Source organism: Lolium perenne, chromosome 3, assembly GCF_019359855.2.
Source record: "Lolium perenne isolate Kyuss_39 chromosome 3, Kyuss_2.0, whole genome shotgun sequence".
In the NCBI taxonomy this organism is placed as follows: Eukaryota; Viridiplantae; Streptophyta; class Magnoliopsida; order Poales; family Poaceae; genus Lolium; species Lolium perenne.
The window spans coordinates 7,922,021-7,993,915 of NC_067246.2; the positions used below are offsets into that span (position 1 = coordinate 7,922,021).

The window sequence follows — 71,895 nt, forward strand, 5'->3', positions numbered from 1 at the left end:
CAGACGTCATTTTCAGGATGGAGGGTGTAGCATAGATTATTTGCATAATACAAGTGCAAGCAAATACATCTCTATTTTTATGTAGGTCTAAAATACATAGGTATGTGTATTCATTTGCTAAAAAAGTAGGAAAGACGTTTAAATCTTTTTGTCTAGATAAATCGGAAAGGAGTCAATTAAATCGGAAAGGAGGAAGTAGGAGAGACGTTTAATTCCCCAAATATCTGCACCCCTAATTAATCTCCGTATTACTTTCCTACAAACATGCTAGTTGATTGGGTAGGAGAATAACCGTCAACCTGGATCCCCTATAATTTCGCTCCAAAGTTAATTCCTGATTGTTTTTTGCTCACTTGGTAAATTCTCCTATACATTTTAGGCACGAATTAAATTCGACCGATTCGTACCAAATTTTCTAGTGACAATTAGTTTTTTTCCTGGTTCACGGGATGTGACCTTCCAAATTTTCTAGTATTTCAAATGGCATCCTTAATTAATTAACAAAATTTCCTTTGCATCTCCCGCGACCGCGACAGAGGCGGCGCCGGTCGCCAACTAACCACGGCGGCGCGGCCGGCCCCTTCGCCGGCGCAAGCGTGCCTGCGTGCACGCCGCGCGCGGATCCGTCGATCTCGCAAGCCTGCGTCACGCGCGTGGCCGAGGGCGGCTGCCGCTGCACGCCGGCGACGACGCAGGCCATGGAGGGCTTTGGCTGCCGTCATCCTCCACGCGCAGCTCGCGCCACGGGGATTCCTCCTTCCCGGCGTCCTCCACTAGGCTGTTCCGACGCGGCAGTACTCCGGCGTCCTCCACTAGGTCTCTTCCCACGACCTCGCCGGGAACAAAAGTCCGCCCTCGTGTGGCCGGTGAGGCGCCTCTCCTCTCCTCTCCTCTTCTCTCTCCCTCCCTCCCTCTCTCTCCATGTGTCTCTTTCTGTATTCCCTAGAATGAACCAGTAAATAATTTTGCCGATCTCGATTTGACTGGAGCTGGCCTCTGATTTGGGAATTGCAATCCGTGTGTGGTAGAAACTCAATATCTGTGCGTAGGTAATTTTTAACCTTTTGGTTGTCCATGTATGTGATACGTAAATTACCTAGATTGATGCCTGTTGGTTCAATTCAAAGAAAATACATTTAGATGGTATGAAATCAGCACACGTATGTGCTGTCAGTGCGTTACCCAGGAGGACTAGTTTCTCCATAGATTAGACCTGCACAAGCTCTTGCGGTTAATTAACTGGAGGAGCCATCCTTGCTGCAAAAAGATGCTACTAGTATCTTCTTTTTTGGAGTACCTGGTTAAAACCATGATGCAACCTGGGGCTGTGCTATGCAAGCACTATACTTGTTCTGTCCAATTGACCTCTTAATATCACATTTTCTTCCCATCATATTTTTTGTCACTCCGAACTTGAATTTGAGGTTGACAGTGAAGTTGTGTTGCATTTTCTTTCAGACCTGAGCCCACAAGAATCGACACTGCTATGTGGCTTGGTGGATGTACGGCAGCTCGCGCCACGGGGAGACCTCCTTCCCGGTGTCCTCCACGAGGCTGTTCCGCCGCGGCAGTACTCCGACGTGATGCGTCCCGGCGGTCTCTCCCCACGACCTCGCCGGGAACAAGTCCGCCCCAGTGTGGCCGGTGAGGCGCCTCTCCTCTTCTCCCTCCCTCTCTCTCTCTCTCCCTGTGTCTCTCTCTGTCTCTCTGTAGTCCCTAGAACGAACCAGTAAATAATTTTGCTGATCTCGATTTGACTGGAGCTGGGCTCTGATTTGGGAATTGCAGTCCGTGTGTGCTAGAAACTCAATATCAGTGCGTAGATAATTTTAGATCAGAATTAGGGAGCCTTTGGTTGTCCATGTATATGATACGTAAATTACCTAGATTGATGCCTGTTGGTCCATTTCAAAGAAAATACATTTACAGAGTTCGATAACAGCACACTTATTTTCTGTCAGTGTGTTACCCAGGAGGACTAGTTTCTCCATAGAGTAGACCAGCACAAGCTCTAGCGGTTAGTTAACTCAAGGAGCCAACCTTGCTGCAAAAATACCAGTATCTTCTTTTTTGGAGTACCTTGTTAAAACCATGGTGCAACCTGGGTGTTGTGCTATGCAAGCACTATACTTGTTTCTGTCCAATTCACCTCTTACTATCACATTTTCTTCCCATCATATTTGTCGTCACTCCGAACTTCAATTTGAGGTTGACAGTGAAGCTGCGGTGAATTTTCTTTCAGACCTGAGCCCACAAGAATCGACACTGCTATGTGGCTTGGTGGATGTACGGCGGCTCCCGACCTTTGTGCTGGAGGATGGGAAGACGAGGCACACGTTCTACATACTGGCCCAGTAGGCCCTCAAGTTCGAGTGCTCGTGTGGCTGTGAGATATGGGTAAGCATGGCGGTGTGGTTTTCCTGAACGTGAAATGATGATACATATGGAAGCATTTTTGTTCGTTGTCGGTACACTTGTTCGTTGTCAGTACTAGTTTACTCATAGATTAGATCAGTTCAAGCTTTGAGGTTAATTAATTGGAAGAAGCAAAGCAACTAAGCATCAATAGTTCAAATGGTTTGATTTCCGAATTTAATGGTCCCTGTGTGCTTTGACTCAAATTGCAGCAGTACACTGTTGCTAAGTGTGAGTACTTTGTCAAACTGGAACATTAATCTTGCCTGTTTAATTAACTCAAAGGAGAAATCAATAATATCTTTTCAGTATGTCCAGTAGGACTAGTTAATCCACATATTAGATCAGAACAAGCTTTGAGGTTCATTAACTTGAGGAGCCAACCTTGCTGCAAAAATGCTAGTGTGTAATGTACATAAAGTGAGCAGTCAATATTGTTTTCTGAACATCACCCTCTTGTCTATGCATTGCAACAAACTATTTCTTCAAGGTGATTCTTATTAAATGCTTGATCAGAACAGATTAATGGCGATGTTTATTTTTACTAATTATATATTCTGTTTAATATGTCTTGTTCCGATAAACTTCCCCTTTTGGTCAACAAGGTTAAAATTATTGCGTGGAATTTACTCTAATTGTGTCTTTCTTTTTTTTGTCAGGGAAACTTGAAGAAGATGTTGGCCAAGGCTGAATCCGAACTCAGCAACCGTGTATACTTTTGGTGTTATGGATGTTGTATACAACGGTGTCCTCCTCAAGTGCTCACTGTTGCGGTGACGACAGTGGCCTTCTTCGGGTACAACCATACTGGCTTCGTCAAACACACCATGCAGATCATCTGTCAGTGAGACCTCTCATCCTCGTCTTTTCATTTTCAGCGAGTGGAGTTCTTTTCATGTTCAAAACTTTGCGTGTATATCAAAGGTGATGAATATTTTCACTAGTTGTACTGATGTGAACTATTAACGGAGCTAATCGATGAATGCTAGCAAGAATATGAACAACTAGTGATATGAACAATAGATGTGATGCTAATGGGCAAGCTTGGATTGATACTTTAATGGAAACCCACAAAAAATGTTTGATTCCGGGGTCTCTGTCTCTGTTAACACTCTTGTTAAAGGAGTTTAAGTGTTACTCGTGGAATTTATGTTGCTACTGCCTACTAATATCATTGCATTTTCTTTAAATGTAGAGCACCAGGATAACGACTTGGAGGATTTCAGAACATGTGCAGTAGTATTGGCCGCAGAAAACAATAAAGTTTCAGGTGTTCTTAAGCAGGTTTTCATTAGCCTATGTAGTTGCTCCCTGTGATTAACCAGTCCTTGTATCTAAAGATCAACCCTGACTCTGCAGAAGGCTACAAAACCCGTGGAATGGCTAATGCTTTGCTCCGCGTGTGGGAGGAAGCTGCTCGTGATCTGGATGCTGCATCAAGCATTGAGTGTGATGGTGAGATCAATGTTGTGCTTAAGGTGGATTATCGCTTTACTAGGTATGTCAGTTCTTTATGTGATTGTGATTTTGGTGATCTTGCAGGTGGAGCCTCATGCACACAAGATGGTGGAGCACCGCTGGAGGTATGGCAACTGAGTGAAGAAAGAAAGCTGAGCATCATCGGCTTCATCGTCGTGCCGACGCACACTGGTGATTTTCGTATTAAAGTTGCTCCTCCCAGAGTCCCGGGTAGAAGCTTTACAAGCGTAATTATGTTCATGGTTAGACCTGAATCCATTCTTTGTGCCTTTGAAGCATGATGTGTGAAACTAGTGTTGATGTGGTCGGTCCGTCTCTGTTTACTTACCTGAATGTTTTGGCTTTTTGAAATCAATGCAGGTGGTGGACAGAGGAAGTGCTGGTGGCTGAGCCTTGTGCATTGTCCGGTGGTGGTAGGTAGCTTCTGGGACGCTGAGCCAGGGTGGATTGTTGGTAATTTTAGGCCGTATGAAATCTTTATGTTTTATTGTTAAGTATAGGAGAGAATACTGTGACGTTTAGAGTCACATGCTCATTGCTTGGCCTGGAGACTCCAGTTTTGTGTCTACATCATTGCTGGTCGATCTTCGGAAGCTTTGTTTTGGTTTTGAAAAAAAAAGGGCCTGTGTCTTTTACAATATGTTGTATGTGCATGAAGCTCTTTTGAAATATGATGTTAAGTAGATTGCTTGTTGGTAATGTCAGGCTGTTTGTAATTCCAAGCTTTTATTGTTGGTAGGAGAAAAGCAATCCCGTGATGTTTACAGTAATAATTCCACATGTGTAGTTGAATTGGTGAGAAAGCTTGCTAGGAGACCGTATATATGTTAGTGCTGCAATGCTGAAACTCTGCATTGGTCGTCTGGTGCAGGGGATGGTGAGTCGCCGGTGAGGACGACATGGCCTGGCTATGTGATGTGGCTCATCTTTTGCTAATTCAGTCGGGCGTCCTTGTCGGGTTGTGCTGCTGGTTCTTCGTCTATGTTTCGAATTGTTGTAATATACTACTCCCTCTGTCTATAAATGGGGATGTCTTAACTTTGCTAAAATTTGGATGCATCTAAACCCATTGAGGACGACGAGGCCAGGCCATGTGGTTTGGTTCGTTCCGCCCAGGACGGGGAATCCACTACTCGGTTCGTTCGGTCCTGCCAAATACTCCAGGTAGTTCCGTGATCTCCCTCGCGCGCGCCACCCAGTCTTCTTCCCTCGCGCCTCCTCTGCCTCCCTCCGCCCGCGACCCCGATCGCTCTCCGGCCAAAAACCGCCAGATGATTAACTTGGTAGTGTTACGATTGCTTTTCCTCTTATCATGTGGGCACATTGTTACAATCCTGCGTCCCCCCGCTCGCAATATTATGCAAAAACAAAATGTGATTCCGAATCCAAGGCCAAATCTGGAACGAACACACATTTGTACAGTTTCCTGTATGTATGTACGTATTCTCCTTTTCTACGCCCCGTATTCCTACCGGAAAGGTAGTTCGACTCGGACCCAGGTCGTGTCGGATCCCATATAGGCTAGACTAGAGACACAGCCCTCGAATCGAACTCGCCTAAACCTCGGTCGCCCGCCGCCGCGCCATGGCCCTGCACGCCGCCCGCCGCGCCGCCGCTCTCCTCCGCCCCGCCGCCGCGCCGCTCCTCCGGCCCGCTCCCGCCCCAGCAGCGCGCTTCTCCTCCAAGGCGGAGTACAAGGCCTTCGTCGCCTGCCTCCGCGACATATCGGCCTCCGCCCAGGCCGACAAGAACTACTCCGGCGGCTCCGTGCGCGACAAGGCCGACTCCGCGCGCGCCGCCACCCACGACGGCGAGATCCTCCGCGTCATCGACAACGTCATACGCTCCCAGCACCGCGGCCTGGTACGTGCACCCCACAATCTGCCCCCTGCTACTCGAGGGACGGACGATTTCTAGGCGAAATTGCGCTAGTATCGGATTGGTCCTTGCCTATAGATTAACCACATGCGAATAATGCGATTCTTCCATCTTGCTAGTATAGATTTCCATTCCTCCTGCACCTGTGACACCAAACAGTGTAGAGTTTTAGCTCCATGTTGTCATCACCATCTTGTCAACACTAATATAAAGAGAAGCAATCTTGACCCAACCTATAAACTAGAACACTGGGCTCAAATTTCATCTTGGTCAAATAATACAAGTGAGACCTGAGAAGCATGCATAGCTGCATTTTTTCTTAAACATTAGTCTTGACTGCATTCACTCCATGCACGCCTTGTTTTTGCTTAGACAAAAGCAAACCTATTAATGTATTGGCATTGTACAGGGTAAACCTTTAGGCACCAGTCCGACATTTAAGATCCTTCATTAACATACAACTTTGCATCATCAAGAGATTCTTTTTTAGCTATTACTGGCAACCACAGAGTGTAACTGGAAAAAGAAATGAATACTATCGAAATATGACTACCTAAAGAACCGCATAGAACAGGGGAGCAACCATGTCTGGAAATAGTAGCTTGCACGTGACCAAAAAAGCTGCATTCAATACATGAACTTCACTATATGCATATCTTCTGCAGTTTTTGAGGGTTAAAGGCAGGCGCTATGCCATTCGATTGATTGGAAAGCAAATATTACGTGGGGATCTCAAAGGAGATTAGATAAAAGAAAAGAGGCCCAAACCGGCAAAACCCCCCGCAAGGGGTAAAAAAGCTCTAGCCTGAACAGGCATAGGCCCACTGCTCAATCTCATCGCGCACAAGGCGCGCCACATCCTCAACTCCCCATTTGTGCGCGCTACATGTATGTAAAGAAAAGAACCGCGAGCGGGATCATCATATACATCACATGGGGAGTTTGGGGTCCCCATGTGATGTATATGATGATCCCGCTCGCGGTTCTTTTCTTTATCTTCGTGACAGCGGCGATGTACTCAAGCCACCATCCATCGAAATCTCTGCCTGCTGTCATGGCCGCCGTGGGTACCGGAAGGTTGAATGAAGCGAGCACTGAGTCCCGGACTCCCACTGTGAAAGAGCACTCATGGCAAAGGTGCTGAGCTTGCGAATTGGGCTGCAGTTTATGTGCTTGTAAAAGCATGGTAAAAGGGGACCACGTATGGGAAGCACGTATATTTAGGAGAACATAACAGTACATCATCACATAATAGCTATAGCGCTGATTTTCATGCTTCACCATAATCATTATAGAATACTCATTTACTAATCAATTTCCGCAGTAATTTCACTGGCCATATCGGGCATGCGACTGTTTTCAGTAATAGCAAGTCCCAGTCTGCTGCTTCCCCACTTTGTGTGGTTTCTGTGTGGTTGCCCTGATGTTGGGACAGAGTGGGTGGGGCTGTGGCGGCTACAGAGATGGCAATGTTGGTGGTGGATTTTGCTGGCCCTTGCGTGTCCACTATTCCCCAGGCTCGGCGTTCAGTGCTGGTGATGTGGGGTGGGAAGCAGCCATAGAAGCGTGGCCACTCTTCCCTTCGTCCAGTGTAGCACTGGTTCTGTGGGATGGGAGGCAGCCATAGAGGCGGATAAATGATGAGACCTGCGGTGGCACTAGGGGAGTTGAGGGGGGAAGGGAAGGGATCGAGGAGAAGAGGGACATGAAAACAAAGGGAGAAGAAGGCAGAGTGCTAGTGTTTCGCAAATTTTGGCCTTGTTTTTGAACTGTCATCTTCACGCATCACACAAGTCCTTTTTTCACCTTTTTGCTCTGAATGTGTATGGGAGCAAGGCAACGTAGTGCCTCTGGTTGGAGACTTAATGCCTCAAGCTCCGACCTTTTGTAGTCGTTGTTGTACTCTCTGACTCTACTTTTGCTCATCTTGAAACAGGTTGAGGAGAATTCGAGTGACTTCCCTTTTGAAATCAGCGAAAATGAGGGGCTTACTGAGCTTACTCTTACAAGAAGTTTAAAGGGCGAGACGATTGAGGTCTTGGTTTCCACGCCCAAACTTGACCAGGATGGGAAGGACAATGAGGGTCTGCTGTCATCTTTGAAGGAGAATCAGGAAGATGAAGGCAATGCACCCCCAGAAAAATACAGCCTACCTGTCAGGGTCACTGTCTCCAAGGGTGATGGCTCAGGCCTGGTATTCACCTGCACTGCTAATCCTGATGATATCGTCATTGAGAGCTTGTCCATGAGGCGGAAGTCACTAGGGGCTGACGAAGGCGATGCAGTCACATACGACGAGGGCCCTGATTTCCAGTAAGTAGAGCAGCCGACTAAACCTAGCACCCTTGGACAATTTGATTTCTGTAAAGCCAAAAACTTGGATTAACTGCTTGCTAACTGTTCTTTGGTTGTTGGTGCGTGCAGTGAGCTGGATAAGAACCTGCAGGAGACGTTCCATAAGTATCTGGAGCTGCGCGGTATCACGCCTACGGCCACAAAGCTGTTGCACGAGTACATGATCAGCAAAGACAGGCGCGTCTTGCCGAAGACAGCAAGCAAGGACACGCGGAATAATCTCGTGTTTCTGACGAAGCTGCACAGTTTCCTCAAGAAAGATTGATGCTATCATCCTCTGCATAAGATGAACTCCGAGTATCATCTTGTAGGCTAGTGCGCATGGTGGTACACCTGCTTGCGTGCCTGCTGATTTAACATCCTGTTTTGTAGCTAGGTATTTAGTGGCAGTAAGATGGTAGACATAGAGATTAATAGTTGGAACTACTTTAGGGTGCCTTGCTCACTGTTTGACCTGCTCCTGTTGTGCCTCTGTGCTCACTATGTAAAGATCGCACCGTGTAGGTTACTTCGAAGCTAACCCTTGTGCTTATAGTTATCACTGATGTCTGCTCTTGCTCTTGCTTGTTTAGTTCGCCACGAGAATGACTAAGCCAGACAATGCGCTCAACAATAAAAGCATCTCCAACACACGCAGTTCGGCCCGCTAAATTTTTTATACAAAGCTAATTTTGGCTTTTCTGGGTGGAGTGGGAAAAACACATCTTCTAAAAAAACACCAGGGTTTTTTCAGAGGAAGGATGACTATTATATGGGTGACAGCGTCCAAGGAGTGTTCAGTGTTAAAGGTCCAAACACAAATATTAGACGAGCTAAAATTGAAAGGGGATGGTAATGTGAGAACCCAAAGTGGCATGATCCGTGACTTCCTGGAAAATAAAAGCTTTCTTATACTATTGGATGACCTTTGGGAAAGAATTGATCTAGAAGTAGTTGGCATACCACATCCCCTTGGAATTGAACCTGTGAACAAATTCTAGAGAAAAGTTGTGCTCACAACAAGATTTACATCCGTTTGTGGTTGGATGGAGGTGAAAAAACAGATTAAAGTTCCATATATGCAGGAGAATGAGGCGTGGGAGCTATTCAGAGAGAAGGTCGGAGACCAAACTCTTTTTTCTCCTGGTATTGAAGATCGTGCAAGAATACTTGTGACTGAAATGAAGGGCTTGCCTTTAGCTTTGGTAACTGTGGGAAGGGCAATGTCTTGGAAATTTTGTCCGGAACAATGGGATTCTGCCATCCAACATATGAAAAAGTCATGCTGCAGTGACACAAATGAAGACCCCCTGAAGATGGAGGAAGAAGTTTTCAAAAAGATCATGTTTAGCTATGATAACTTAAAAAGTGATAGGTTGAAGAACTGTCTCTTGACCTGTTCATTGTGGCCTGAGGATCAGGCGATTCACAGGAAAGAGCTCGCTCAATGTTGGATTGGCCTAGGTTATGTGAATGAGGAGGACATACAAAGTTCCTACACAAAAGCTTATAGTCTGATGAGCGACCTTACATGTGCATGTTTGTTAGAAGACTGTGAAGAATGGAATGATCATGTCAAACTACATGATGTGATTCGTGATATGTCTTTATGGATATCTTGTGGCTGCGGTGAGAACAATGGCAACTGGTTTGTCCGTGCAGGAGTTGGTCCAGATGAAAAATTTAGCATCCCCTGGAGCAGTGCAGAATACATCTCACTAATGTTCAACGGGATGAAGAAGTTTTCTTCTATTGGTGATCCGCTGAAACTGAGGGTGCTAATGCTTCAAGATAATATGTTGGATGAAACAATAGTATGTGGAGTACTTGTGAATTCCACTAAACTGACATATCTGGATTTGAAAAATAACGACTAGACCCTGCGAAACGGTTCGCGAAAAAGACGGAGCATGGGCGACGAGGGCGATCGGGGCGATCTGGCCCTGCCGCCGCCACCGCCGGCCTATGAGAGTCCATCGGTTCGCCGTAAAGCGGCGAGAGAGTTGCTACGCGTTACGAGACGCGAAGGGAAGAAGGATCAGGAGAGAGTCCAGGCCCGTTACGGTTTGGAAACGGCGGTGGGAGAGACTATAAGATCTCATCTGCCGGGGCGCCAAGATCACGAACGCCATAACCCCTTCAGATCGGGGAGTTCACCCAGCCTCGTCGAATTCTGCAAGTCTGCACGCCAGATGGAAGCTGCGAAGGGAGGAAGGAGAGGCTTGTCGGGCGAGGAATTCCGCAACAATCTGCAAGCAGCGGCCGCTGCAAGCAACCAGGATCATCAGGATACTGGCCACTCTGGCGATGATCGAGGTGAGCGAGTTCAGGCGCCTACCAGGGTCGCCGGTCTACTGATGGCGCCGTCGAGAAGTGGAGGTGAAAAAGGGGGTCCCGGTGAGGGACCTGCCCACCCGAAGCTTTTAGGCGGTGCTTCAGCGGACTCGCGGCAATGGCGCCAAGCGCTCTGCGATTCGAGCCAGAGGGAGGAAGAGGATGGTAATTGGGATGATGATGATGGGACAGAGGAGGCTGGGTTCAGGCAGGGTGCGGGCACGATGAGAAAAGGGACTGTGGACAGAGAAGATGACGTGTATTTGGAATTTGAGGAAGAAGATGAAGTGAAGCCTGCGCCGAGTGAACGGAAAACCTGGGATCTACTGGCTAGGTATATGGCGTCGTTCAAACCAAACACGAAGGCCATGTTCAACTATTTCATAGAGGAGGTCTGGCATCCGAGAACTGGAATCGAGTACTCGGAGAAGGGGAAGAACTACTACATGATCACCCTCTTTTCGAAGGGTGACTATGACTTTGTGAAACGGGGCGGTCCATGGATTTTCAACCGGAACGCCCTGATTGTCACTGATATGGTCCCAGCAAAGCAGCCTTCGGAGACGGTGCTGAATTCTGTTCCGATTTGGGTGAAGATATATGACGTGCCATGGGGGAAGCAGGACAAGACCTGGGGTATGAGGTACGGCGATGGGCTGGGCGAAGCTATGGAGGTAGATGTTCCGGCAAGCGAGCAGCACAAAAAGGAGTATCTCCGTGTGAGGGTGTTGCTACCATATGACAGACGTCTACAAACACACATAACTACAGGTGTGAAGGGGAAGCCCCAGGAGAAAAAAGTCTTTAAGCTAAAGTATGAACGGCTCCCGTACTACTGCACCCATTGTGGCTTCATGGGACACAAAACTGATGTATGTGAGAAGAACCTGAGAGGTACCCCGTCACTGAACTATGATGCACATGAGTTACGCTGCAGCCCGCAGAAGAAGTTCGAGCATCGGCCACGTTATGTGCCTCCACCACATGTAAAGCGGGGTCTCAGCTTTGCGAGCTTCGGAAGTGCTGAATTTCTTTCTCCGAGCTTTCCTTTCCACGGGCGGCGATCTATCGATCCGCGTCTGCACATGTTCGTAGACCGGCGGCGACCAACCCGCTTGGCGTTTATCCTCCCGAGACCCCGTCTCTCCTCAGGCGGCCTTCGCCGCCGCTGATAGGCCGCGCCGGCGTCCGTTCCGCCCTTCCCCTGTCTCGGCCGGCGTCCGTTCGACAACTCCCCTACCTCGGGCGGATCCGGGGGCAGCGTGAAGGAAGCAGATGGTGAGGCACGCCGGCGAGGTCGTCCGGGGAGTTGGACCGGTGGACGCCATTAGATGCAGTTTGGAGCTTTTTCTCTCGTCCAGTTCGGGAACACGAAGCGAAACGTTACAGCTTTCTGGGAGGCTGTAACTTGGGCTATGTAAATAACTGTTGCAAACTAATTTAATTTATGAAATGCTCATATTTGTTCAAAGAAAGTCTAGTTGCACGTTTTGTTCTTGTTGGACTCAAATCTTCATTGCCAACTATGAAAAGCGATGTTACTGAATCGCATCGCCCCGTCTCACATTGCAGGCGTACTTGCAGTACGGAAGTTTGCCTCGCCTGCACGCGCGTGTATGTTTGATCGCCATGAAGCAACAAATCATGGGGTGATGAGTATGGACGCAAATTGTTCACGCGCGCAAGAACTAATTAATCAATTGAGGTTTCATCAATCGGGATGGGCCACTGGATTCAAAAATAGAAGCAAAAGAAAAATAGAAGTTTGTAAAACGCACCGTTTCGTCGATCGGTTCGCCCGCCGGACGTACACCGTCCATCCATCCATCGATCGCTTCTCCTTTTTTTTCTCCTCCCGCTCCAACGGGCCTTTCAAAGTCCGCATCGATCGCAACTACAACAAACTCCACGGATCCATCCGTCAATAGATCGAACAAGGCAATTGAACCAACCGAAGAGATTGTACGGAACATGGAAACAAAAGGCGCGTGCATGCATACCTCCTGGGTGAATGATAGCTCACAACCTGAGATCCATCCGACGATGGCAACCACCGCCTACAACTGCGCCTCACGGACCACGACTTATCAGGCGAGAAGACGCTACGATGGTCAAGGCAGAGTCTCATCTCCTCTCCTCTCCTCGACGAGTAAAGAGTCTAAGTCTAAGTCTAAGTCTAAGTCTAAGTCTAAGTCTAAGTCTAAGTCTAAGTCTAAGTCTAAGTCTAAGTCGTCACACACGACGCACGCGTTGGCTCAACCCCATCTCATATTTATAGAGAAAGGTCAAGGTTCAAATCTCGGGAAACTGGCGCCACTTTTTCGTCGTTGCTTTTCGCCTCCCGCCGTTTCTTGTCGATAGCTTCTATTCCAATCCATCCATCCATAACCATCAAAGAGATGCTTTTACTTGATGATCGACCGCCCAGATTGCGTGTTGCCACGGATTGGTGACATGGACAAAAGTCACGTCATATAAGGAAATCTCATTCCCAGGAAATCGTGGAAGCTAATTATATGGGGCCATCAATCTCATTCCCAGGAATCGTGGATAGCTGGAAGGATGCCTGATTTTCTGGTCGTGAGTTTGTTTGGAAGAGCATTAACTCCAAGGCAATTTATGCCACACACAGTACGGCGAGATAAAAGGGATTTTTTTTGTTTCACCGTTTGTTTGGGTAGGGATTTGCTTTCCTTGCTCTCCTTCGGTTAAAGAAACCATGATTTTTTCCTTAATAGTAGGTTTCATGCAGCTATTACGTTTTTTATTTCCTAAAATTCAGTGATTAGTTTCCTGAAAATACAGTAACTACCTCAAATGGGGTGCTCCTCATATACAGTATTCGGGTGATTAGGAGGAGCCAAGATCTTGTAGTCGTTTCACAACTCGGGAGAATCTACTGCTTGGATCGATACACATGTCTCATCACATACAAAAGAATTAGGGTGTCAACCACACTATAGAGCATGCCCAGGTTGGCATAGGCCACGGCTCAAAAATACAGTTCAGCAAAGGGAAGATATCATAATTCGGTAGCTACAGAACTAATGGCGAATCATTAAAAATAGCTCCATATTAGAATAGAGCAGAAATGAGAAAGTTACATTGTAACAATAGAGACTTGCAAGCATCCATGGAAACGCTAGCTAAGCTAGATTATGACAACATTTATAGTAGCTACTTAACACATGTAGCATGCTTAGATCAGAGAAGCACCATCCATTCCCAGGTTACAAAAAAATTATACTTCCCACAGCCAAGGCTTCCTCTTGGCCACCCCTGCTCCTCCACTGCTGCTGCATAAAGTGTAACCCGCCACGGCAGCCGATAGATCCGGCATCACGTCTAGCTACCACTGGCCAAAGAAGGCTCGGCTCGCCAATTACATGTAGGACAACGGACAAGAAATGCTCACCAATTTTTACCATTGCTAAGAGTAAAAAAGGTTTGGCAGTCGAAGAACACACAAAGCTGACAAGCGGTTAGGGATGCTCAACTCCTACCTGGATGTGATGTGCAACAATATCGTCCATCACTAGCCATCTTGGGCTCCTGTATCTTCTCCAACTTTCCCCAACACCTCCTTCAAGTGATCCATATCAAGGCTTACCTAAAACACTGAGGCGTCGAACAAGACCATGGCTGAGGCGTGGTGAGCTTGTTGCCATCTCTCCCGGAGGTAATGGAAGTAGTAGAGACCAAGGCCTACTACCTTGTGTGAGGCGAGGGAGGCCACAGCTAGCCTAGCAGTGGCAATAACGCACGGCCACGTAACGTCGGATCTGTCCAGCTCTAGCTACACTTTAGCTCTGCTTCCCTGCAAAGTATGGATGGACATTACCATCGATTAAAATAAGAAGCCCCAAAAGTCAAAACAAAACATGAAAGTTATGACGGATAGAGAAGAATAAATAAATACTAAGAGAAAACATACAAGCAGATACACTTTCATCATGACATGGTTGGAACAATTCCAGCATCAAAAATGATTAAGTAGAGATCCAACTTTACAAACTACTACACGAGTTCCATAGCATCAAAGATGAGCTAATATCATTTTTTCTACACCCATATATAAAGAGTAGACATCCAACTCAACGATGCCCTTTGGGCTGAACACTTACGAATATGTTCTAGTTATATGCAAATATGCACAGAAATCCATCACTCCAACGTCAGGCTCACATGCTAAGTTCCTTCGGTAGTGTGCATACATACATGTCATAGCCAACTCAACGATGCCCTTCGGGCTGAACACTTACGAATATGTTCTAGTTATATGCAAATATGCACAGAAATCCATCACTCCAACGTCAGGCTCACATGCTAAGTTCCTTCGGTAGTATGCATAGATACATGTCATAGCACGGAGCATGAGCAGTGACACAAATAAATTTGAAAATAGCATATGGTAGCTGACTAGTGACACAGATAAACTTGAAAAGAGCACTACTATAGAATATGTATTGGTTGATAAAGATTTTAATTAACCAATTAAAGATCCAATTCAGGTTGCAACAGCGATTGTTGAAACCAAGTAATGAAATCAGCATATTGTGGTTGGTTCACTAGACTAATGGAGGATCCAGAAGCTCCCCCAGCAGCCGACGTCACCTGTCAAGCACATTAAGTGAGTTTTCATTGTGCTTGCCTTGCATTCAGGAAACACAATACATGTGGTGTATTCAGAAGTACTAACTTGGTACCGTTTTGTGGGTGTTTTGAAATACCGACAGACACATACACACATACAGTTCACTCATAAATTCAAGGTCATTAGTCAGACAACAGTTTAGTAAGCGAGGACTAAGTATTATATGCATGTATCTCATCCATAATTACAATTTTTGATTTAAAAAAACATTCATACAGTTGCCAATTACCAAGTAAATTTATGTACACAATATATAGTTACAAATGTCATGTTACTGCAAGAAAAGAAGTTGCACGTGTCCTTCTAATCTAAGCAAGAAAATTTTAAAATGATGGGACACCTTGTCAATATATGTTATGTTAGAAGTTTGAAAGACTTCCATTTAATTTGCTAATCTATGATGCAAAACATGCTGTGAACATACTTGCCACTTACAACGAATCGTGGCTCAAGAGTCACAACAATGTACACCAAGGGTTTCTAAACTATGTTACATACATTCATCTATACAAAAGGATAATCTTTATTTCAAAAGAGATGGTTAACTTCTGGTATGCACCTAATGCGAATTTTTACCTTGTAGGACTGGTAAGGATGTTTCTCTGTAACTAATAAAAAGAAAGAATTTTTTGTGGCGTAAATGAGAAGTTGGATGGCCCTGCGCTTGACGAGCATCAAATGAGAAATCGAGAGGATTTAACCTCTCAGGTAGCTTGACCTTTGCCAAGTGCACTTGGCGCCATCACGACAAACTCGAGCGCATCCATACGACGACCTTTGCGCAGTCCTTCCCCTGTGCTTGACCCTGCAAGAATTTATAGATCTTGTCAGATTCATTCAACCAGACAATATTAAACCAACACAAACATGCTCAAACTTAACACCCAGCGGAAATCCCTGAACACCAAACAAGCTGAATAAAAAGGTCGGCTTTTAACATTTCCGACTATGAGCGCAAGGAAATTTGGAACATTATTAGAAAACTAAAGCAGATATGAACAAGACAGCAACAATGTTTTTTTTTTCTTTTTTTTCGAGAAAATGCAAAAATCCTTTGCGTTTCATTCATTGAAAAAGGAGAGTTTTGTTTTTCTTACATTCCTCCTAGGAGGTCAGGGAACCGAGAATAAAAGTTACAAATCATTGAACATCCTAGGTGGGCGGCAAAAGGGCACGCAGGCCAAGTGCACTGGGTCTTGCACAAAGGATGAATGTAACAATGATTTCCATGAATAACCGTACACTACTTCTACCTAATGTACTGGCATGCATTTGCAACTAGGTGCCGTGGATATAACTCCATGTGAAATCAAAGCTCAAAAATATCTTGAACATATACTTGATTATAGCAGCGAATCATTCTAAAGTGCATGAATCAGACTAAATCATTTGTGTATGTAAAAATAGCACATATTAAGTAATCTGGCTCAAAAAAAAAAGAATGTGCGCTTCATCTATATACATGGACACATATTATTAAATCATAACTTGCTCAATAGTACTCAACACATCTTCCCAAAGAAAAGCTGCCCTAAGCACTTGATAAGGGGATTATCAGCAAAGTTAGTATAACAACATCGTGGATGATAAGTGTGTATGTGCATGTCCACACCCTCCAATATATTAAAGGCTTAAGCACTAAAGTACATTTCTTTCGGCAGAACTATATATAGCTAGGGGCAGCCTTCGAGAGACAAATCAATATGTGTAGAGTATAAATGAGAAATTTACAATCACCAGGAAGCACACATGCAGAAGGAAGATAAAGGAAGAGCAGGGATGGAGGAATCTCACCTAGAGCAACAAGCGACGATGGCCTGAAGCCACCACCACATGGAGGAGATCGCAACCGGGGTGATGGTCGCACAGTGAATGGCGAGGACCAGGACGAGGTGAACCTCTTCAACCGGCAACCGGAGGTTGAAATGAAGAAAGACGAGCTCCAGCCGCCAGCATCTGTGTTTTCCTCCCTTATATTGCTCGAAAAACTATACAAGACCAAAACCATCAGAAGGTACATAATGTGGAATGTGTCCACGCTTGAGAACTGAACTAAATTTCTTAGCTATGATGCTAGTTCTAGTTGCAAGAGGAAACACAAGTGAACTGACAATACAAATGATAAATCGAAGAGTACCAAACAATTAAGTTCTCCTGTAACACAGTGACTTTTTACCCCGGGATAATTCTCCGGAGTACATAATACATGCATTATAGACAAAGGCTTCTGCATGCCTATACATGGGAGAAACAACAAAATTCAGTTTCTTGTTTAGTTTTTCACACAAAATCCTCAACGTCAGCGATTAATGTTTACAGCAGATCTAAAAGCTTTCATCAAAACAGTACAGATTTATTTTAAGCACAATATCGGCAAAATATCTCTAGATGCAAGGAACAATCCCAGATTATGGTATTATGGTAAATAATATTTCGTTGACTATCTCAGATTTCAGGAGAACCAAGAATAGATTATAACTAAGGGCACTACATATATGGGATTCATCGGGGCCTACACTAGGACTCTTGTTCAAGCACACATGCAAAATCTCGGAATCCATTTGTTCATGCTAAATGGCACCAGCAAGGCTAGCAGGTTACTTCATGCAACTTCCCGTTTGCATGCCAATGGGAAAAAAAGAAAAGTGAATTGTTGGACATATAAATACCAGGACATCCATAAAATACAAAAAATAATGAATTATTTGTTGATATAGCTAGATGTATATAATGGCAAAAACAATAGCAGAATAGAAATAAAGAACCGTGCAAACCTTAAAGTTTCGAGCTAGTGTAGGCCCAGCTGGACTTGGGAGTTGGGAAAGCTAGGGGCTGCCTACATAAGCCTCTATCTGCCCATTCATAGCTATAATGTAGCCATCAACAACATTGACAGAAGTTGTCAAATTTCTTAAAACCATTGAGATCAACATTAAAGAGATCCAATAGCAGATATCTCATGTTTCTATATGTGTAACTATCATTCTGTACCTTCCAATTTGGGGTAACACTTCAGTTTCTGTCAATAAGTAAAGTGTCCACACAAACAATTTCTTAACGGTCTGCAAATGTTACCACTTTCATTTATTCTCTTGCATAATAACACTATATAAATTATACAGTAATGCAATCTAGAAATATGGTATGATTAGTAAGTTTTTGTCACCGGAAAATCATGAACCAAACAAGACAAGAGATGCAGGAAGATGTCATGCAGGGAAACTTTGGAAGTAGCATATACTTTCTAAAAAGATGTATTTTGTATTAACTTTATGAGACATTCTCATGAGAGATGTATCTTGGAGACTGAAAACACCAATTTCCCATGAGTAGTTATTCAGGAAAGCACAAACACATCAAACTAGTGAAAAACAGATCAAGGAGTGGATAACTTACATTAGGTGCTTGAGGATTTCAGACCAGCCGGGACACTCCTCCGGCGTGCACCAAGCTGTAGAATGCCCCAGCGATTGGAACAGCGAGTCCAGCACCTACCACATCAACGCCATCACAAGGAAGAATAAGACCCATCTGCATTCGCAATTGACAAGGACATGCGGAAATATTTCATAACGAAGCAGCTGACGGCAAAGGGGGATCAATCAGATTTAGTTCCAAATTCTATACCTCCTTGACGCTTCCGACGGCTTTGGAGCAGGATGATGAGAATTTGATGTTGGTATGAGTTGTCTGGGTTGTGAATGAAATCACTAGCCTGCAAAATATACACAAGCATCTGAGGTTCATGGTTGAGAGTTTTCTAGCAAAACAACACAAGCTAGAGTTTTTCATGTAGATTTGTGGCTTAATTAAACTCTTCACCAGCACCATTGCCTACACCGGTGTGAAGCTCATAAAAATAATGCATGCCCAAAACAAAATATTATATACTGATAGCTAGATGCTCTAAGAAAACAAAAAAGATGTTCAATTTGGCACCAAAATTCCTCCCCGCCGCCCCATCAACCCTTCCTCACCCGACCACACCATCCTCTAAACATAAAGTAAACAAGGCAACAGATGTTTTAGCACTTCACGCACATCATGCGTGCTTGCAGTATAGTGAGCATGCCGATTGCCGTCACCACTGCCACCGTGTTCGTAGTACTGATAGACAATTTATTTAAGAAAATCAAAAAGATGTTCAATTTAGCCCCAGAACTGCAGAATAAAAGCATAGCCACATAGCGGCCCAAACTATGGTATAATGAGAAGGTTTTTCATCACTAGGCAAGCATGAAATAGTGAAGGGCCAACTCTGAAACACACAAATATAAAATTTCAAAATTGGACATCAGAATTGCATATTTGACAGCATGACACATGGATGAACCAATCAGTCCCGAAAGATGGTGTTTTTTTGTTCATGTTTTTCATCATTGTCGAGACTAAAAACTATCCACAAGAAATAGTGAAGGCATTAGCAAGATCAAGGCCAAAGACAAAGAAATGGGAGAACCACAGAATGAACGAACAAACGAGAACAATGTCAAATGATCAAAGACTCACAACTTGCGGATCACCGAAAGTTTTTGACATTAAAAATTAAATCTGAACCACCAAAACAGAGAACTTCTATTTCATACACCAAGCGCTAGAGTTAACTTACCCCAAAAACATCACATGAACAACTATGTATTCTAAGTATGAATAATTTTGTAACAACATATGCTATAATGAGCTGCCAACATGGCATACTTGACAACATATGGTCTCGACTTCCAGACACGCAATTTTTCATGCCATAGAAAAACACAATCAAACACATCGAAATCTTTAGCATTCACTAACTAACTGTCTGAAGAAGCTAATATCCGGATTGAGCTTCTTTGATCTAGTAAAAGACATCCCTTTTCACACCATATTCCACAAAAGTCTGGGCTCACCTTGTGTTCATTCTTATTGGCGCCATATCCACTGCTGTACGCATCTGTCCCATGAGAACCTGCACAGCGACATCGCCGGCGAAGACCCGCTTCAGCATGTTCTGGAACCACCGCTTGGTGCAGTCCAAAACCTCCTTGGTGTACATGCAAATATAAAGACAATAAAATTGCACCATAATACAAATAGAAAATTTTGGCTAAAAGCCACTGGATGGAAGTCACATAACAAATGTGTAGCTCACCAGGTGACTTGCTACAACCTAGGCAGACATCACCCGCTCGTCCTCTTGCCATCTGCGCACCGCCATCACATCCTCACCTCAGCCTACCCAGATTTGGCCTCAACGTATGCATTCCCGGAATATCAAGCGGGACATGCGACAACAAGCAGCATGATGTTGGTGGTGGCAACGCGGACCAGAGGTGTTCTGTAGGCCCATCAGAGCCGTGGTACACCAGATGGTGGTAATGAGAAACCACAGTCGACCAACTTGCCTATAATACCATCAAGACAAACATCAATTAGTAACAGGATCACAAGTTCAGAACAAGGATAATGAAGACATTTATTCTATGCACAACTAGGAGATGATGTGAACTCTTATCATGCAGGGCCATACAGTGCGTTGTAATACATGTAGGCTCTTTAGAATATTTATAATACCATGGCAATTATAAAAAGCTATGGATCCTACTGAAAATGAAACTGGGTTGTCTTCAAGATCTGTGAGATGTACATCTAACAAATGACTCTTTACATTCTTATACAGAATGAACTATAAGTAAACAACATGCTTACAAGGTTATTTGACACGTGAGCTATGTAACAACACTAAAATATAATAAAGGTTCCAGCAAAGCTCATAATTTATTTATTCATGTTTGCTTACCGGGTTATGAAAAGACTGGAAAAAACACTATCCTTTTTGCAGTTAACTATCAGGACATTTGAGTAACAAGTAGTACCAAGCAAGCCAATGACAGTACAGAGGTGTGCCATAGTTCATAGAGATCTCATCACTTAGTAGGCTATCACACAAACATGCTCATTACAGCTATGCAAGTAGGCCTGAAAGGCACATGATTAAGTGAAAAAACAATTTGGATTTATATATGCATATGTGTGAGCCAATTAGGTACGATAGCAGTGTTGACAGAGAAAAAAAAAAAAAAGCCACAATCTAGTCATTAGCCACCAATCAAAAACATCACCTGCGCATCTAGCTCACATAAACCTAGTAGTGCGTCCATAGAAGACTTGGGCAGGTTCAGAGTAATACTGTGCTGGCCGTCAACTGCAACTGCATCTACATGAGAAGACCGTTCTCCATGGCCGGGAAACTCCGTTGGCTCAGGAAAACTCAATCCTCACAGCTGCCATGGAGGAAGGACCTCCATGGCTCACGTCACAGCCGCCGGTGCGTCCTCGTGGTCGGCACCGTGAAGATAGACGGACAAAACCGCCTCGGCCATACGAGTGACGCGGCCAGGCGAATTCGGCGGCGCCCAAATAGCAAGCAGGGTGTGATGCCATGGCTCCTGGACGGCGCCGCGCCTCCCCTCAGCGAGTCTTGGGCAGATCGACCTGATGCGGGTGAGGCGAGTGGGGGAGGAACAGGGGCAGATGGGAGGAGGGGCTGAAGTATCGGAGTTGGGGGGAGACGAGGTGGCTGTGGAGGGTACGCCGGCGAGGTGAGGAGCGGCGGCGGAGGGTGTTGTTCTGCGACAAGTAGCAGAGAATGAGTGGACCTTGGCCCAACAACGCGGGTTTTTTCTGAAGAAGACAACCAGGTTCAGAGATGTTTAGGAGACACAAGCTGTAACCGTACGTGTATACAGAATAAAAACCGAATCACAAACCAGAAGTGCCGGGCCAATACAATGGTTTGGCATGCTGCAACGTTTGTGCCACAGAATTTGGGGAGTGAATATGTTCCTAGAATTTTATTACAGAGATCAAAACTTGTACTGCTAGTAAACCAAATAAAATCTATTCTTAAAACATACGCAATTCTCCACTTGTTCCTAGACCTATATATTGATGCCGGCCTTATGAAGCTCGATCCATTCAGAATATCTCTGTCATCTCCTATCTACCTAGCTAGCTGAACCTCAAGATCCAACTTAGAAAAATTCACTGAAACGATGATGCAGAAAGAGACCGACAACTGAAGATCAGATACCAAGAAGGAACAACAAACGTACCACTGATTAACAAGTGGCCGACGGCAGCGAGGAAAGGCAGATATACTCAAGAATTAGATCAAGAAAAACAAAGTTCTTAGGCAGCATGCCTGCGTCTTATCCACCAGCATCGCCTTTCCTCACCATGTCCTGCACGGCTATGTATTCCGGCCTTTGCCGGACTGTATCGCCGGAAAACGTATGACCAGTACTACATGAGATCTGTGGAAGCCGTGAGGTCTGTGGAGAAGGAATGAGGCAACACTTGAGGAATGGGGGGATTTATAGAGCGCCATCGCGGGAAGCTGCGAGAAGGAAGGAACAACGGGGAATCCGGAGAGACGACGGATGGGAGCCCGATCCGCGTAACGAGTGCGAGGTGAAGCAGTAGCCATTGGATCGCCGCCTCGCCGGATTGAGGACATGTTGCCGCTGGGTTCTCGGGAGAAGGAAGGAAAGAGGCCACGGCAGACGCGGGGCCGGAGCAATTGACTTGCATAGGCTTAATTGATTCTGATATTCTTTAATTGCCTTGTTGAGTTAATCACGGAGAGATCATCGTGTGGGCTTTATCTTTCCATCCGGCTGCAAGATGGATCATATGATTAAACGCATGCCTGCAACTACCAGGTGGGTACGTTCGAATATGATTAATTAGCTACGTATGTACATGCTCTTCGCTCTATGTCCCATATGTAAATGTATGCAAGGACTAATGAATCAGTTTGGGAACAAATCTACTTTAAACTAATGAATCAGTTTGGGCATATAGGCCGGAAAGTTGAAATTCTCCCCATTTTTTAAGGTTGGCAACTATTGTGAAGGGATCAGGAGATGATCGATGGCCGGAGGCCCTAGCCGCAGTCGTCGTCTCACTCCTAGCTCGAGGTGGTCTCTCTTGATGTATCTCGCTGGAGTGCGTCTTCTGCTCCCCCTCTAGTGGATCACGATTCTCCAGTCTCAGGGAGAACGAGGGTGGGGCGTCGGACGGCGATTCGTGTTCTTTCGAGGTTCCGTTTGATTCCGCACTAGAGGTTCTCGATGTTCCCGGTTCGGAGCTAGGGTGGTCCACTGTGGTGAGGAGTGGAAGGAGGAAAAACGAGGAGCTCAAGGAGGCTTTCTAGTCGGATATCCGTTTTCCCACGCCGGCGTCGCGTTTCTGGGAAGCTCGTTCCGCAAATAGCGCAGCTATGGTTGATGTTGTTGCCGGTGATTGCAGGCCGTAGGTGCACGTGGAAAGCATGGCGTGTTCTCCGACGGAAATGTTGGCGGTAGATATTGTGGCACCTCCCTGGATAATGTTGTGCCGCCATCGATCCTCATCAAGGTTGTGGTCATCTTGGCCAATGGGAGTTTGCGTCTTGATGAACCTGAGGGCAAGAACTTGGCGAGGTCCTGTTCCGCCGCGACGAGTCCCCTCCCACGGTGTTGGGGCAGTTCCTGAAGAGGGTGTTGCGGAGTTCGCCGGCGGTGAATGTCTGTGATCCGCCTCCTCCACCCATTTCCGGGACAAACCCACTCGTTAAACTAAGGGCGTGATCGACGTGCATGTCAACTGATGGCCCCACCTTTCCTGGGCCGGGTTGGGCTGGAGGATGTGCTACCTTTGGATCAACCTGTGTCGGTCTATGAATGTTTCGTGAATGTTTTTCTTGAATAACTTCCTGATTCCAAGTTAGATTTTTTTACCTTGCAACTGGGTCAAATAGAATGACGCCTTCTGAAAGTCTCACATTTTTCTGATTTTTTTTTTTTCAATTAGTTGTGCTCAAAATGGGACGCACGGGATGTCCCGTTTCGCCGCGTCGAGCGTGGCGGTGCACATATTGGGAGGCGCGCTAAACCGAAAAAGGATCGACATTTAAAATCACATGTTCCGGAGATAAAAATTATTTTTCCAGAAAATCAGGGGCATGGAAAAGTGGGCGCATAGTTCAAATCCGGCCCATTCTAGCGGCATCGGCAGGAGACGGCAGGGGATCCTACAGCTTCCCGGAGAGCTAGTGTGCGGGGCGGGTGTGTGGAACACGTTGCGTAGATGTTTTTGTGTCGTTTTGCATGGGTTTCCCTCAACCCTAGTTTGCACCACCGTGTACCTAGTTCACAAACAAAAACGTTTTGGCACTCGGACAATGAAAAACGGGTTTTCCGTGGCCGCGACGTCAAAACCCCGGACACAACATTGATTCCCATCCCAGGGCACATGCATGTGCGCGATATGGCCTCGTTCTGACAAATTATACATGCCCGTTGGCCGTAACCTAGCCCGTTTGACCTAAAAGACATAGAACTCTAGGTGATAGCTCATTTCATGATTGTTCTTCGGGAATAACTGTTGTATTCCAAGTTTGATTTTTTTCTCGCATATGGGTAACATAAAATCACGCCTCACGAAGGTCTCACATTTTTCTTATTTTTTTAAAATAGTTGTGCTCAAAATGGGATAAACGGGACATTCTGTTTCGCCGCATCGAGTGTAGCGGTTAACCTGTTGGGAGGCGCGCGAAACCGAAAAAGATGGGCACATAAAATGACCCATTCCGTAGCTAAAAATGATTTTTCTCGTAAATCAGGGGCGGGGAAAATTGGGCGCGTAGTTCAAATCTTGCCCGTTTTCAACGGCATCAACACGAGATGACGGTGGATCCTACGGCTTCCTGGAGAGCTAGCACGTGGGACGGGTGTGTGGAACGCGTTGCGTTTACGTTCTTCTGTCATTGTGCATGGGTTTTCCTCAACCCTAGTTCGTGCCCATGTACCTGCTTCACAAAAAAATTGTTTCGACACTCGAAAAATGGAAAACGGGTTTTCCGTGGCCACGATGCAACACCCCGTGCACAATGTTGATTCCCGTCCGAGGGCACACACACGTGCGTGATATGGCCTCTTTCCGACAAAAAATCCATGCATGTTGGCCATAACCTAGCCCGTTTGACCTAAAAGCCATATAATTCTTTAGGTGATAGCTCATTTCGTGAATGTTTTTCTTGAATAACTTCCTGATTCCAAGTTACATCTTTTTGCTCGCAGCTGGGTCACATAGAATGACGCCTCGCGAAGGTCTCACATTTTTCTAATTTTTTTTCAACTAGTTGTGCTCAAAACGGGACGCACGAGACGTCCCATTTCGCCACGTCGAGCACGGCGGTGCACCTGTTGCGAGGCGTGCGATGCCGAAGAGGACGGGCATTTAAAATCACATGTTCTGGAGCTAAAAATTATTTTTCTAGAAAATGAGGGGCATGGAAAAGTGGGCGAGTAGTTCAAATCTGGCAAGTTTCTAGTTGCATCGGCGGGAGACAGCAGGGGATCCTACGACTTACCGGAGACCTACGTGCGCGGCGGATGTGTGGAACGTGTTGCGTAGGCATTCTTCTATCATTGTGCATGGGTTTCCCTCAAACCTAGTTCGCACCCCGTGTACCTGGTTCACAAAAAAACGTTTCAGCACTCGAAAAATGGAAAACGGGTTTTCCGTGGCCACGACATCAAAACCCCGGACACAACGTTGATTCTCATCCTAGGGCACATGCATGTGCGCGATATGGCCTCGTTCCGACAAATTATACATGCCCGTTGGCCGTAACCTAACCCGTTTGACCCAAAAGACATAGAACTCTGTAGGTGATAGCTCATTTCATGATTGTTTTTTCAGAATAACTGTTGTATTCCAAGTTTGATTTTTTTCTCCGCATCTGGGTAACATAAAATGACGCCTCGCGAAGGTCTCACATTTTTTGATTTTTAAAAATTAGTTGTGCTCAAAATGGGATGCACCGGACGCCCCGTTTCGCCGCGTTGAGCACGGCGGTTAACCTGTTGGGAGGCGCAAGAAAAGATGGGCACATAAAATGACCCGTTCTAGAGCTAAACATGATTTTTCCAGAAAATCAGGCCCGGAGAAAAGTGGGCGCGTAGTTCAAATCTTGCACGTTTCCAACGACATCAGCACGAGACGACGGTGGATCCCACGTCTTCCCAGAGAGCTAGAGCGCAGGGCGGGTGTGTGTAAGGCGTTGCATATTCGTTCTGCTATCATTGTGCATGAATTTCAGGTGACCCTAGTTCGCGTCCATGTACCTGCTTCACAAAAAAAACCATTTCGGCACTCAAAAATGGAAAACGGGTTTTCCGTGGCCATGATGCAAAACCCCGTGCACAACGTTGATTCCCATCCCACGGCACACACACGTGCGCGATATGGCCTCGTTCTGACAAACTATCCATGCATGTTGGCCATAACCTAGCCCGTTTGACCTAAAAGCCATAGAACTCTGTAGGTGATAGCTCACTTCGTGAATGTTTTTCTTGAATAACTTCCTGATTCCAAGTCAGATTTTTTACCTTGCAACTAGGTCACATAGAATGATGCCTTGTGAAGGTCTCACATTTTTCCGATATTTTTTTTCAATTAGTTGTGCTCAAAATGGGACGCACGGGACGTCCTGTTTCACCGCGACGAGCGCGGCGGTGCACCTGTTGGGAGGCGTGCGAAATCGAAAAGGATGGGCATTCAAAATCACATGTTCCGGATCTAAAAACTGATTTTCCAAAAAAATCAGGGGCATGGAAAAGTGGGTCCGTAGTTCAAATCCGGTCCGTTTCTAACGACATTGGCAGGAGACGCCGGGAGATCCTACGCCTTCCCAGAGAGCTAGCGCATGGGGTGGGTGTGTGGAACGCGTTGCGTAGGCGTTCTTCTATCGTTGTGCATGGGTTTCCCTCAACTCTAGTTCGCGTCCATGTACCTGCTTCACAAAAAAACCCGTTTCGGCACTTGGAAAATGGAAAGTGGGTTTTCTGTGGCCACGATATCAAAATCCGGCACACAACATTGATTCCCATCCATGGGTACACACATGTGGGGTGATATGGCCTCGTTCCGGCAAACTATGAATGCCCGTTGGCCTTAACCTAGCCCGTTTGACCTGAAAGACATAGAACTCCGTAGGTGATAGCTCATTTCATGATTGTTTTTCTGGAATTACTGTTGTATTCCAAGTTTGATTTTTTTCCTCGCATCTGGGTAACATAAAATGACGCCTCCCGAAGGTCTCACATTTTTATGATTTTTTAAAATTAGTTGTGCTCAAAATGGGATGCACCGGACGCCCCGTTTCGCCGCGTCGAGCGCGGCGGTTAACCTGTTGGGAGGCGCGCGAAAAGATGGGAACATAAAATGAACCGTTCCAGAGCTAAACATGATTTTTCCAGAAAATCAGGGGTGGGGAAAAGTGGGCGCGTAGTTCAAATCTTGCACGTTTCCAACGGCATCAGCACGAGACGATGGATCCTATGTCTTCCCAGAGAGCTAGCGCACATGGTGGGTGTGTGGAACACATTGCATATTCGTTTTTCTATCATTGGGCATGGGTTTCCCTCAACCCTAGTTCGCGTCCATGCACCTGCTTCACAAAAAAACCGTTTCGGCACTCAAAATTGGAAAAAGGGTTTTCCTTGGCCACAATGCAAAACCTCGTGCACAACGTTGGTTCCCGTCCCACGGCACACACACACGTGCGCGATATGGCCTCGTTCCGACAAACTATCCATGCATGTTGGCCATAACCTAGCCCGTTTGACCTAAAAGCCATAGAACTCTGTAGGTGATAGCTCATTTCATGAATGTTTTTCTTGAATAACTTCCTGATTCCAAGTTAGATTTTTTACCTTGCAACTGGGTCACATAGAATGACGCCTTGTGAAGGTCTCACATTTTTCTGATATTTTTTTCAATTAGTTGTGCTCAAAATGGGACGCACGGGACGTCCTGTTTCACCGCGACGATCGCGTCGGTGCACCTGTTGGGAGGCACGCGAAATCGAAAAGGATGGGCATTCAAAATCACATGTTCCGGATCTAAAAACTGATTTTCCAAAAAAATCAGGGGCATGGAAAAGTGGGTCCGTAGTTCAAATCCGGTCCGTTTCTAACGACATTGGCAGGAGACGCCGGGAGATCCTACGCCTTCCCAGAGAGCTAGCGCATGGCGCGGGTGTGTAGAACGCGTTGCGTAGGCGTTCTGCTATCGTTATGCATGGGTTTCCCTCAACTCTCGCGTCCATGTACCTGCTTCACAAAAAAAAACCATTTCGGCACTTCAAAAATGGAAAACGGGTTTTATGTGTCCACGATATCAAAATCCGGCACACAAAATTGATTCCCGTCCATGGGCACACACATGTGTGTGATATGGCCTCGTTCCGGAAAACTATGAATGCCCGTTGGCCTTAACCTAGCCCGTTTGACCTAAAAGACAGAACTCTATAGGTGATAGCTCATTTCATGAATGTTTTTCCATTATCACTGTTGTTTTCCAAGTTTGATTTTTTCCCTCGCAGCCGGGTCACTTAAAATGACGCCCCGTTAAGGTCTCACACTTTTCTGATTTTTTTTTGAATTAGTTGTGCTCGGAATGGGATGCACCGGACGTGAGGTGCGCGAAACCGAAAAAGATGGACCCATAAAATGACCCATTCCAGAGCTAAACATGATTTTTCCAGAAAATCAGGGGCGGGGAAATTGGACGCGTAGTTCAAATCTGGCCCGTTTCCAGCGGCATCGGCAGGAGAGGGCGGGGGAGGGGGGTCCTACGGCTTCCCAGAGAGCTAGCACGCGGGGCGGGCGTGTGAAACGCGTTGTGTATGCATTCTTATATCATTGTGCATGGGTCTAGTTTGCGCCACCTTCTTCACAAAATGGAAAATAGGTTTTTTAATGGCCACGATGGAAAACCCCCCACATACATTGTTGATTCCCATCCCAGGGTACACACATGTGTGAGACATTGCTCGTTCCGGTAAACTATGCATGCCCATTAGCCATAACCTTGCGTGTTTGACCTAGAAGCCATAGAACTCCGTAGCTGATAGCTCATTTTGTAAATGTTTTTCGAGAATAACTATCGTGCTCTAAGTTTGAATTTTTCCCTTGCAACTGCGTCACATAAAATGACGCCTCGCAAAGGTCTCACATTTTTATGATTCTACTTTTAATTAGCTGTGCTCGGAAAGGGATGCACCGGACATCCCATTTCACCGCTTCGAGCGTAGCGGTGCTCCTGTTCGGAGGATCGCGAAACCGAAAAAGATGGGCACATAAAATGACACGTTTCGAAGCTAAAAATGATTTTTCAAGAAAATCAGGGCATGGAAAAGTGGACGCGTATTTCAACCAGCGACATCGGCTGGAGACGGTGGAGGATCCTACGGCTTCTCGAAGAGCTAGCGCGTGGGGCGGGTGTGTGGAGCGCCTTGCATATGTGTTCTTCTATAGTTGTGCGCGGGTTTCCCTCAACCCTAGTTCGCGCCCCATGACCTGCTTCACACAAAAAAACATTTCGGCACTTGGAAAATGGAAAACGGGTTTTTGTGGCCACGATGGAAAAACCCCCACACATAGTGTTGATTCCCATTCCAAGGCACACACATGTGCGCGATATGGCCTCGTTCCGACAAACTATGAATGCCTGTTGGCCATAACCTAACCCATTTGACCTAAAAGCCATAGAACTCTATGTGATAACTCATTTCTTCAATGTTTTTCGGGAATGACTGTCTTATTCCAAGTTTGAATTTTTTTCCTTGCAACTTGGTACCTCCCAAAGGTCTCACATTTATATGTGTTTTTTAATTAGTTGTGCTCATAATGTGATGCACCGGACGTCCCGGTTCTCCTGTTGGGAGGCGCGCAAAACCGTAAAAGATGGGCACATAAAATGACATGTTCCGGAGCTAAAAATGATTTTTCAAGAAAATCAGGGCATGGAAAAGTGGATGCATAGTTCAACCAGCGACATCGGCGGGAGTCGGTGGAGGATCCTACGACTTCCCGGAGAGCTAGCGCGTGGGGCGAGTGTGTGAAGCGCATTGTGTATGTGTTCTTCTATCGTCGTGCACGGGTTTACCACAAGCCTAGTTCGCGCCCCATGTACTTGCTTAAAAAAAACAGTTTCAGCACTCGGAAAATGGAAAACGGGTTTTTCGTGGCCACGATGGAAAAACCCCACACATAGCGTTGATTCCCACCCCAGGGCACACGCATGGGCGCGATATGCCTCATTCCAACAAACTATGCATGCCCGTTGGCCATAACCTAACCCGTTTGACCTAAAAGGCATAGAAGTCCGTGGATTACCTGATCAATTAAACCCACATTATTTAGAAAATTTATTTCTTATTTAGGCTTAAGCTCCGATACCACTAAAGGTGTCGGGCACCCCGGTGCAGCTCAGCGCACCACCGCATGAGGGTGGAGAGGGTTAGGCCGTGGGGGGAGTATCATTCAGAACTAGGCTCCTCCTTCAGCGACGGATGGCTAGTCCCTTGCTCACTGCCTATGACACCGTCGACGCCACCCACCTTCCATCAGAGAAGCATCAACAACCCAGCCAACACCCGTTCCGCATAAAATAAAAGTGCTAGTACCTAGCTATATTCAGGTGGATGGAATTTCTTGTTAGTTAAATCACACATGTTAGCTAAGGAGATGAGATAATACATGCATGTTGCTGAGTGTTACAGTGCGTAGAACTCGACCAGGTTGGGAAGGAGCCTGACTAGCTCGTTTGTATTCTGTAGCTGCAAGCCTAACTTAGACATCAAATTTGAAGCTGGCTAGCTTAGTAAGTGATATAGATAGAAGCATCTAGGGCCCACTAACTAAGCAACTTTGTACCTAGACTGGCCAACTGAAATCAGAGAAATTTAATTAGTTTTCTTCTAGAAGAATACATTTCAACTAAATAATAAACAAAATGATAATCAGCATGGGATATCAAAATTTTCTACTCCATCGCCTACTTTGGTCATGCGGAGGGTGTGATGGGGTGGGGACGGCGATGAAGCGAGCACGTTCACACTAGAGATGTCGCCTCAAGGTTGCCTAATGATGTGGATATATTGGGAGTACCTTATGGCGGTGTCATTTGATAGCCACACACGAATGACTACGAGGAGACCACAGCCGAGAACTACTAGCCTCGATGGATGCGTGTATGCTCCTTCAAGGCGCGGGAAGGGGCCTCCCATGTCCCATCAAATGAACCATCTTCCGCCCTCACACTACCACCGATTGAAGACCAACCTCCAAGCCCACCCTCCTCGGACGAGCCATGCATTTCGACACCGGTTGCTTGGCTCCACTATCAGCGCCGCACACCTAAAATCTACAAAGTGAAACATGTCCAAATAGATGCTTATCTAGCAGACGCCATTTTCAGGATGGAAGGTGTAGCATAGATGATGTGCATAATACAAGTGCAAGCAAATACATCTCTATTTTTAAGTAGGTCTAAGATATATAGGTATGTGTATTTATTTGCTAGATTCATGATAGAGTACCGACTCCAGTGAGTAGCAAGTGCATATTATTCTTAAATTGCCACTAAGTGGAGTATACTATGACTATGTCTTTTTTAAACTGCCAAGAGTTTGCCTTTTTTAGTTGTCCTTATTATGCAAGCTAACCCTTCAATTTGTCACGTGAAAGAGATCTCACTAGAAAAAAAGAAGTAGGAGAGACGTTTAAATCTTTTTGTCTAGATAAATCGGAAAGGAGTCCATTAAATCGGAAAGGAGGAAGTAGGAGAGACGTTTAATTCCCCAAATATCTGCACCCCTAATTAATCTCCGTATTACTTTCCTACAGACATGCTAGTAGTTGCTTGGGTAGGAGAATAACCGTCAACCTGGATCCCCTATAATTTCGACTCCAAAGTTAATTCCCGATTGTTTTTTGCTCACTTGGTAAATTCTCCTACATTTTAGGCACAAATTAAATTCGACCGATTCGTACCAAATTTTCTAGTGACAATTAATTTTTTTCCTGGTTCACGGGATGTGACCTTAATTAATTTGCCCCTTTGCATCTCCCGCGACCGCGACAGAGGCGGCGCCGGTCGCCAACTAACCACGGCGGCGCGGCCGGCCCCTTCGCCGGCGCAAGCGTGCCTGCGTGCACGCCGCGCGCGGATCCGTCGATCTCGCAAGCCTGCGTCACGCGCGTGGCCGAGGGCGGCTGCCGCTGCACGCCGGCGACGACGGAGGCCATGGAGGGCTTTGGCTGCCGTCGTCCTCCACGCGCACCTCGCGCCACGGGGATCCCTCATTCCCGGCGTCCTCCACTAGGCTGTTCCGCCGCGGCAGTTCTCCGACGTGATGCGTCCAGGCGGTCTCTTCCCACGACCTCGCCGGGAACAAAAGTCCGCCCCCGTGTGGCCGGTGAGGCGCCTCTCCTCTCCTCTTTTCTCTCCCTCCCTCCCTCTCTCTCCATGTGTCTCTTTCTGTATTACCTAGAACGAACCAGTAAATAATTTTGCCGATCTCGATTTGACTGGAGCTGGCCTCTGATTTGGGAATTGCAGTCCGTGTGTGCTAGAAACTCAATATCAGTGCGTAGATAATTTTTAACCTTTTGGTTGTCCATGTATGTGATACGTAAATTTCTAGATTGATGCCTGTTGGTTCAGTTGAAAGAAAATACATTTAGACGGTTTGATATCAGCACACGCATGTATGTGCTGTCCGTGCGTTACCCAGGAGGACTAGTTTCTTCCATAGAGTAGACCAGCACAAGCTCTAGCGGTTAGTTAACTCAAGGAGCCAACCTTGCTGCAAAAATACCAGTATCTTCTTTTTTGGAGTACCTTGTTAAAACCATGGTGCAACCTGGGTGTTGTGCTATGCAAGCACTATACTTGTTTCTGTCCAATTCACCTCTTACTATCACATTTTCTTCCCATCATATTTGTTGTCACTCCGAACTTCAATTTGAGGTTGACAGTGAAGTTGCCGTGAATTTTCTTTCAGACCTGAGCCCACAAGAATCGACACTGCTATGTGGCTTGGTGGATGTACGGCGGCTCCCGACCTTTGTGCTGGAGGATGGGAAGACGAGGCACACGTTCTACATACTGGCCCAGTAGGCCCTCAAGTTCGAGTGCTCGTGTGGCTGTGAGATACGGGTAAGCATGGCGGTGTGGTTTTCCTGAACGTGAAATGATGGTACATCTGCAAGCATATTTGTTCGTTGTCGGTACACTTGTTCGTTGTCAGTACTAGTTTACTCATAGATTAGATCAGTTCAAGATTTGAGGTTAATTAATTGGAAGAAGCAAAGCAACTAAGCATCAATAGTTCAAATGGTTTGATTTCCGAATTTAATGGTCCCTGTGTGCTTTGACTCAAATTACAGCAGTACACTGTTGCTAAGTGTGAGTACTTTGTCAAACTGGAACATTCATTCGGGCGTCCTTGTCGGGCTGTGCTGCGCTGGTTATTGGTCTATGTTTGGAATCGTTGTAATATACTACTCCCTCTGTCTATAAAAGGAAGTCTTAACTTTGCTAAAATTTGAATGTATCTAAACCAACTGAGGACAACGAGGCCAGGCCATGTGGTTTGGTCTGGCTGTCTAGCAGCTTCTTCTATGTGAAAAAATGGTTCATTTGTTGTAATATTCGTGTCGGGTTGGCATCATCGTAATGCTCCAGTCCAGAAGCTATGTGAAAAAATGTGCTTGAGAGGTGTTTTATTAATATTTTCTGATGATGCGTGCTGTGAAAGTCCAGAAAATAGGGGTGGTAGCCGTGGCAAAATTTTGAATTGCTAAGGTAATCTTTTGAGCTCGAGGATTTGTGTAAATTACAAAGTCAAGCAAGTGCACTTGGCAGTTGGGTAAGTAATTACGGTAGGTCATATCGAAAATTCGAACATTTTTGTAGGAAAGCGCTGACAATCCTTTGTAGGCTAATTTTCTCCCAGCCTCCGACTCCACATGATGACACTTGTCTGATTTTTGCCAAAATTTTGATTTCCCTTTGTCGGAGCAAAAAAAGACCCGCCTTTGCTTCCCTGAAGGAAAAAAAAAAAGATCTGTCGGACGCAGATCTCGTAGCAAAAATTGCGTGCTATTGCAGCTAAACCAATCTCGCCGGACACCTTGTAGCAAAAAATGAAAATAAAAATTTCCGGCGTGTGATGAACCAAATCATTGTTGCCCCATTTTTTGTCCTCGTCAGACAAACCTCCGAGGTGGGGAAACGAGCATGTATGTCGTATCAGTAGTAGAAGTTAATTCCATTTGGGGACATATAAAAAAAAGAACACCATTCGGTAAAAGAAAGAAAAATCCTTGTAGCGATCTATAGTTAGTTTGGATAATCCAAAGTCGGTAGTAGGAGGAAAAACGAAAAGAAAAGAAAACGCTACTCAATCAAGTGGGTGAGCTAGAATCGTTTATAGGCGCACACGTATTGATCGATCGTTCCCTGTATTGCTCCCGATCAATCTTGAACGAACACACGTTTATACAGTTTCCTGTATGTATGTACGTATTCTCCTTTTCTACGCCCCGTATTCCTACCGGAAAGATAGTTCGACTCGGACGCAGGTCGTGTCGGGTCCCATATAGGCTCAGCCTTTCTTTTTTGTCTAGACTAGACTAGAGACGCAGCCCTCGAATCGAACTCGCCTAAACCTCGGTCGACCGCCGCCGCGCCATGGCCCTGCACGCCGCCCGCCGCGCCGCCGCTCTCCTCCGCCCCGCAGCCGCGCCGCTCCTCCGGCCCACTCCCGCCCCAGCAGCGCGCTTCTCCTCCAAGGCGGAGTACAAGGCCTTCGTCGCCTGCCTCCGCGACATATCGGCCTCCGCCCAGGCCGACAAGAACCACTCCGGCGGCTCCGTCCGCGACAAGGCCGACTCCGCGCGCGCCGCCACCCACGACGGCGAGATCCTCCGCGTCATCGACAACGTCATACGCTCCCAGCACCGCGGCCTGGTACGTGCACCCCACAATCTGCCCCCTGCTACTCGAGGGACGGACGATTTCTAGGCGAAATTGCGCTAGTATCGGATTGGTCCTTGCCTATAGATTAACCACATGCGAATAATGCGATTCTTCCATCTTGCTAGTATAGATTTCCATTCCTCCTGCACCTGTGACACCAAACAGTGTAGAGTTTTAGCTCCATGTTGTCATCACCATCTTGTCAACACTAATATAAAGAGAAGCAATCTTGACCCAACCTATAAACTAGAACACTGGGCTCAAATTTCATCTTGGTCAAATAATACAAGTGAGACCTGAGAAGCATGCATAGCTGCATTTTTTCTTAAACATTAGTCTTGACTGCATTCACTCCATGCACGCCTTGTTTTTGCTTAGACAAAAGCAAACCTATTAATGTATTGGCATTGTACAGGGTAAACCTTTAGGCACCAGTCCGACATTTAAGATCCTTCATTAACATACAACTTTGCATCATCAAGAGATTCTTTTTTAGCTATTACTGGCAACCACAGAGTGTAACTGGAAAAAGAAATGAATACTATCGAAATATGACTACCTAAAGAACCGCATAGAACAGGGGAGCAACCATGTCTGGAAATAGTAGCTTGCACGTGACCAAAAAAGCTGCATTCAATACATGAACTTCACTATATGCATATCTTCTGCAGTTTTTGAGGGTTAAAGGCAGGCGCTATGCCATTCGATTGATTGGAAAGCAAATATTACGTGGGGATCTCAAAGGAGATTAGATAAAAGAAAAGAGGCCCAAACCGGCAAAACCCCCCGCAAGGGGTAAAAAAGCTCTAGCCTGAACAGGCATAGGCCCACTGCTCAATCTCATCGCGCACAAGGCGCGCCACATCCTCAACTCCCCATTTGTGCGCGTTACATGTATGTAAAGAAAAGAACCGCGAGCGGGATCATCATATACATCACATGGGGAGTTTGGGGTCCCCATGTGATGTATATGATGATCCCGCTCGCGGTTCTTTTCTTTATCTTCGTGACAGCGGCGATGTACTCAAGCCACCATCCATCGAAATCTCTGCCTGCTGTCATGGCCGCCGTGGGTACCGGAAGGTTGAATGAAGCGAGCACTGAGTCCCGGACTCCCACTGTGAAAGAGCACTCATGGCAAAGGTGCTGAGCTTGCGAATTGGGCTGCAGTTTATGTGCTTGTAAAAGCATGGTAAAAGGGGACCACGTATGGGAAGCACGTATATTTAGGAGAACATAACAGTACATCATCACATAATAGCTATAGCGCTGATTTTCATGCTTCACCATAATCATTATAGAATACTCATTTACTAATCAATTTCCGCAGTAATTTCACTGGCCATATCGGGCATGCGACTGTTTTCAGTAATAGCAAGTCCCAGTCTGCTGCTTCCCCACTTTGTGTGGTTTCTGTGTGGTTGCCCTGATGTTGGGACAGAGTGGGTGGGGCTGTGGCGGCTACAGAGATGGCAATGTTGGTGGTGGATTTTGCTGGCCCTTGCGTGTCCACTATTCCCCAGGCTCGGCGTTCAGTGCTGGTGATGTGGGGTGGGAAGCAGCCATAGAAGCGTGGCCACTCTTCCCTTCGTCCAGTGTAGCACTGGTTCTGTGGGATGGGAGGCAGCCATAGAGGCGGATAAATGATGAGACCTGCGGTGGCACTAGGGGAGTTGAGGGGGAAGGGAAGGGATCGAGGAGAAGAGGGACATGAAAACAAAGGGAGAAGAAGGCAGAGTGCTAGTGTTTCGCAAATTTTGGCCTTGTTTTTGAACTGTCATCTTCACGCATCACACAAGTCCTTTTTTCACCTTTTTGCTCTGAATGTGTATGGGAGCAAGGCAACGTAGTGCCTCTGGTTGGAGACTTAATGCCTCAAGCTCCGACCTTTTGTAGTCGTTGTTGTACTCTCTGACTCTACTTTTGCTCATCTTGAAACAGGTTGAGGAGAATTCGAGTGACTTCCCTTTTGAAATCAGCGAAAATGAGGGGCTTACTGAGCTTACTCTTACAAGAAGTTTAAAGGGCGAGACGATTGAGGTCTTGGTTTCCACGCCCAAACTTGACCAGGATGGGAAGGACAATGAGGGTCTGCTGTCATCTTTGAAGGAGAATCAGGAAGATGAAGGCAATGCACCCCCAGAAAAATACAGCCTACCTGTCAGGGTCACTGTCTCCAAGGGTGATGGCTCAGGCCTGGTATTCACCTGCACTGCTAATCCTGATGATATCGTCATTGAGAGCTTGTCCATGAGGCGGAAGTCACTAGGGGCTGACGAAGGCGATGCAGTCACATACGACGAGGGCCCTGATTTCCAGTAAGTAGAGCAGCCGACTAAACCTAGCACCCTTGGACAATTTGATTTCTGTAAAGCCAAAAACTTGGATTAACTGCTTGCTAACTGTTCTTTGGTTGTTGGTGCGTGCAGTGAGCTGGATAAGAACCTGCAGGAGACGTTCCATAAGTATCTGGAGCTGCGCGGTATCACGCCTACGGCCACAAAGCTGTTGCACGAGTACATGATCAGCAAAGACAGGCGCGTCTTGCCGAAGACAGCAAGCAAGGACACGCGGAATAATCTCGTGTTTCTGACGAAGCTGCACAGTTTCCTCAAGAAAGATTGATGCTATCATCCTCTGCATAAGATGAACTCCGAGTATCATCTTGTAGGCTAGCGCGCATGGTGGTACACCTGCTTGCGTGCCTGCTGATTTAACATCCTGTTTTGTAGCTAGGTATTTAGTGGCAGTAAGATGGTAGACATAGAGATTAATAGTTGGAACTACTTTAGGGTGCCTTGCTCACTGTTTGACCTGCTCCTGTTGTGCCTCTGTGCTCACTATGTAAAGATCGCACCGTGTAGGTTACTTCGAAGCTAACCCTTGTGCTTATAGTTATCACTGATGTCTGCTCTTGCTCTTGCTTGTTTAGTTCGCCACGAGAATGACTAAGCCAGACAATGCGCTCAACAATAAAAGCATCTCCAACACACGCAGTTCGGCCCGCTAAATTTTTTATACAAAGCTAATTTTGGCTTTTCTGGGCGTGTGCACAGCTCGAGATTTTCCGAACGCGTAAAAAAGTAGCGCGCGGAAACAATGATTTATCAGACGTGCTAAAATACAGCGCCAGAAACTAGATTGTCCACACATATGACTAAAAATAGGATCAAATATAGTGCTGAAAGTAGATTTTAAATAGAAAACAAGTACGTAATTCAACAGACACATTGCAACAAATTAAACTACGATAAAAACTAATCTAAAAATCGGGGAAATCGAAGTTCGATTTCGACGAGTCTGATGGCTCGGTCAAGACCAAATTGGCCCACTGGTAATCAACGTCGTCGATGGTCTGCGGGCCGGCGTACTGCGCCTCGATCCAGCTCTTGCGCCCGAATGGCGTCCTTCTACGCCTTGTGCTCCGCCTTCTTCGCCGCATAGAAGGCCTGCTCGTCGAGGACGTCTTTTATAGTTTCAAAAATTAGGAACAAAAAATCTACAGGTAGACAATGATGTACCCTACGATTGTGAAAAAAAGCAATACAAAGGACTCAGTGTTTTGGGCTGTGTAAAATTCACAAATCCATGGATCTGAAATTGTTAACAGTACAAATTTTGAAACCTCCAACATTTGTCATTTTTTGTAGCCTCTAATATAACGTATTTCATCCTGAAAATTTGCAAGCGGTAGAGTAGTACATCATTGTGTACATTAATTTTTTTTCCAGATTTATTTGAAACTCTAAATGTTGAATTCGAATTTTGTGAAGAAACACGAGATGTGTAGCTCGGGCCCAATCAGATGATGGAGATACCAACCGACCGACATGTACCCAACGCACCACCATTTTCGACCAAAACCCTGAAGAACCCCTCTCCACCGCCGACGCCGCCTGTCGCCATGGCCCTCCTCGCCGCCGCCCGCCGCGCCGCCACCTCCTCCCTGCCCCTCCTCCGCGCGTCGCGCGGCGCCGCTGCCCTGCTCCGGCCCCTGGCCGCCGCCGCCGCGCGGCCGATGCCCTTCTCATCGGCCGCCGCGGTGAGGCCCAGCTCCGACGACGAGCTCCTCCGCGTCATCAAGTCCGAGATCAAGTTCGCCGACGACTGCGACGACCAGGACCGGGTGCGTTCCGCCGAATCCTCCCCGCATCCCAATCCTACACATTCGTTGCTGTTCCGATCTGTCCCCGGTTTTCATCTCGGTAGCTTCAGTCACATTCTTCCAGAGGGAGCTAATTCGCAGCGATGTCGATTGGGTCTAGCCCGCAGCGGTAGGACTGGAAATGGTCACGTATACGATATTCCCCATCTAAAAGAAACCCGCAGCGATTGGGTCTAGCCCGCAGCGGCAGTTCCCTCTTATGGGTAATTACTTTTTGTGATTCACTATTCAAAAAGAAAGATTTTTTAGGTGATTTAGGAATTTCTTTAGTCCTGTCGTCGTCATGCCCATATTTTCCTGCAGCAATTGTTAGTGTAGTTCCAAGTCTAGAGTTGTCTTTCGTAGTATGATCTGCAGGCTTACCTAGCTATTTTTAGGTTATTCTCTTTATTTCAGTACCTCGCCGTCCATGTTGACTGCAATTCCTATCATGGTCACCATAGATTTCTTTTTCAGGGGCACCAATTTAGGTTATGCTCTAGTATTTGTCTTAGTTCACTGCTGACCGTGTTGATTGCAATTTTTATCACAGTCTCTCTAGATTTCACTTTCAGTGTACATGATACTGAGTTCGAATGAACTACTGTAGTGGTGGGTGATTAGTTTTTGTAATTCACTTCTCTTGCATACAAGAATTACTAGTCGCTGAGTTGCAAGGGTACCGACTCATAGACTAGTCGTGACTTGTGCTAGACTAGTCAATATGTAGTCGAGCTGTAACAACTAAAAAATTTCTAAGTAACTAGTGTACTAACAGTATTAATATTGATGACATGGGGAGTCTAGAGGAACCTGATTCAACAACTAAAAAAATTCTAAGTAACTAGTGTACTAACAGTATTAATATTGATGGCATGGGGAGTCTAGAGGAACCTGATTCTGTGACAATGGCGTCCAGTGAGCACAACAGCGAGGTGAGAGGCGGCATCGTCAGCTGGCGATGAGCTGGTGGCGCAAGGGGAAGGGCAGCCAGAGGAAGGGTTCTGTTTCGAGCTAGAGGGGGTAGGGTTTCACGGGTGCTTCCAAAGGGAACTAATTCACAGAGGTGTCGATTGGGGCTATCCTTCAGCTCTAGGGTTGGAAACGGTCACGTATACGATATTCCCCATCTAAAAATGAGGGACTTTTGTAGTACATACGTAATTTGGGAATCTCGTTACGCTGGTCATAGCTATGTTACAATGCTGCTGCACTTGGTTGTGTAATTCGAAGTTAGGAGTAGTCTGGTAGCACGATCTGAAGATTGTTCTGGCTAATCTAGTTTATGTTCGTTTCTTTTTCAGTTCCTAGCTGTCCATGTTAACTGCAGTTCCTCTTATGGGTAATTACCTTTTGTGATTCACTATTAAAAAGGGAAGATTTTTTAGGTGATTTAGGAATTTCGTTAGTCCTGTCATGCCATGCCGATATCTTTCTGCTGCAATTGGTAGTGTAGTTCCAAGTCTAGAGTTGTCTTTCGTACTATGATCTGCAGGCTTACCTAGCTATTTCAGTTTCTCGCCGTCCATGTTGACTGCAAAATTCCTATCATGGTCACGGTAGATTTCCTTTTCAGGGGTTTACCTCACTACGTTAGGTTATGTTCTATTTGTTTAGTTCAATGCTGACCGTGTTAGTTGCAGTTCTTATCGCTGTCTCGCTAGATTCCACCTTCACTGTGCATGATTCTGAGTTCGTCTGAATTACTATAGTGGTGGGTGATTAGTTTTTGTAATTCAATTGTCTTGCATAAGGATTTGCATCTGCCTTTGCTGCCATGAGAACTCTCTACTTTTGGGTGTCGTGACATCTTATTGTAGTCTTGCTGCTGTAGTATGGCTCTGTTCATAGCCGAGGTGCTGTTATTATTTTGATCCTGCTTAGGTTATATTACAGTATATGTGCTTGGCTGGACTGAATTTTTGCAGTTAAAATGTCGTTTTTCTTGTGACTTCACAGCTTGCATGCTTCTGCACTCTGCTTTTTAAACTGATGTACTGTTAAATTTGCTGCATGGTTTTTATCTCTTTGTATGAGATGATGAGGTGTGCTGGTTGCTTTCCACAACCGTTCCACATTTCCACTCATTTCAGAAGGTTCTATGCTAGTACAGTTTGAGTGATATGTTTGCGTGGAATGTTTTTTACCTTTCACTGTACACCTCGCATGCTAGCCATACCAAACCATCTATGTTCTGCTGTTTAAAATGATGAATTGTTAAACTGCCCCGAATGGTTTTATGTCCTTCTCTGTTATGATAAGGGGTTACTGGTTGCTTTCCTGAACCGGTCAACTCATACACTAAGTCAAGTTTGTGGGGGCAATGAATCGGTGGTCTAGTTACTTCCTGTTCCTTTGAGTTGGGTTCCAACATAAAAGCAAGATTTTACTTATTCTTTAAATCCTGATTGAGAAATCAAGCTGTTTTCGTTAGAGTAGTAGGACAGAAGGTATAGGGTCTAAAGGTGTGTGAAATCAGTAATGTAATCTTCAAGTACTTTCCGAAGGTTGAGTAATTCAATCAACTTGTTCTTTCTTGGCTTCGTATCTATTCCATGAATTAGTATGATTTAGTCTAAATAAGTGGTGCACAATCTTCTATCAGAGGGGGAACATGAGGGTATGAAGGAATTCAAGCAACTTGCTCTGTCTTTGCTTGGTATCTATTCCATGAATTGTCATGATTTAGTCTTAAGTGATGCACACAGAGGGGAAACATGAGGGTTGGAAAATAATTAGTTTCTGGCATGCTTGTCTTGGAGCAAACACTACTATTTTACTTCTGATATTACTATGAGCAACTTTCCTGTTCATCTTATGAGTGTTGTACAGAACCTCATTTTTTCCATGTGAAACAGGTTGAGGAGATCCCAGAGAACTTCCCTTTCAAAATCACCGACAAGAAGGGGCTCAACGAGATCACTCTCACAAGAACTTACCAGGGCGAGAAGATCGAGGTGTTGGTCTACATGCCCAGCCTAGTCACCGGAGACGAGGCGGAGCATGACCAGGACGAGGATGACAAAGAGAAAGACGATGATCAGGAAGATGGCGAGAAGGCCCCGAAGTCCACCATCCCCCTCACAGTAACCGTCTCCAAGAGCGACGGCCCGAGCCTCGAGTTCACCTGCACGGCTTACCCTGACGAGATCCTGATCGACACCCTGTCCGTGAAGCAGCCTGCAGCGAACGATGATGAGGAGCTGATCGCATATGAGGGCCCCGATTTCAAGTAAGAACACAAAACCATGGCTTAGCCATTTTAATTTCCCAGCTAACTACTTGCTCATGCTATAACCAAACTTTTTGAGGTTGTACACTTCTCTGTCTTCACTTTCCTGATTAACCGAACACACTACTGATTGATTAAGAATTGCTTTGCTGATGCCGTGTACCCCACTTGGTCTGTCTTGTGCAGCGACCTCGACGAGAACCTTCAGAGGGCGTTCCACAAGTACCTGGAGCTGCGTGGAATCTCGCCCTTGACCACTAACTTCCTGCACGAGTACATGATCAACAAGGACAGCCGGGAGTACCTCTTCTGGCTGAACAAGCTCAAGGACTTCGTCAAGCAGTAGAGAGATAGTTAGAACTACTGTCCCCTAGCATAAGATGAGCCGATGAATGTGCTTTCTGTTTTGAGACCTCTGAACTATGTTCTGGAGAGTATACGTGCACCAATGTGTGCACATCTCAATTTATCATAGCCTGATGTTAGAATTTAGAGGTTCGTAGATGATACTTTGTTGAGTAGAATGCTATTTCTGAATAAATAATTATTCTCTATGAGATATTTGTGCACCATATTGTTTGCTTTTCTATTTTTCTAGTCTGTGCTTTAGCTTACTCTTTTTCAGCATGTACTTGAAATATATTTGTGGTATTATCACGATGGCATGGCAACGTGCGAATGTGTGCATGGCATTGAGGTGGACTATTCTCATACCTTTTGTCCAACATGTTTGTGGGATCTACTTGACCTATTATGGTGTTCGTTTGACCTGGTTCCGCTGATCACTGTGATCGATTTTATACAGGAGATTGTAAAAGTAAATGCTGTAGATTAAGCTCCCAACTGCAAAGTATGATACTGTTATCCGAGTACTGCCAAATAAGTAAAGTCATAAATGTAGTTTACTCTTTTTCGCATCTATAGAAAAGTTCATCTAGTAGTCTCATGGTATCTGTTTGACTTGTATTTGCAAATCACCGTGATCATTGTTACACAAGAGATTGTAAAAATAAACATAAACGATCGAGCACACCAACTGCAAACCGAGTCTTTCTGAGTATGATAACGGTAATAGATTACTGCAGCAAATGTAGTTTGCTTATTTACCTAACTCGACCAAGTCATTCCTTTTGCAGAAAATCAAAGCAACACTCTTAAAAAAGGGCGAGCAATTGATATTAGTACATTACGGAAGAGTTAGCATTGAATGTGCTCACCCGGGAAAGCAACTATCCGACAACGACATGAGCCTAGTCTATATCGATTCGGCAATCTATTGTCAATTCAAAAGAGATGAAATCAAACATCCCTCTAACTTCAATAAATCAAAGCAAAAAATGTTACGCATATAGGTTAAGTAACATGATACTCGCTCCATATAACAAGGATGTTAAGACGGGCTTTACCTGTGACTACTATTTTTCATAATAATATAAGTACAAACTAGAAGAATTAAATATTCTATAAATACTTTTCCAGACAATGATTTACTGACGAAACATCCTCCACTATTTGTGATAATGATATCGAGATACTAGTCAAGGAAACACTGGTAACTTGGTGCATAGTCGTACGTACGTGGCTGCTATGCTGCTGAGGTCAGCGAACGGGTGTGTGGAGGTGGCGGCGACCAGGCCGACAATGTCGACGACGACGTCGTAGGGAAGCGCGAGCAGGGCCGTCCCCCTCCTCTGCTTCGCCGGCGCCGGCGTGCTCGCCATAGCTCGGTGTGGACGGCTCGAAGATTGCCTCCAAGATCGAGATCGAGATAGGTATAGCCTACTCGGTATGGACGGCTCTGCTGGCTCTTTGTTGGTAACTAATTAACCTAGCTAGAACGGATGCGATCGAGCATTCCTTCATGGAGTCCGGCTACACGACGTGAAAGGAAACTCGCGTGTATACTATATATATGGTGGCCCTGTGAGTCTGTGACGTGTACGCGCTGGCCTTCGACTTGTCACCGTGGCAGTTGCTTTGGTGGACAAACTCATACACTGTGGCTACAGGTGCTAGCTGAACCTATCCGCAAAATCGACCCAAAGCAGTTTGCTTTGCTTTCTCCTGCGCTCTTCTCCAGCGTGTGCTCGGTCTACACCAAAGATATGTATGATCATCAATATATCAAGTTGATCGAAACTTGAAACATACGCGTAATATTTTGCCTGGCTTGGCGATATTTTACATGATGCAATGTCCTAGTCAGAAGTAATCTTTTCTGTACTACTGAATTAAAATCAAGTACTGTAAACTTGGCTCTACGATTTTAGAAATTTATGCCTGAAGAAAATGCATACTCCCTCCGGTAAACTGGAACCACGATACTTATTATATATCCGAGGGAGTAGTAAAAATAGGTGTCGATATTCTTTGATTTCTGTGGAGTTCCGTGATGCAATAACATAACAAGGACGTGGCTAGCCAGCATCCGGCCTTTCCGGATGCTGGTTTGCTCCACCGAGCATCCGTTTAGTAGCCGCCCGATCAAACCATCGCACTTGACTCAAAATCATCCGTGCACTGCTAGCGCGGCTCCCATCCCCATCGAGATTCCCTACCGCCGGCACAACTCCCTACCACCTCAGGGTGGGCATTCGGTTTTAACCGAAATTTCGGTTCGGTTTTTGCGGTTTTTGAACAAATTCGGTTTCCAAAAATGGTAACCGAAATTGGCATGAAAATTTAGGAAACCGAAGATTCGGTTAACCGATAAATTCGGTTCGGTTTTCGGTTAAAATCGAATGAACCTACTCACTTGAACAAATAGTAGGCATCACCGAAGAAAGCAAATAGTGATTGACATATCGACACAAAAAGCATCAACTGCGCAAGAAATCGACAAATGAGCACCAATCGTGGAGGGATGCTATTTGGTAGGCTGCGACGCTCGTGGTACAGGTGCATCACTCGTGAGCGATTAAAAGGGGTAGCTAAGACTTCGAGCGATGTGTTCTATTATGCAGGCTTCACGCTATATTCAGAAAAAGCTAGTACATCAAAGATCAAAGTCATACATTGAATGAACAATTTTTGGAACATCAAACGCAATTGGGCTTCTATGGAATGATCGGTTATGCACAAATTGATGGTAGGTTACTCAATTCGGTCTATTCGGTCTTGTTCGGTTGGTGGGGCTTGATGGCGTGTAACTCACACGTTCGTTGGGAACCACAAGAGGAAGGTATGATGCGCACAGCAGCAAGTTTTCCCTCAGAAAGAAACCAAGGTTTATCGAACCAGGAGGAGCCAAGAAGCACGTTGAAGGTTGATGGCAGCGGGATGTAGTGCGGCGCAACACCAGAGATTCCGGCGCCAACGTGGAACCTGCACAACACAACCAAAGTACTTTGCCCCAACGAAACAGTGAGGTTGTCAATCTCACCGGCTTGCTGTAACAAAGGATTACCCGGCTTGTGTGGACGATGAGTGTTTGCAGAAAACAGGCAAGAACAAGTATTGCAGCAGATTTGTATTTCAGTATAAAAGAATGGACCGGGGTCCACAGTTCACTAGAGGTGTCTCTCCCATAAGATAAAAGCATGTTGGGTGAACAAATTACAGTCGGGCAATTGACAAATAGAGAGGGCATAACAATGCACATACATGTCATGATAAATATAGTGAGATTTAATTGGGCATTACGACAAAGTACATAGACCGCTATCCAGCATGCATCTATGCCTAAAAAGTCCACCTTCAGGTTATCGTCCGAACCCCTTCCAGTATTATGTTGCAAAACAACAGACAATTGCATTAAGTATGGTGCGTAATGTAATCAATAACTACATCCTCGGACATAGCATCAATGTTTTATCCCTAGTGGCAACAGCACATCCATAACCTTAGGGGTTTCTGTCACTCTCCCAGATTCACGGAGACATGAACCCACTATCGAGCATAAATACTCCCTCTTGGAGTTAATAGCGAAAACTTGGCCAGAGCCTCTACTAATAATGGAGAGCATGCAAGATCTTAAACAACACATAGGTAATAACTTGATAATTAACATAACATAGTATTCTCTATCCATCGGATCCCGACAAACACAACATATAGCATTACAGATAGATGATCTTGATCATGTTAGACAGCTCACAAGATCCAACAATGAAGCACAATGAGGAGAAGACAACCATCTAGCTACTGCTATGGACCCATAGTCCAGGGGTGAACTACTCACTCATCACTCCGGAGGCGACCATGGCGGTGAAGAGTCCTCCGGGAGATTAATCCCCTCTCCGGCAGGGTGCCGGAGGAGATCTCCAAAATCCCCCGAGATGGGATTGGCGGCGGCGACGTCTCAGTAAGGTTTTCCGTATCGTGGCTCTCGGTACTGGGGGTTTCGCGACGGAGGCTATTTGTAGGCGGAAGGGCAGGTAAAGAGGCGGCACGAGGGGCCCACACCATAGGTCGGCGCGGCCAGGGCCTGGGCCGCGCCGCCCTGGTGTGTCGCCACCTCGTGTCCCCACTTCGACTCTCCTTCGGTCTTCTGGAAGCTTCGTGGCAAAATAGGACCCTGGGCGTTGATTTCGTCCAATTCCGAGAATATTTCGTTACTAGGATTTCTGAAACCAAAAACAGCGTAAAACAAAGAATCGGCTCTTCGGCATCTTGTTAATAGGTTAGTTCCAGAAAATGCACGAATATGACATAAAGTGTGCATAAAACATGTAGATATCATCAATAATGTGGCATGGAACATAAGAAATTATCGATACGTCGGAGACGTATCAGCATCCCCAAGCTTAGTTCTGCTCGTCCCGAGCAGGTAAAACGATAACAAAGATAATTTCTGGAGTGACATGCCATCATAACCTTGATCATACTATTGTAAACATATGTAATGAATGCAGCGATCAAAACAATGGTAATGACATGAGTAAACAAGTGAATCATAAAGCAAAGACTTTTCATGAATAGTACTTCAAGACAAGCATCAATAAGTCTTGCATAAGAGTTAACTCATAAAGCAATAAATCAAAGTAAAGGTATTGAAGCAACACAAAGGAAGATTAAGTTTCAGCGGTTGCTTTCAACTTATAACATGTGTATCTCATGGATAATTGTCAACATAGAGTAATATAACAAGTGCAATATGCAAGTATGTAGGAATCAATGCACAGTTCACACAAGTGTTTGCTTCTTGAGGTGGAGAGAGATAGGTGAACTGACTCAACATAAAAGTAAAAAGAATGGTCCTTCAAAGAGGAAAGCATCGATTGCTATATTTGTGCTAGAGCTTTTATTTTGAAAACATGAAACAATTTTGTCAACGGTAGTAATAAAGCATATGAGTTATGTAAATTATATCTTACAAGTTGCAAGCCTCATGCATAGTATACTAATAGTGCCCGCACCTTGTCCTAATTAGCTTGGACTACCGGATCATCGCAATACACATGTTTTAACCAAGTGTCACAATGGGGTACCTCCATGCCGCCTGTACAAAGGTCTAAGGAGAAAGCTCGCATTTTGGATTTCTCGCTTTTGATTATTCTCAACTTAGACATCCATACCGGGACAACATGGACAACAGATAATGGACTCCTCTTTAATGCATAAGCATGTGGCAACAATTATTATTCTCATATGAGATTGAGGATATATGTCCAAAACTAAAACTTCCACCATGAATCATGGCTTTAGTTAGCGGCCCAATGTTCTTCTCTAACAATATGCATGCTCCAACCATTAAGGTGGTAGATCTCTCTTACTTCAGACAAGACGGACATGCATAGCAACTCACATGATATTCAACAAAGGGTAGTTGATGGCGTCCCCAGAAAACATGGTTATCGCACAACAAGCAACTTAATAAGAGATAAAGTGCATAAGTACATATTCAATACCACAATAGTTTTTAGGCTATTTGTCCCATGAGCTATATATTGCAAAGGTGAATGATGGAATTTTAAAGGTAGCACTCAAGCAATTTACTTTGGAATGGCGGAGAAATACCATGTAGTAGGTAGGTATGGTGGACACAAATGGCATAGTGGTTGGCTCAAGGATTTTGGATGCATGAGAAGTATTCCCTCTCGATACAAGGTTTAGGCTAGCAAGGTTATTTGAAACAAACACAAGGATGAACGGTGCAGCAAAACTCACATAAAAGACATATTGTAAACATTATAAGACTCTACACCGTCTTCCTTGTTGTTCAAAACTCAATACTAGATATTATCTAGACTTTAGAGAAACCAAATATGCAAACCAAATTAGCAAGCTCGATGTGTTTCTTCATTAATGGGTGCAAAGTATATGATGCAAGAGCTTAAACATGAGCACAAAAATTGCCAAGTATCAAATTATCCAAGACATTTTAGAATTACTACATGTAGCATTTTCCAATTCCAACCATATAACAATTTAACGAAGAAGAAACTTCGCCATGAATACTATGAGTAAAGCCTAAGGACATACTTGTCCATATGCTACAGCGGAGCGTGTCTCTCTCCCATACAGTGAATGCTAGGATCTATTTATTCAAACAAAAACAAAAACAAAAACAAACCGACGCTCCAAGCAAAGCACATAACATGTGACGGAATAAAAATATAGTTTCAGGGGAGGAACCTGATAATGTTGTCGATGAAGAAGGGGATGCCTTGGGCATCCCCAAGCTTAGACGCTTGAGTCTTCTTAGAATATGCAGGGGTGAACCAGCGGGGCATCCCCAAGCTTAGAGCTTTCACTCTCCTTGATCATATTGTATCATACTCCTCTCTTGATCCTTGAAAACTTCCTCCACACCAAACTCGAAACAACTCATTAGAGGGTTAGTGGACAATAAAAAATTAACATGTTCAGAGGTGACACAATCATTCTTAACACTTCTGGACATTGCATAAAGCTACTGGACATTAATGGATCAAAGAAATTCATCCAACATAGCAAAAGAGGCAATGCGAAATAAAAGGCAGAATCTGTCAAAACAGAACAGTCCGTAAAGATGGATTTTATTGAGGCACCAGACTTGCTCAAATGAAAATGCCCAAATTGAATGAAAGTTGCGTACATATCTGAGGATCACTCACGTAAATTGGCTTAATTTTCTGAGTTACCTACAGAGAATTAGACCCAGATTCGTGACAGCAAAGAAATCTGTTTCTGCGCAGTAATCCAAATCTAGTGTTCACTTTACTATCAAAGACTTTACTTGGCACAACAAAACATAAAACTAAGATAAGGAGAGGTTGCTACAGTAGTAAACAACTTCCAAGACTCAAATATAAAACAAAAATACTGTAGTAAAAACATGGATTGTCTCCCATAAGCACTTTTTTTTAACGCCTTTCAGCTAGGCGCAGAAAGTGTATATCAAGTAACATCAAGAGACGAAGCATCAACATCGTAATTTGTTCTAATAATAGAATCATAAGGTAACTTCATTCTCTTTCTAGGGAAGTGTTCCATACCTTTCTTGAGAGGAAATTAATATTACCTTCCTTCATATCAATAGTAGCACCAACGGTTCGAAGAAAAGGTCTTCCCAATATAATGGGGCAAGAGGCATTGCATTCAATATCCAAGACAACAAAATCAACGGGGACAAGGTTATTGTTAACCATAATATGAACATTATCAACTCTCCCCAAAGGTTTCTTTTTAGCATTATCTGCGAGATTAACATCCAAATAACAATTTTTCAATGGTGGCAAGTCAAGCATATCATAGACTTTCTTAGGCATAACAGAAATACTTGCACCAAGATCACATAAAGCATTACAATCAAAATCATTGACCCTCATTTTAATGATGGGCTCCCAACCATCCTCTAGCTTTCTAGGAATAGAAGTTTCAAGTTTTAGTTTCTCTTCTCTAGCTTTTATGAGAGCATTTGTAATATGTTTTGTGAAAGCCAAGTTTACAGCGCTAGCATTGGGACTCTTAGCAAGTTTTTGTAAGAACTTTATAACTTCAGAGATGTGGCAATCATCAAAATCTAAATCATTACAATCTAAAGCAATGGGATTATCGTCCCCAAGGTTGGAAAAAATTTCAGCAGTTTTATCACAGGCAATTTTAGCTGTTTTAGCAATTTCAGGTAATTTTGCGCGCTTTGCACTAGGAGTAGAAACATTGCCAACACCAATTATTTTACCATTAATAGTAGGAGGTGCAGCAACATGTGAATCATTAGCATTGCTAGTGGTGGTAATAGTCCAAACTTTAGCTACATTTTTCTCTTTAGCTAGTTTTTCATTTTCTTCTCTATCCCACCTAGCACGCAGTTCAGCCATTAATCTTATATTCTCATTAATTCTAACTTGGATGGCATTTGCTGTAGTAACAATTTTATTTTCAATATCCCTATTAGGCATAACTTTCGATTTCAAAAGATCAACATCAGAGGCAAGACTATCAACCTTAGAAGCAAGAATATCAATTTTATTGAGCTTTTCCTCAACAGATTTGTTAAAGGCAGTTTGTGTACTAATAAATTCTTTAAGCATAGCTTCAAGTCCAGGGGGTGTGTTCCTATTATTGTTGTAAGAATTCCCATAAGAATTAGCATAACCGTTACCATTATTATAAGGATATGGCTTATAGTTTTTACTAGAATTGTTCCGATAAGCATTGTTGTTGAAATTATTATTTTTAATGAAGTTTACATCAACATGTTCTTCTTGGGCAACCAATGAAGCTAACGGAACATTATTAGGATCAACATTAGTCCTATCATTCACAAGCATAGACATAATAGCATCAATCTTATCATTCAAGGAAGAGGATTCTTCAACAGAATTTACCTTCTTACCTTGTGGAGCTCTTTCCGTGTGCCATTCAGAGTAATTAATCATCATATTATCAAGAAGCTTTGTTGCTTCACCAAGAGTGATGGACATAAATGTACCTCCAGCAGCTGAATCCAATAAATTCCGCGAAGAAAAATTTAGTCCTGCATAGAAGGTTTGGATGATCATCCAAGTAGTCAGTCCATGGGTTGGGCAATTTTTAACCAAAGATTTCATTCTTTCCCAAGCTTGAGCAACATGTTCATTATCCAGTTGTTTAAAATTCATTATGCTACTCCTCAAAGATATAATTTTAGCAGGGGGATAATATCTACCAATAAAAGCATCCTTGCATTTAGTACAGGAATCAATACTATTCTTAGGCAGAGATAGCAACCAATCTTTAGCTCTTCCTCTTAATGAGAAAGGAAACAATTTCAATTTAATAATATCACCATCTACATCCTTATACTTTTGCATTTCACACAATTCAACAAAATTATTGAGATGGGCAGCAGCATCATTAGAACTAACACCAGAAAATTGCTCTCGCATAACAAGATTCAGTAAAGCAGGTTTAATTTCAAAGAATTCCGCTGTAGTAGCAGGTGGAGCAATAGGTGTGCATAGGAAATCATTATTATTTGTGGTTGTGAAGTCACACAACTTAGTATTTTCAGGAGTGGCCATTTTAGCAGTAGTAAATAAAGCAAACTAGATAAAATAAATGCAAGTAACTAATTTTTTTGTATTTTTGATATAGTATGCAAGACAATAAATAGAGTAAAACTAGCAACTAATTTTTTTGTGTTTTGATATAATGCAGCAAACAAAGTAGTAAATAAAATAAAGCAAGACAAAAACAAAGTAAAGAGATTGGGAAGTGGAGATTCCCCTTGCAGCGTGTCTTGATCTCCCCGGCAACGGCGCCAGAAAAAAGAGCTTGATGGCGTGTAACTCACACGTTCGTTGGGAACCCCAAGAGGAAGGTATGATGCGCACAGCAGCAAGTTTTCCCTCAGAAAGAAACCAAGGTTTATCGAACCAGGAGGAGCCAAGAAGCACGTTGAAGGTTGATGGCAGCGGGATGTAGTGCGGCGCAACACCAGAGATTCCGGCGCCAACGTGGAACCTGCACAACACAACCAAAGTACTTTGCCCCAACGAAACAGTGAGGTTGTCAATCTCACCGGCTTGCTGTAACAAAGGATTAACCGTATTGTGTGGAAGATGATTGTTTGCAGAAAACAGTAAAGAACAAGTATTGCAGCAGATTTGTATTTCAGTATAAAAGAATGGACCGGGGTCCACAGTTCACTAGAGGTGTCTCTCCCATAAGATAAAAGCATGTTGGGTGAACAAATTACAGTCGGGCAATTGACAAATAGAGAGGGCATAACAATGCACATACATGTCATGATAAATATAGTGAGATTTAATTGGGCATTACGACAAAGTACATAGACCGCTATCCAGCATGCATCTATGCCTAAAAAGTCCACCTTCAGGTTATCGTCCGAACCCCTTCCAGTATTAAGTTGCAAAACAACAGACAATTGCATTAAGTATGGTGCGTAATGTAATCAATAACTACATCCTCGGACATAGCATCAATGTTTTATCCCTAGTGGCAACAGCACATCCATAACCTTAGGGGTTTCTGTCACTCCCCCAGATTCACGGAGACATGAACCCACTATCGAGCATAAATACTCCCTCTTGGAGTTAATAGCGAAAACTTGGCCAGAGCCTCTACTAATAACGGAGAGCATGCAAGATCTTAAACAACACATAGGTAATAACTTGATAATTAACATAACATAGTATTCTCTATCCATCGGATCCCGACAAACACAACATATAGCATTACAGATAGATGATCTTGATCATGTTAGGCAGCTCACAAGATCCAACAATGAAGCACAATGAGGAGAAGACAACCATCTAGCTACTGCTATGGACCCATAGTCCAGGGGTGAACTACTCACTCATCACTCCGGAGGCGACCATGGCGGTGAAGAGTCCTCCGGGAGATGAATCCCCTCTCCGGCAGGGTGCCGGAGGAGATCTCCAGAATCCCCGAGATGGGATTGGCGGCGGCGGCGTCTCAGTAAGGTTTTCCGTATCGTGGCTCTCGGTACTGGGGGTTTCGCGACGGAGGCTATTTGTAGGCGGAAGGGCAGGTAAAGAGGCGGCACGAGGGGGCCCACACCATAGGTCGGCGCGGCCAGGGCCTGGGCCGCGCCGCCCTGGTGTGTCGCCACCTCGTGGCCCCACTTCGACTCTCCTTCGGTCTTCTGGAAGTGGCAAAATAGGACCCTGGGCGTTGATTTCGTCCAATTCCGAGAATATTTCATTACTAGGATTTCTGAAACCAAAAACAGCAGAAAACAACAACTGGCTCTTCGGCATCTTGTTAATAGGTTAGTTCCAGAAAATGCACGAATATGACATAAAGTGTGCATAAAACATGTAGATATCATCAATAATGTGGCATGGAACATAAGAAATTATCGATACGTCAGAGACGTATCAGGGCTAAAAACTGAATTCTACCAAATTTGATTCGGTTAGTATAAATGGAAACCGAAAAAATAGCGGTTAATGGAAAAAACCGAGATTTCGGTTAGTTCGGTTTCGGCTTCAGTTCGGTTCGGTTTTCGGTTCGGTTTTCGGTAGAACCACCCGTGCGGCTTTCCTTCCCAAATCACCAACTGACCGCAAGTCCCCGCAGGTTGCCTCCACCGCTGGTCAAGTCGCCTTCGGTCGCTGTCCAGGTTGCGAGTGTCCGCAGGTCCCACCGCCACAAGCCTAGACACGAGTGATCCCCCTGCTCCCCTGATGTCTACGCACGCTTCTATTCCTGTAGACAGTGTTGGGCCTCCAAGAGCAGAGGTTTGTAGAACAGCAGCAAGTTTCCCTTAAGTGAATCACCCAAGGTTTATCGAACTCAGGGAGGTAGAGGACAAAGATATCCCTCTCAAGCAACCCTGCAATCACGATACAAGAAGTCTCTTGTGTCCCCAACACACGCAATACACTTGTCAGATGTATAGGTGCACTAGTTCGGCGAAGAGATAGTGAGATGCAAGTGATATGGATGAATATGAGTGGTAATAGCAATCTGAAATAAATATGGCAAGCAAGTAAACATGTAGCAGAACTTGTTGGAAACGATGCCAGAAAATAGCTTGCTGGCGTGGGAGGCAATTCTCTGTGGTGTAACTTTTCTATTCGGAAACAAGGCCTAGGGATCATACTTTCACTAGTGGACACTCTCAACATTGATCACATAACTGAATAAACAAATACTACTTTCTCTACACTCTCTTGTTGGATGACAAACACCATTCATTGTGTAGGGCTACAAGAGCTCCCTCAAGCCGGAGTTAACAAGCTCCACAACATCGGTGTTCATATTTAAGTAACCTTAGAGTGCATAATAGACCATTGCAATTATACCGAGTACTAACATAGCATGCACACTGTCACCGTCAGGCTATGAAAGGGGGAACAGATCGCATCATTACTATCATAGTAATAGTTAACTTCATAATCTACAAGAGATTACAATCATAACCTATGCCAAGTACTACATGATGCACACACTGTCAACATTACATCATGGAGGAGGAATAGAATACTTTAATAACATCACTAGAGTAGCACATAGATGATATTCAACTAGATCACAAAGCTCATGATCACATAAAGATCATATGGGAGAGAGAGATGAACCACATAGCTACCGGTACAGCCCTTAGCCTCGAGGGAGAACTACTCCCTCCTCATCATAGGAGACATCAGCGGTGATGAAGATGGCGGTGGTGTCGATGGAGATGCCTTCCGGGGGCACTTCCCCGTCCCGGCGGCGTGCCGGAACAGAGACTTCTCTCCCCCGAATCTTGGCTTCGCGATGGCGGCGGCTGCGTAACTTTTCTCGTCCCGTGGCTTATTGGTGTCGAAGTTTTAGGTCACGACGACTTATATAGGCGAAGAAACGGAGTCGGAAGGGGTCTGGGGGTCCCACACACCAGGGGGGCGCGCCCCCCCTCTGGCCGCGCCACCATACTGTGTGGGGGCCCTGGGCCTCCCCTCTGGTCCCTCTTCGGTGTTCTGGAAGCTTCGTGGAAATATAAGATCGTGGGCCTTGATTTCGTCCAATTTCGAGAATATTTCCTTACTAGGATTTCTGAAACAAAAAACAGCAGAAAACAGGAACTGGCACTTCGGCATCTCGTTAATAGGTTAGTTCCGGAAAACACATCAAAACGATATAAAGTGTGAACAAAACATGTAGGTAATGTCATAAAACTAGCATGGAACATAAGAAATTATAGATACGTTGGAGACGTATCATCCCCTCCGCCGTCGGCTGGGCCGGAACCTTCCCCAGGTTTGCGTGTTGCCAGCGTCCTATGTTGTTGGCCTCCCGTGCTACTTCCCTCGCACGGGCCTTTGCCTCCTTCTCTTTGCCGTCGCCGCCTCCTCGGCTACCTCCTCTGCCTCCAGCTGTCCCCACCTTGCATCTTCATCTTCTTCCTTCTCCTCTTCCTCATCCTGGCTGTCGTGGCCAACAACATCCTCCTCCTCATCCTGCCCGTCGTCCTCGACGGCATCCCCTCCTCCTCATCGTCGTCCGTCAGCGGGGAGCTCTAGAGCTGCTCGGTGTGCCAGCTCTATCCCACCAATGCTGCCATCACGACCCTCGCTATCTGTGTCCGATGGCAACGATAGGTTGCTCATGGCTTGAGATGAATGACAGTCGGTTGGAGATCCTTAGCGCAGACGCAGGGGTCTTATTGAGCGGGGACTAATGACGGCGCGTATAATGAAGAGGGCTATGGTTGCTCTTCCGCGGCGGTTCGACGCTCCATTCCGGCGGTTCGCGCGTCGATCGACGCGGTTGCCACTCCGGTTATGGAAATTGATGATCACATGGTTTCTCTTTTGTCAGGGTACGTATATAAATTCACGTATAAGTTTTATGGTGGAATAATTTGATATCCGGAGCTAGCAAGGCCTATGAAGCCATAAGAACACTCCTAGGATTTGTCTCATGATGCATGTACCATTTAGCGTTTCTACATAGCTATTGAAATTAGTATGATGGACGTAATGCATCAGCACGAGGTGTTGCTCCATGTACTCTTTTCAGGATTATTTTTCTATATCATCCCCATGTACTTGCATTCCATAGTCTTGTGCCACCATGATAGTGTTGTTTAAAATTTAAGGGTACATGCTGATAAGGTGTCGTGTAAGCCATGATGAGCTATTAGGTGCAGCCAATAAGGTTGTCAATTTGGGATGTACAACACGGGCGATCTGACAATCTAATATAGTTGTGCCGAGGGTATCCAACTAAAATGCGTCTAGCTACATCCGTTTTCGGACAAAACTGAGACACTTATATCAAAACGGAGGTAGAAAATATAACTTTTTGTTGCATGCCTTTGCTTAAAATATTATGGTACCTTTTAAATATTTTGACAAAATCACGGACAAATTTGTCACAGAAAATATTATACTACAACAAGATGTGTCATTGGCTCTCGCGAGCATTTCTGCGTCTTATAGAACGGTAAATCCAATATTTAGTAAATGAGCAACATGTGTGACATACACATAGGTAGCAAAAGAAGACAAAGGATGGATAGGTCCGCTGATGTGGAAAATGACATCACATGCATATAGGGAAAACGATGTCTCACAAGTAAGAGAAAAATACTCACATGCAAGCAAGGAAAACGATATCTCACTGGCAAAGCCGCAAAGAAATCATCGTTCCACGTATCTTGATTAACGGAGCACTTCCATTTCTTGTAAAATGGTAAATGCAACGTGTAATAAATGAGTAGCATGTGTGACCTGCACATGGGAAGCAAAAGATGACAAATGATGGATATGTCCACTTATATGAGAAATAACGCCACATGCATAAAGGAAAAGCGAGCCGCATAGGGAAGGGAAAAAACTTACATGCATGCTTTAAGCGATATCTCGCGGGCAAAGAAATCATTGTCCCTCGCATCTTGATTAGCGGAGCATTTCTGTGCCTTGCAAAATGTGTAAATGCAACGTGTAGTAAATGAGAAGAATGTGTGACCTGCAGGTGGGTAGCAGAAGATGACAAAGGATGGCTAGGTCCACTAATATAGAAAAGGACATCACATGCATACAGGGAAAGCGATGTCTCACAAGCAAGGGAAAAATACTTACATGCATGCAAGGAAAGCGATACCCCGCGGGCAAAGAAATCATTGTCCCTCACATCTTGATTAACAGAGCATTTCCGTGTCTTGTAAAATATTAAATGCAGCGTGTAGTAAATGACCAACATGTGTGACCTGCAGGTGCATAGCAGAAGATGAAAAAAGATGGATAGGTCCACTGATATAGATAAGGACATCACATGCATCAGGAAAAGCGATGTCTCACAAGCAAGGGGAAAAAGGGTCACATGCATGCAAGGAAGGCGATATCTCGAGGGCAAAGAAATCAGTGTCCCTCGCATCTTGATTAACGAAGCATTTCTCTATTGTAAAATGTTAAATGCAACGTGTAGTAAATGAGCAGCATGTGTGACCTGCAGGTGGGTAGCAGAAGATGGCAAAAGATGGATAGGTCCACTGATATAAAAAGGGGCATCACATGCATCAGGGAAAGCGATGTCTCACAAGCAAGGGGAAAAGACTCACATGCATGCAAGGAAAGCGATATCTCGCGGGCAAAACAATCATTGTCCCTCGCATGTGTATTTTGGTTGTGTCTTTAAAATGTTAAATGCAACGTGTAGTAAATGAGCAGCATGTGTGGCCTGCACATGGGTAGTAAAAGATGACAAATAATGCATACAGGGAAAGCGATGTCTCACGAGTAACGGGAAAACCTCACGTGCATGTCTGGCGGAGACAGAAATCATCGCCCATGCCAGCTTGATTAACAGAGCATTTCCTTTTACTACTTTTTTTTTTTTAGCAAAGGATGATCCACTCCTATGGAAAATGACTTCACGTGCGTACGAGGAAAAGGAAAGAGACGTTATTGCCCATCCTCAGTCTCGCGGGCAGAGCAGAGAAATTATTGCCAGGAGATATAAGAGCATCTCCAGTCGCGTCTCTCAAAAAACGTCCGGCATAAATGATTTGGGGCGCGTTTAGGACCGCGCCGGACAAAAAGAGATCAAAAATCTGTACAGAAAAGAGACCCTTTTCAGCCGCGTCCCTCAAATGTCCTGGATGACGATTTTAATAGAAGGGACCACCCTACGTGGAAAAGTAGGTGAGAGAAAGTGTGTGAAAGAGAATGGCATGTGACTAGGGATGCATGCATGATGTAGCCTCTACCGGGACGCCGACACAAACGAAAGGCTATTTAGCTTTGGGGGACGCGACTGAGACGCGATTTTCTCCATTTCTTGTCCGCCGTCCCCCAAACACGCGACTGGAGATGCTCTAAGTTGCCTCGCTTCACTCCCCTCTTTCTCTCTCTCTTTTTTTTTTTTTTTTTTGAGAATTATCTCTCTCTCTCTTTAGCCTCTCGTTATCGCCGCCGACGGCTCGTAACCGCCGCGCTGAGGGCCGGCCGACGCTGAGCGAGTTCTCTCCCGCGGCTGCCGGCGGAGACGCTCGCTGCAAGGCGTGCCGGCGAGGCCACCACCTGTCCCCGCAGACCGCGAGATCTTCACCGACGGGCTCCTCTCCGACCGGCGGCTTGTCCCCTGTTGCCGGCCTCCGGATTCAGCGGCCCGGTACTGCCCCTCGACGCTCGCCGGCGCAGCTCCGGATCCTTCTCTTCGCTCGATTCCACTCGCCGACGCTGCATCCAGTTGCATTTGATTCAGAGCGGGCGGGTGACACCAAGACCACAGCGAGCAGGGCGACCTCGAGCTCGAGCTCGACCACGACGACGACGACTCCCCCTCCGCACAAGGTAACCATGTTTGCTCTTTCTCGTCACAATCAAGTAGCTACTACAAGATTTCGCTCTTTCTCGTCACAAATCAAGTAGCTCTGTTAAGTATAAGTAGTGTATTCCGAACTGGACGCGGTGATTCCACACAGGGAAAAAGTTGGGGATTCGTGTTCCTGCTGTTTTGCAAGAAACGACTGCACATTCTGCATTTCATTCACAGCCATCTTGTCCCACGTTACCTTAGCTAGTCCCGATTCTGTTTTTATTCTTGTTTCTGTTTTCGATCTTTTTTCTTCCACTACTTTCTTTATCGATTCTGCTATCAGAAATTGTTGTGGTCAACCTGGAATCCGGAATTATATCTAAAATAGGTATGGATTTTCTGTCCATTTAAAATGGAACTTCTGTATATCTTCCAAAAAAATTATGAAACTTTTCTGAATTTGTGTTGGCTTTGTAAAAACTTGTCCATTTGGTACATATTTTATTGTGAATCAACACAATAAATAGGTACTAATATATATACATGAATCTGTTGTGAATCATGTAAAAAACAGTGAGAAAAATGGATCTCAAATTAACGATGGCTAATTTTCTCAAACTTCGATTTTTTTTAATTTGTGTGTACAAATCTATCATGAAACTTCAGCGAAATTCTGAATGATTCTCAAAAAAACTTGGATGAATACTCTTTGGTATAAAAGATGAGCCAATCTGTACATATTTGGTATGAAACTTGAATTAATATTGTTATTATTCTAAAATAAAATATTAGATGAAATATTGTTGAATAGGTGTACAAATCTATTATGAAACTTCAGCGAAATGGACTTTTTAAAATTGACGTCTTTACCTTGGCAGGGTGCATGTGACCAAGGAGAGCCATGATGTCTACTCACGCTTCTTTTCCTGTAGACAGTGTTGGGCCTCCAAGAGCAGAGGTTTGTAGAACAGCAGCAAGTTTTTCCTTAAGTGAATCACCCAAGGTTTTATCGAACTCAGGGAGGAAGAGGTCTAAGATATCCCTCTCAAGCAACCCTGCAATCACGATACAAGAAGTCTCTTGTGTCCCCAACACACCCAATACACTTGTCAGATGTATAGGTGCACTAGTTCGGCGAAGAGATAGTGAAATACAAGTAGTATGAATGTATATGAGAAGTAGTAACGGCGCCAGAAAATAGCTTGTTGGCGTGCAGTTGATGGTAGCAATATTGCAGGAAGTAAAGATGCAGTAGAACAGTAAATAAGCGATGATTGCAGTATTTGGAAACAAGGCCTAGGGATCATACTTTCACTAGTGGACACTCTCAACATTGATCACATAATAAAACCACTCTACACTCTCTTGTTGGATGATGAACACCATTAATTGTGTAGGGCTACAAGAGCACCTCAATGCCGGAGTTAACAAGCTCCACATCATTCGATGTTCATATTTAAGTAACCTTAGAGTGCATGTGTTGTGGGTATACTTTATGGGTATATCAACGGCATGGCCTAGATCCGGCAAGCCCGGGTGGCCCATAGTTGGTGGTGAGGCATGTGGCCCATCGGGCGGCCCAGTTGCTGTAGATCATGAAGGATGAAGTCCAGCCCAGGAACGAGGAGCCGGATCCTAACCGACCTACGAAGGAGGCCGGATCCGTGAAGGCCCATGAAGTATCCGGATCCAGCGTGACCTAGAAGGAAGGCGGATCCTTGACGTACACGACAAGACTTTGTACCGTAGTTAGGCAACTTGTATTCCGGCTAGGACTCTCCGTGTAAACCCTAGATCCGAGCGCCTATATAAGCCGGATCCCGGGAGCCCTAGAGGCACAACCACAACTCATTGTAACAACGCGAAGCGCCCAGATAATTCCAGACAAGCAGCATTAGGCCCTGTCATCATGCAGGTGTTCCGAAGCTGGGTAACTCGCGTACCACCGTCCCGTGTGCACTCCGCCCTATGGCCCCTACTTCTTCTCCCCCTCGTGAGGATCCCTCCTCCGAGGTACCGTCGATTAGGCTACGACAGTTGGCGCCCACCGTGGGGGCTTGTTTCCGCGGTTATGGACGGACTGCCATTGGGCTTCGTCGCCGCTGGCGAGCATTTCCGGCTAAGGTTTTCCGGCTCGCGGAAGGTCAAGCGGGTAAGCCGGAAAACAACGAAGTCAGCACTTGCTTTCCGACATAAAACGAAACATGCACATAATATTAACGGATAGCAGGATAAGTGTTTCCGCCCCATGCATAATCGTTTCGCTCCTAGCTACTTAAGAATTTAAAGTCTTATTACAAACCCTCGCTGGGGCCAAAATGATGCATTGTCTTTCCCGTAGGAATAAAAGTTTTCATTCCCCCTTAGCCGGAGAAGTCTTGCCCTCTGGATCCTTTTCCTTGGCGCCTTCGGCCGGAGAAGACACGTCTTCGTCACTTTCTTTTTCTTCAGAAGGTATAGTGCTGGTCTTGGGTTCTTCTTGGGAGCGTCCTTGGAGTCGGTCCAGGTATATTGGGTCCTTGGATTCGCGGGTCGCGCCTTCGCCTCGAGCTCCTTTTGAAGTTCCGCTTCCAAGGGCTCGTCATGCGGGAAGAACGACCTTGTCGTAGAATTCCTCATGCCGGATCTCCGCGCACGATACGGTGTCGAGCCGCTCATCGCATCCAGCAGCGCGCTGACATCCGTGATCCTGAGGAACGCCCGTGGTCACTTGATCAAGATCAAGATCCTGGATTATGTGCTAAGCACATGGTCAAGGCCATTGCATCGCGCCGGCCGATGATGCTTGTAGATCCGTCACCGCCCTCCGAAGAATGTCCATCTTTCCAACAAGTTTCCTGGACGTTGCAAGTGCGGCTCCTCTTGATGGATAAGTTATAGCATATCTTGCGGGAGGCTGAGATGAGATCTTTGCATCATCGTCATGCAGTTGAAGAAGGTCATCCCGTGGGAACAAATTCCGTGTCGTTCCTGATATCCAAGCGGCTCGCATAAAGATAGTCATGATATAAGCATGCGCTTTGAGCGTAAAGTAAAAAGTCGGAGAAAACATCCGGGCAAGGTTTCGATCGTACTCCAAGATGTTCTCATTGAGCAAGTCCCGGTGATGCTCCGCGGTCTCCATATATTTCCGGAGACCATTGAGCTCTTTCACGCCTCTTGATGGTTTCGCTGCCGCATTTTTCTTCAAAGAACAAATCGCCTCTTTTCCCCGATATGTTCGGAGTTTTTCTCCGCCACCGCTTCTCGGCCTCGCTCCCTCTTTAGTTCCGCCTCCTTTAATTTCGTTTCCAAATCTTGGTACGAGGAGCGCAGTGTTCTCAAGTTCAGATGAGGCCGTAGCAAGGGAAGAGGAGGCGCCTATAATAACATAAGTTAACAACAAGTTCTAAGTCTAATATGACTAATGACGAAGAGGGCGGAAACCAACCTTAAGGCGTCCGCCATTGTTTGGTCAATTCCGCATTCTCATCCTTCGTAGTCCTGGATATTTTCCGCCCGATTCGTAGTAACGCGGCGCCGAAGCGCAATGTTCTTGTGCAGCTCATAGTCAGGTGCAGCCGTCATTGCTCGTAGAAACATAGACAGAGCAGAGTAAAATTCCGCTCAGAAATGGTTTTCTCCAAAGCATTATTGCTTAACGTTTCGCCATAATGCTTGGGGCTACCGATCCAATTTAACAACTTTCCTAAGTAATCTTTCTCTAAGCATCTAAGCGCTAACTACTTCTTGAGTTTCCGCCACATGCTTGGGGGCTACTGGGAGTACCTTTGCTTACAGATGAGCCGGTCGAAGAACCGGCCGACGTTTTTCTTGAAGTCCCGGATTTCCGATGTCCTCGGAATCGGCTTCCCTGTGCGTTGTTCAGCATGGCGTTGAGCAGGTGTTGTTCAAGTTCCCACTTCTCCACCTCGGACAGCTTGTTGAAAAACTTGGTGGCATACGCCTTGGGGGTGGAAGTGGTGTCAGCCGGATCTCCAAAGTTCTTCGGAAAAACGACCATGTCGCCAGCGCCCTCTCCAGCCTTCTCGGAAGAAGTGACCTCAGCCTCTCCTTGGCCTTGTACTTCCGCTGTCTTCTTGGGTGTGGCCTTTGGCCTTAGGATCTTCTCCGCCCGCATTCTCGCCGCTAACCGGAATTATTTCCGGTGGAGTGTTTAAGGCAGAGGGGAGATGATCCGCCCGAGGGGAGACGGTTGAGGAGTTGGGTGGGAGGCACTTGGTGGAACTGGAGTAGAAGGACCAACAATGAGATTTTTTCATATATTTCGTGGATGGGCTCCTGGCTGGTGGTCCGTGGGTGCGCTGACATTCGGATTCTCGCAAACAAGTGAAAGGGTTCGAGACAGAGATAATTTCGCCAAGACAAAGTTGCATCATGTTCGAAACTTACGGGCGCTCGGGATGATGGGGCGCGTGCGCCGGCCACCGTTGAGAGCATCCTTAGGCGCGCACGCTCCGCTTTCCTTGAGTCTAGCGGAGGTGGTTTTGTCGTCTTGGGCTTCTTGGCGAGGCCTCGCCGCTAGTTCCGGCAGTGCAAGGTTTAAGCCTTGGCGCGGGGACGCTTTGTAGGTCGAGGGGCCGCCTTGCGGGGTGCCTGTTCCTCTTCCTCCTCGTCGTCTTCCGGAGCCTCCTCCGCCGCGTCGCCACTGACGGGGACACGAAGAATGGTGCGGAAGTTTTCCTCCGCCAAAGTGTTGAGCTGGAGGGAAATGAGCAAGAGTTAGAGTTAACGTCAAAAAACTTGCGAAGTTTGAAGCAACGAAAAGAACAAAGCTTACCGGAGGACACTGGTCGTTCGTGTAAATATCCTGATCGGCTCGGGACCTCATGGCCCCTGGAATCTTCACTGCCGTCTTGAACCTTCTCTTCAGAGAGTCGGCCGGAAGATCGTGGCGGGTAACCCGGAGAAGATCGTCCGCCCCGGTATAAGCGCACATCAGGCGCGCGTTGTAGCGTAGAGGCTGGATTCTCCGGGAGAACCAGCTAAGAGTGAGCTGGGCTCCGATTAGTCCGTCGTGGACTAGCCAGGAGATTCTCCGCGCAGCCTTCTCCAGGATCGGGGTTTGGGCGAGCGAAGGGACGAAGCTCCAGCTTGCAAGCTCTTCCGGAGGTTCGTTGACGAACTGGGGCAGACCTTCATGAACATCCGGAACTGAAGCATTCTTCTCATAGAACCATCCGGCGTTCCAGTACCGGACGGATTCGTGCGAGTCGTGAGGAGGGTACATGCGGCTAGGGCGGAGCATAAATGTCATGCTTCCGCAGTTCACCATTGCTTTGTCCTTGGTTTCCTTCTTCACCCGGAAAAAGAACTGCCATAACTTGACGTCTGGCCGGATCCCAAGGTGCCCTTCGCAAAGAGTTACGAAGTTGGACAAAAGAAGATAAGAGTTTGGGCAGATGTTGTGGGGCTGGAGCCCATATGTGTTGAGGACGGAGAGGAAGAACTCCGAACAGGGAAGTGAAAGTCCGCGTTCCACCCAAGCTTTGGTCATAACAATTTCTCCGGCTTCGGGCTTGGGAACGTCGGAGTCGCGCGTGAAACTCCAATGTGTGGAGATCATGCCCTCGTTCTGGAGCTCTCTAAGCTCCACATCGCAAGTTGCGCAAGGCCACCACCGACCCCGCTCTCCTTCGCGGATCCGGGCTTTGGACGCTCTTTTGTTTTCCACCTCCCGCACCTTTGCCGCCATCCGAGCTTGTCCCTCGAGTTCTTCTTGGAGCTCTTGGAGGGAAGGGATCCCACTGAGCGGTGGCCGGGAAGATGCGGAAAAAGGTTGAGCTAGTCTAATGCTCAAACATATGGTGGCAGTGAATGATATGGGATCCGGCATATGGGTTCTATTTGGTTGGGATCCGGGCTACTCTGAGAGCTACCAAGACAATGCGACGATTCGAGTGGCATGCTTCCTACGCCGCCCATACAAAGTATTTGAGTACCCGGATCACTAAGTCTATCTTCTACACTAGGTTATCTTCTACGAGGCCGGCGCACTTACCGCTAATGGCGCGGTGGCTCGACGGAGCTCCGGCGAAGATGAGGTCGCCGAACTTGAAGGAAATCGTCCCGCGTGACCACGAATCGGCGGCGGAGCGAAATTCTCGTTCAACCGCGGGAATCTTGGCGCGAGGGGAGCCTTGGTTAGGCGGCGCGCGGAGCTCACCGTGGCAAAGCTCGCCGGAGTCGAGATCTGGCGGGCGGCGCGGCGCGAGGAGGAAGACGAGGTGGTGAGAAGAGGTGAAAGAATGAAATTTTACCGAGCCGCGGGGTATTTATAGACCGCACGCGGAGATTCGGGATCCGGATCCGACGGTGGAAACGGAACGGTCGCACCGTTGGATGGATGACACGTGTTTTAGGTCAAGTGCGGTAAAATGACGTGGAGGTAACTTAACCATGCACTCCCGAAATTTCCGGCTAAAGATTTGCATCTGCGAAAATTTAGCGCGGGAAATGAGGAAGTTGTGCGCGGGAAAAGTGGACTTTCCGTTGTTGTGCATGATCTGGAGATAGAGGATTTCCGGAGGAGCGAACCCGGAATCAAGTAAGAAGTTTTGAAGCTCTTCGAGATTCTCTTCGTTTCCGAGCTGTATGAAGTCGGAGAAATGATGAATCTCGGAGAACTTCGGGGGCTACTGTTGTGGGTATACTTTATGGGTATATCAACGGTATGGCCTAGATCCGGCAAGCCCGGGTGGCCCATAGTTGGTGGTGAGGCATGTGGCCCATCTAAGTGCCGATTCTCGTAGATCATGAAGGATGAAGTCCAGCCCAGGAACGAGGAGTCGGATCCTAACCGACCTACGAAGGAGGCCGGATCCGTGAAGGCCCATGAAGTATCCGGATCCAGCGTGACCTAGAAGGAAGGCGGATCCTTGACGTACACGACAAGACTTTGTACCGTAGTTAGGCAACTTGTATTCCGGCTAGGACTCTCCGTGTAAACCCTAGATCCGAGCGCCTATATAAGCCGGATCCCGGGAGCCCTAGAGGCACAACCACAACTCATTGTAACAACGCGAAAGCGCCCAGATAATTCCAGACAAGCAGCAGTAGGCCCTGTCATCGTGCAGGTGTTCCGAAGCTGGGTAACTCGCGTACCACCGTCCCGTGTGCACTCCGCCCTATGGCCCCTACTTCTTCTCCCCCTCGTGAGGATCTCTCCTCCGAGGTACCGTCGATTAGGCTACGACAGCATGATAGACCATTGCAATTATACCGAGTACTAACATAGCATGCACACCGTCACCGACAGGCTATGAAAGGGGGAATAGATCACATCAATACTATCATAGTAATAGCTAACTTCATAATCTACAAGAGATCACAATCATAGCTTATACCAAGTACTACATGATGCACACACTGTCAACATTACATCATGGAGGAGGAATAAACTACTTTAATAACATCACTAGAGTAGCACATAGATGATATTCAACTAGATCACAAAGAGAGAGATGAACCACATAGCTATGGTAGAGCCCTCAGCCCCGGGAGAGAACTACTGCCTCCTCATCATGGGAGACAGCGATGTCGATGGAGATGGCGGTGGAGATGGCTTTCGGGGGCAATTCCCCGTCCCGGCGGCGGGCCGGAACAGAGACTTCTGTTCCCCAGATCTTGGCTTCGCGATGGCGGCGGCTCTGGAAGATTTCTCGTACCATGGCTTATTCTTCCGAAGTTTTTAGGTCAGGACGGCTTAAATAGGCGGAGAAACGGAGTCGAAAGGGGTCTGGGGCAGCCAGACAACAGGGGGCGCGCCCCCCCTAGGCCGCGCCGCCTTATTGTGTCACCGCCTCGTGGCCCCACTTCGTAATCTCTTCGGTGCTATGGAAGCTTCCGGGAAAAATAAGGTTCTGGGCGTTGATTTCGTCCAATTCCGAGAATATTTCCTTACTAGGATTTCTGAAACAAAAAACAGCAGAAAACATGAACTGTCACTTCGGCATCTCGTTAATAGGTTAGTTCCGGAAAATGCATAAAATCATCATAAAGTGCGAACAAAACATGTAGGTATTGTCATAAAACAAGCATGGAACATCAGAAATTATAGATACGTTGGAGACGTATCAGCATCCCCAAGCTTAGTTCCTACTCGTCCTTGAGTAGGTAAACGATAACAAAGATAATTTCTGAAGTGACATGCTACCAACATAATCTTGATCATACTATTGTAAAGCATATGAGATGAATGAAGTGATTCAAAGCAATGGTAAAGACAATGATTAAACAACTGAATCATATAGCAAAGACTTTTCATGAATAGTACTTTCAAGACAAGCATCAATAAGTCTTGCATAAGAGTTAACTCATAAAGCAGTATATTCAAAGTAAAGGCATTGAAGCAACACAAAGGAAGATATAAGATTCAGCGGTTGCTTTCAACTTGTAACATGTATATCTCATGGATAGTTGTCAACATAAAGTAATATGACGAATGCAAATATGCAAGTATGTAAGAATCAATGCACAGTTAACACAAGTGTTTGCTTCTAAGGTGGAAGGAAATGGGTAAACTGACTCAACATAAAAGTAGAAGAAAGGCCCTTCGAACAGGGAAGCATGGATTGCTATATTTGTGCTAGAGCTTTTATTTTGAAAACAAGAAACAATTTTGTCAACGGTAGTAATAAAGCATATGTGTTATGTATAAGATATCCTATAAGTTGCAAGTCTCATGCATAGTATACCAATAGTGCCCGCACCTTGTCCTAATTAGCTTGGATTTACATGGATTATCATCGCATAACATATGTTTTAACTAAGTGTCACAAAGGGGTACCTCTATGCCGCCTGTACAAAGGTCTAAGGAGAAAGCTCGCATTGGATTTCTCGCTTTTGATTATTCTCAACTTAGACATCCATACCGAGACAACATAGACAATAGATAATGGACTCCTCTTTAATGCATAAGCATTCAACAAAAAATAATATTCTCATAAGAGATTGAGGATTGTTGTCCAAAACTGAAACTTCCACCATGGATCATGGCTTTAGTTAGCGGCCCAATGTTCTTCTCTAACAATATGCATACTCAAACCATTCAATTCATGATAAATCACCCTTACTTCAGACAAGACAAACATGCATAGCAACTCACATGATATTCAACAAAGGTAAAATAGTTGATGGCGTCCCCAGGAACATGGTTATCGCTCAACAAGCAACTTATAAGAAATAAGATACATAAGTACATATTCAATGTCACAATAGCTTTTAAGCTATTTTCCCATGAGCTATATATTGCAAAGACAAAGAATGGAATTTTAAAGGTAGCACTCATGCAATTTACTTTGGAATGGCGGAGAAATACCATGTAGTAGGTAGGTATGGTGGACACAAATGGCATAGTTTTTGGCTCAAGGATTTGGATGCACGAGAAGTAATCCCTCTCAATACAAGGCTTAGGCTAGCAAGGTTGTTTGAAGCAAACACAAGTATGAACCTAAGACAAAGAAAAACTCACATAAGAACATATTGCAACCATTATAAGACTCTACACCGTCCTCCTTGTTGCTCAAACCCTTACCAGAAAATATCTAGACTTTAGAGAGACCAATCATGCAAACCAAATTTTAGCAAGCTCTAGGTATTTCTTCACTAATAGGTGCAAAGTATATGATGCAAGAGCTTAAACATGAGCTATAACAATTGCCAAGTATCAAATTATTCAAGACATTATACCAATTACCACATGTAGCATTTTCTGTTTCCAACCATATAACAATTAACGAAGCAGTTTCAACCTTCGCCATGAACATTAAAAGCTAAGAACACATGTGTTCATATGAACCAGCGGAGCATGTCTCTCTCCCACACAAGCATGAATTTATTCAAACAAAACAAAAATAAAAACAAACAGACGCTCCAAGTAAAGTACATAAGATGTGACCGAATAAAAATATAGTTTCAAGAGAAGTGACCTGATAAGTTGTTGATGAAGAAGGGGATGCCCGACATCCCCAAGCTTAGACGCTTGAGTCTTCTTAAAATATGCAGGGATGAACCACGGGGGCATCCCCAAGCTTAGACTTTTCACTCTTCTTAATCATATATCATCCTCCTCTCTTGACCCTTGAAAACTTCCTCCACACCAAACTCAAAACAAACTCATTAGAGGGTTAGTGCATAATCAAAAATTCACATGTTCAGAGGTGACAAAATCATTCTTAACACTTCTGGACATTACTCAAAGCTACTGAAAGTTAATGGAATAAAGAAATCCATCCAACACAGCAAAAGAGGCAATGCGAAATAAAAGGCAGAATCTGTCAAAACAGAACAGGCCGTAAAGACAAATTTTTTAGGTGCACCAGACTTGCTCAAATGAAAATGCTCAAATTGAATGAAAGTTGCGTACATATCTGAGGATTACTCACGTAAATTGGCAGATTTTTCTGAGTTACCTACAGAGAATACTACTCAAATTCGTGACAGACAGAAATCTGTTTCTGCGCAGAAATCCAAATCTAGTATCAAACTTCTATTAGAGACTTCACTTGGCACAACAATGCAATAAAATAAAGATAAGGAGAGGTTGCTACAGTAGTAAAAACTTCCAAGACACAACAAAACAGTAACAAAATAAAAACATGGGTTATCTCCCAAGAAGTGCTTTCTTTATAGCCATTAAGATGGGCTCAGTAATTTTAATGATGCACTCCCAAGAAATAAGAGTTGAAGCAAAAGAGAGCATCAAAAAGCAAATTCAAAACAAATTTAATCCTAACCCACTTCCTATGCATAGGAATCTTGTAAATAAACAAATTCATGAAGAATAATACAACAAGCATAGAAAGACTAGACAAGCGCAACTTCAAGATTTTCAGCATATAGAGAGGTGTTTTAGTAACATGAAAATTTCTACAACCATATTTTCCTCTCTCATAAAGATTTTCAGTAGCATCATGAACAAACTCAACAATATAACTATCAAATGAAACATTCTTATCATGAGCTACATGCATAAAAGTATCATTACTCTCCACATAAGGATAATCAATTTTATTAGTAATAGTGGGAGCAAATTCAACAAAGTAGCTATCATTAAATATAGGAGGCATATTGTAATCATAATTAAATTTATCCTCCATAGTAGGTGGCACCAAAAGACCACTATCATTATAATCATCATAAATAGGAGGCAAAGTGATGGGGTTCGTAGCATAGAAAACAAAAATTTTCCTACCGCAAGACGAATAAATCCAAGATCTAATCTATGGAACACCCAAGATCTAATCTACAAGATCTAAGCAACGAGATGGAGATGAGACTAACCCTCGAAGATTCCAAAGCCTACGAGATTAATCTCGTTGTTGGTCTAGACGATCATCCCCTATGGCCGCAATCCTATAAAGCACTTCCGTACTTGGCCGCGCGTACGGTGTCGATGAAGCTTCTTCCTCTCCCGTTCCAAATGGCAGCAGAGGTGTGGTAGATCTCCTCCAAATTCCAAAGAAAGACGACGGCGTGGTGGTGGTAGTGGAGGAAGAAAAGCTGCAGGGCTTTGCCTAAGTCGAGCAAACAGATGGTGGAGGGAGAGGCGCGAGAGGAGCAGTAATGGATGGGGGTGTGGCCGGCCACCCCCTCCCTCTTTATATAGGGGGCCACCGGCCAAGGTGGCCCCCTTCCCATCTAGGGTTGTGGGGGCGGGCGGCCAAGAGCGGGGAGAGGGCTTTCCCCTCCCCTGTTGATCCCCCTAGGAAACCCTAGGGGGTTGGCCGGCCCTGGGCCTTGGGGGCCATGTGCCCTCGGCCCATTAGGCCGTGGTGCATCCCCTCGGCCCATGCTAGGCCTCCTAGGTCGTGGGCCCCATGGAGGACCCCTCCTGAACCTTCTAGAACCTTCCAGCCAACCACGGAAAATCCCGAACATTTCCAAACCCGTAAATCAACTTCCCTTATATGAATCTTATTCTCCTGACTATTCCGGACCTCCTCGTGACATCTCGGATCACATCCGAGACTCCGAACAAACTTCGTCTCCATACCATATTCAAATCTACTTATGCGACATCGAACCTTAAGCGCGTCACCCTACGGTTCGCGAACTATGCGTACATGGTCGAGACTCCTCTCCGAGCAATAACTAATAGCGGGATCCTGGAGATCCATAATGGCTCCCACATATTCAACGATGACTTAGTGATCGATTGAACCATTTACATACGATGTCAATTCCCTTTGTCACACGATACTTTACTTATCCGAGGTTTGATCATCGGCATCTCCATACCTTGTTCAACCTCACATCGACAAGTACTCTTTACTCGTACCGCGGTATGTCATCTCTTATGATCAAATCATATGCTTGCAAGCTAATCGATGACACTCCACCGAGAGGGCCCAGAGTATATCTATCCGTCATCGGATGGACAAATCCCACTATTGATCCATATGCCTCAACTCACACTTTCCAAATACTTAATCCCATCTTTATAACCACCCATTTACGCAATGGCGTTTGATGTAATCAAAATACCCTTTCGGTGTAAGTGATTTACATGATCTCATGGTCGAAGGACTAAGACAACTATGTATCGAAAGCTTATAGCAAATTGAACTTAATGACTTGATCTTATGCTACGCTCATTTGGGTGTGTGTCCATTATATCATTCAACTAATGACATAACCTTGTTATTAATAACATCCAATGTTCATGATCATGAAACCATGATCATCCATTAATCAACAAGCTAGTTATACAAGAGGCTTACTAGGGACTCCTTGTTGTTTACATAACACACATGTATCAATGTTTCGGTTAATACAATTATAGCATGGTATGCAAACATTTATCATAAACACAAAGATATTATAATAACCACTTTATTATTGCCTCTTGGGCATATCTCCAACAGTCTCCCACTTGCACTAGAGTCAATAATCTAGATTACATTGTAAGGTACCTAACACCCATAGCAT

At 45.3% G+C, this 71,895-nt stretch overlaps 3 protein-coding genes, 1 non-coding gene and 1 pseudogene across 4 annotated transcripts; 4 read left to right on the plus strand and 1 right to left on the minus strand.

Annotated features, from left to right (window-relative positions):
- The first annotated feature begins 5,429 nt into the window (after positions 1 to 5,429).
- Positions 5,430 to 8,513, plus strand: LOC127325594 (uncharacterized protein At2g39795, mitochondrial-like). Its single transcript, XM_051352372.2, has 3 exons — positions 5,430 to 5,757; positions 7,709 to 8,085; positions 8,197 to 8,513. Exons 1-3 carry the CDS (start codon positions 5,479 to 5,481, stop codon positions 8,390 to 8,392), a joined length of 852 nt encoding a protein of 283 aa, XP_051208332.1. The 5' UTR covers positions 5,430 to 5,478; the 3' UTR covers positions 8,393 to 8,513.
- Positions 8,514 to 8,816: 303 nt separating this feature from the next.
- On the plus strand, positions 8,817 to 9,983 carry LOC127325635 (probable disease resistance protein At1g61300; annotated as a pseudogene).
- Positions 9,984 to 19,383: 9,400 nt separating this feature from the next.
- Positions 19,384 to 19,479, minus strand: LOC127325650 (small nucleolar RNA SNORD96 family). The gene has a single exon (XR_007867321.1). It is a non-coding gene; the product is annotated as a small nucleolar RNA SNORD96 family (small nucleolar RNA).
- Positions 19,480 to 34,618: 15,139 nt separating this feature from the next.
- LOC139837466 (uncharacterized protein At2g39795, mitochondrial-like) lies at positions 34,619 to 37,845 on the plus strand. The gene is made up of 3 exons (XM_071826902.1): positions 34,619 to 34,942; positions 36,893 to 37,269; positions 37,381 to 37,845. The coding sequence occupies exons 1-3, from the start codon at positions 34,664 to 34,666 to the stop codon at positions 37,574 to 37,576; spliced, it is 852 nt and encodes a 283-aa protein (XP_071683003.1). The 5' UTR covers positions 34,619 to 34,663; the 3' UTR covers positions 37,577 to 37,845.
- A 999-nt stretch (positions 37,846 to 38,844) lies between these two features.
- Positions 38,845 to 42,718, plus strand: LOC127325596 (uncharacterized protein At2g39795, mitochondrial-like). The gene is made up of 3 exons (XM_051352373.2): positions 38,845 to 39,077; positions 41,954 to 42,327; positions 42,514 to 42,718. The coding sequence occupies exons 1-3, from the start codon at positions 38,856 to 38,858 to the stop codon at positions 42,671 to 42,673; spliced, it is 756 nt and encodes a 251-aa protein (XP_051208333.1). The 5' UTR covers positions 38,845 to 38,855; the 3' UTR covers positions 42,674 to 42,718.
- Positions 42,719 to 71,895: the final 29,177 nt, after the last annotated feature.

Coding starts and splice junctions, on each gene's coding strand:
- LOC127325594 (XM_051352372.2), top strand. CDS start 5,479: ATGGCCCTGCACGCCGCCCGCCGCGCCGCCGCTCTCCTCCGCCCCGCC. Junction 5,758..7,708: donor GCTCCCAGCACCGCGGCCTG/GTACGTGCACCC, acceptor ATCTTGAAACAG/GTTGAGGAGAATTCGAGTGA. Junction 8,086..8,196: donor GACGAGGGCCCTGATTTCCA/GTAAGTAGAGCA, acceptor TGGTGCGTGCAG/TGAGCTGGATAAGAACCTGC.
- LOC139837466 (XM_071826902.1), top strand. CDS start 34,664: ATGGCCCTGCACGCCGCCCGCCGCGCCGCCGCTCTCCTCCGCCCCGCA. Junction 34,943..36,892: donor GCTCCCAGCACCGCGGCCTG/GTACGTGCACCC, acceptor ATCTTGAAACAG/GTTGAGGAGAATTCGAGTGA. Junction 37,270..37,380: donor GACGAGGGCCCTGATTTCCA/GTAAGTAGAGCA, acceptor TGGTGCGTGCAG/TGAGCTGGATAAGAACCTGC.
- LOC127325596 (XM_051352373.2), top strand. CDS start 38,856: ATGGCCCTCCTCGCCGCCGCCCGCCGCGCCGCCACCTCCTCCCTGCCC. Junction 39,078..41,953: donor ACTGCGACGACCAGGACCGG/GTGCGTTCCGCC, acceptor CATGTGAAACAG/GTTGAGGAGATCCCAGAGAA. Junction 42,328..42,513: donor TATGAGGGCCCCGATTTCAA/GTAAGAACACAA, acceptor TGTCTTGTGCAG/CGACCTCGACGAGAACCTTC.